At 32.5% G+C, this 72,089-nt stretch overlaps 1 protein-coding gene across 1 annotated transcript; it reads left to right on the forward strand.

The window, feature by feature from the left end:
* Positions 1-6,060: 6,060 nt before the first annotated feature.
* Positions 6,061-10,632, forward strand: LOC115889017. The gene is made up of 3 exons (XM_030908918.1): positions 6,061-6,465; positions 6,956-7,790; positions 9,596-10,632. The coding sequence occupies exons 1-2, from the start codon at positions 6,153-6,155 to the stop codon at positions 7,759-7,761; spliced, it is 1,119 nt and encodes a 372-aa protein (XP_030764778.1). The 5' UTR covers positions 6,061-6,152; the 3' UTR covers positions 7,762-7,790; positions 9,596-10,632.
* The last annotated feature ends 61,457 nt before the right edge of the window (positions 10,633-72,089 follow it).

Consider the following 72,089-nt stretch of genomic DNA (forward strand, 5'->3'; position numbering starts at 1 on the left):
AATTGAAAACGTTCCGCAAGGCATAACGGCTAGGGTATTCTTTTTTTCAAAAAATCCAAAGACACGTCAATTTTGTTTGTGAGGGGGACAACATTTGCTCCAAAAATGGTTGCAAAATCTTCAACTTTCTAAGCAGGGGTGTCATCCCCCCATTTTTTTTCAAATGGGAAGGGGGGTCAAATGGTGCCGCAATGAAAAGAGCTTTCTATTCTCTATATTTTCCCACCTCGTTTTTGAAGATCGGTCGAGTCATTGAGAAAATATGAAGGATTGAAATTTGAAAAGTTTATTTAAACATTTTTCAGAGTAAATGATAAGGATAAATTCCTTCCACCAATTTGCTGTTTTTTCTTATTATTTCTAGATGTTTACGGATTTTTTCACTTGCCACAAGGTTGAACGATCAGGTGCGATAGTTGCTAGATAGCTGTTATGTGACTTGTGCGTTGAAGTTCTTCTCAATATCGTTAAACTGACCCGCAACAGAATTTCCAAAAATACCAGTCCACACGTCCAATTTCTGAGGGTTTTGTGTGTGCACGCCGTAAAAAACCCTGGGGTTGTCAGCCCAGTACCGACAGTTGTGCCGATTTACTACACCGTTCAAAAAGAAAGTACACTCATCCGAAAAACACACATTAAATAGGAAATTATTATCATTCGCCACTTGTTTGTGTATTCGTCATAAAATTGCAGGCTTCTATCAAAATCGTCTTCGTTCAGTTCTTGTACCTACTGAATTTTGTACGGGTGCTATGGAACTTGTATTGTTCTATATCCTTTGGACACTTGTACGATTCACGCCGGTCTCATTGGCTCTCTCAAGTTTCTTGTACTCAGCGTACTATCCATGGCAACTTGGCCCAATACGAATACTTCCATAGATTCATTTACTACAGGGTTTTCCCTCTGCCGCTTTTTATTCATAACGGAACCAGTTTCGCGAAATTTGCTATGGAAAATTTTGTATTTTTATGAAAACATTTCCAAAGCACTTTTTACGTAGAATTCAATGGTTTAAGTATAATTTTTTTAAAATTAATAATTTAAGAATTATCAACAGAAAATTTGATTTTTTATACGGGACACCCTGTATATTTTTAATTTATTGAAAATAATTTAAAATTTCCTTTCCAAAAATATAACACACTTGATATTTTGCTCGATTCTTCTTCGAGATATAGAGTATATAAAAATTCGCCCGCTTTAAATAAGTAGGTTTTGAACGGCACCGGCTGTAATGCAAAAAAATTCTAGCTGTGAGCATCAATTAAAACGAAAATAATATTTTCTATGAGAGATGCAGAATTTTATAATAATTTACAATATATTTAACCAATATCAACACATTTAAACTATGTACATTGGCTGCAAAAATTTGCTGATAACTTCAGCGCTCAGAGATGGTGCGTCGTCTTGCTGTAAAAATATGTTTTCGAGTTCCATTAAGGGCATATCATCAATAAGGGGTCCAGAGCCTACTAGTTAAAAGTGGCGAACTTTTAAAAATTCTGTATTTCGAAGGGGATTATTACAAAATATCAAGTGTGCTATATTTTTGGAAAGATAATTTTAAATTCTTTTTAGTTAATTAAAAATATAGATGGTGTCCCAAATAAAAAATCAATTTTTCTGTTGATAATTCTTAAATTATTAATTTAAAAAAAAATATACTTAAACCATTAAATTCTACGTAAAAAGGTGCTTTGGAAATGTTTTCATAGAAATACAAAATTTTCCATAGTAAAAAAGTTACAGCGATTTGTTAAAAATGCACATTTTTGAAAAACACTCTGTAACTTATAAACGGTAACAGATATCGATGTACGGTTTTCACCATCATGTTTTTGATAAAAATTGAGCTCAGACACCGATATTAGTTTTCGTCTATCTCCTATAGAAAAGGGTGCTTCCATTTAAAAGCGTCGAATTTGACCCACCCTGTACACCATAATTGTTAAAAATTTTAACGATATTGAGAAGAACTTCAACGCATAAGTCACAGAACAGTTATCTAGCAACTACCGCACCTGATCGTTCAACCTTGTGGCAAGTGAAAAAATGCGTAAACATCTAGAAATAATAAGAAAAAACAGCAAATTGGTCGAAGGAATTTATCCTTATCATTTACTCTGATAAATGTTTAAATAAACTTTTCAAATTTCAATCCTTCATATTTTCTCAATGACTCGACCGATTTTCAAAAACGAAGCCGGAAAGTATAGAGAATAGAAAGCCCTTTCCATTGCGGTACCACTTGACCCCCTTCCCATTTGAAAAAAAAATGGGGGATGACACCCCCGCACAGAGGGTTGAAGATTTCGCAATCATTTTTAGGGCAAAAGTTGTCCCCCTCACAAACAAAATAGACGTGTTTTTGAATTTTCTGAAAAAAAAATTACCCTGGCCGTTATGCCTTGCGAAACGTTTTTGATGGGCCACCCTGTATGTGGTAGTATTTTGATTTGATGGCCACAGCTGACAGGCTATCTGGCCGAATGAGAGAATTATCGTTTTTTAATAAAAATTAAAAAAAAAACATAAAATTATAAAGCTAGAATAGTTTAATTTAGTATTAGTATTATTAATTAGTATATGTAATATTATATTAATTAGTATATGATTTTATATTAACTCTAATTTTTTTGAAGTTTATAAAAAGCATTCAAATACTATAAATACAGGGTGAGTCTTAAATAAGTGCAAATATTTTCAGGGCTGGTAGATCTCGATAAAAGAAACATTTTCATTTCGATAAAAGAAACTTTTTTCTAATAAGTTTCAAATAACCGAGTTATTTAAGTTTGAAAATAAAAAAAAATGATTTTTTTTTAAATTTGAGAGCCACCGGATTTTTTCTATATTTCCATCCCTTTTAGTGCCGTAACCATAGGGTGAAGCTGTAACTATGGTAATATACCGAGATTAAGAAACACCCTGAGAAAATTTGTGGTGAACAGGCAGTCCTAAAAAAGTTTTCGAAAAATATAGAGGGAAATTTAAAGAAAATGCACGATATTCAACATCTTTTTTTGCGAAAAAAACCCATAGGTGTGTTCCTGGGGTCGAAATATACCACCCCTGAAAATATTTGCACTTATTTAAGACTCACCCTGTATCTATCCTTCAAATCCTTCAATTTTATAGCTGTTAGTAAGAAATTTCACTTCAAATATTTCGTACATAGTGCACACACAATTTTTTTTCAATACTAACAATAATTATTATAAATTTTAATCTTTAATGCTATTTTTACATAATATAATTTTTAATAATTAATCACTTTAACATATTTTACAGCAAGTGTGGATACCATTGTTATACCAGTGCGTGCAACTTCTCTTAATTATACAACATGTAATAATTTCAACGGCAAGCTTTCTCAATATTGTAATTCATGCCGAACGTGGTTGATTGACAGGTTCCTAATTCGTTAACTTGTTGGAGTGTCAATAGGATACAAGATGATGCACATGAAGTGGTAATTGCGGGCCTTCTGGATTTCAAGTGACGTGATTTCATTATCCTTTTTAATAATTTAATACTAAAGGTATTCGTTTTCAACGTCATTAGAATTAATTCACACTTCTCCTAGTTATACGAGTTCCTAAGTCAAATATTATTTTTGTTCAACTTCCATTGTCTGTATTTTTAAAAAATTAACGACTGAGTAAATTATACAGTCTCGTAGAAGCAAAATAGAGGAAAACTGTTTATTTTTTTCGTTTTTGTTTCTGACGATGCGACGAACCGAAGGAGAGATATATACCTACTTTAGATAAATAATATTAAATATTAAATAGATAAACCAATAGTACAAAACGAACATATACAAACCGGATGTAAACAGGAAACTGCTAGTTTGCCAACTTATTTACTAAAAAGTTTGTTAAAGATGAATGTTATGATTATTAAATCGTATGATGGAAAAATATGATGGGGAATGACAATCAATGATAATTTTGTCGAGATCACTTTTTAGATGTTATTTTCTAAAAATTGACATAAAACTTGTCAAAATTGAATACTAATTATAGCTATAGTATATTAAAAAATGATAAATATAATATAGGATATAGATAAATATAATAAAAGGATAATAGAGTGCCATGGCTGTATTAAAAACACTAATTTTTAATCAAGGAGCCTTGGAAATATATATTTAATCGTCTAATGTTTTTAGTGTCTTATCCTGGCCGGTTAAAGATGCTCAAATCGTAATTTAGTCATATATGATTTTTTCAAATGGAACAAGGGTGGTTTATTAGCATATTTGGAAAAAGCACGAATTTTTTACGAATAATTTGGTACCACACATTTGGTAGTTCAAGTCAAACCTTAGTCAAACTGTCGATTCGTTATGGACCGCATGTTACAGTTTCAAATAAACCATATGCAAAAATGTCAAAAGTTGACATAAAATATGTCATTCTATTCAGAGTGTTATTTTCTACCGAATAAAGTAGAAATATACGGAGGGTGCCATTTAAAAATCAAAAGTTCTAATCATTTCCGGTGAAACAGGAAGTGCCTAAAAACAATTGAATACGTCAATCAATCCTAATTTATGTTATATACTACCATACCAAACCTCGTTTTATATCTGAAAAAATAAAAAAGTTATAGGGGTGACCCACTTTTGAGACGCACCCGGTAATATACAGGTTGTTAATTTGTTACTCGCGGCAAGAGCTTTATGGTTGATATAAGGCAACCTCGGCCCGCTCGTCGAGAGACGGGACGAGTCGGCAGCTTAGCTTAGTACTCATTTGGAATGTAGGCAGTGTTACCATTCTGTTCCCCAATAACTTACTGTCCAGTTAACAATCTGTATAGAAAACCTTAAGAAATCTAGTGTAATAATTTTTATATTATAAGAAAACAATAATTATTTACAAAAACATATTTTTCCACTTATTTACTCACAATTAAAAGTTAAAAAATCTTTCTACATTTACCGTAACAAAAACAGCACACATAACATACAGGACTGGCAATAGTGCGTCGGGCATCTGTAGCTCCTAGCTCCTAGAATAAAAAACTTGAGAATTTTGTATAAGCGCAAACCTAAAGTATGTACCAAAATGTATTTCAGGAAAATATTTTAACTTCTATAGGGTGGCTAAAAAGTGTTAGTGGATCTAGATGATTTTTTTTTAAATGAAACACCCTGTACATTACTGCATTTTTAGCTTCCTTTTATATCACTTTACATAATCCTAAGATATTTCGATAGTTTCAAAGATATTAAAAAATAAATCAAAAATATATATTTTTCAGCCCTTTTTAAAAAATTTATTAAAAATACAAGATCTGTTCTGAAATCAAAACTATATTAGGTATTTACTTTAGATAGTCTGTTCTTACTTTGCTATAAATATGGTATCGTAAATCATACAGGATGTTCAATATTCTACGCCTAACTTTCTAAAATATAAAATATTTTTTCTTTGTTTTATTTTAAATTGAACACCCTGTATATTATTTTTTTATTAGATGGATATGAAGAGTTAAAAATTGAACATTTTTTGTATTTAAAATATTTCAAAATTTTTAATAGTTTTGCAGATACACGCAGTATTATTTCATATGGCGCTCACAATGGTAAAATATGGGAGAAAAATAATTGGGTGGCTTTGATAAAAATTTACTGTGGAAAATACCATATGAAATATAAAACCGCGGATATCTGCAAAACCGTTAAAATTTTTAAAATACTCTAAATACGAAAAATGTTCATTTTTTAATTCTATCCTATCTAGTCTATTGAATATCCTATTCTGAACATCCTGTATGATTTACGATTTCCATATTTATAGCAAAGTAAGTACAGACCATCTAAAGTAAATATCTAATATAGTTTGGATTTCAGGACAGTTCTTGTATTATTAATATTTTTTTTAAGAAAGGCTGAAAAATATATAATTATATTACTGTTCCGTCTCGTAAATAAATGTCTTGTAGTACCCCCGCTTCCCGCTCCGGACCACAGATTTTTAAAGAAAGAAGCCTACTTCCCCTAGCACGTCACTCTCGGCTCTGACCTTCGGTATCATCCAGTCTTCGTTTCTGTGCACGCCGGGCCACACACGTGCGGCGTAGAAATTTATTTTTAATAATTTCTCATTCGTATCGATTGTTTATCGCGAAAAATGTCAGGCGAAGGGAAGAAAAGATCAAGAAGTTCGGGTAAGACAGATGTGAATGGTGCTGAGATTAAATCTATGCTTAAATCAGTGATGCGAAGACTGGATGCGATTGAACACAAACAAAAGCGTCGTCGTTGGTCTTCGCCAGCTTATTCGCCTACTTTTAGTGATTGTGATTACACAGGAAGCGGTGGAAGCAACAGCGAGTTTGATTATGGCGACGGAGAAGAGGTAGATGAGAGTTTATCTGTTAGTCAAGATGATCCACGAATCGAGGATAGTTTTCAGAAGAATGATATTATTCCTGGGGGTACTGGTAAGGAAAATTTCTTTTTTATGAAATATTGTTATTATTATTGTTTCCTGGTTTTTTTCCCTTGATTTTCTGTGCTTAGAGTGGCACATATTTAACATAGCATGTTAAAATTTTACTTGTGTCTAGAGTGACATAAGTTCATGCGCTTAAAGTTGTTTACATGTACAACAACTGTTCTTACCTAGAGTGGTAAAGTATTTTAAGGTTAGCCTGAGTCTAGAGTGACTCTAGGATTGTACTTACCTAGAGTGGTAAAGTCTTAAAATTAGCATGAGTCTAGAGTGACTTATACTACCTTAAAATGGGTGCGAAAAGTACCTATCTTTTTCGAGTTTTTCCCTAGCAAAACCTAGAGTGGTTGGATATTATTACCTTGAAATGGGTGCGAAAAGTACCTATCTTTTTCGAGTTTTTCCCTAGCAAAACCTAGAGTGGTTGGATATTATATTTCCTTGTTTTTTATTGGTTTTTACAGATACCTTTTTTACAGATACCTTAACACCAGACACAGGGCCAAAAACAAACATCATTTCTATTCTTGAAGGAGACGAGATTCAAGAGAAGAACTTTTCTGAACCCATTCTTGAGGAGTTAGTTCCACGTTACATAAAGCTTTTGGTAAATGGGTTGAAGGAGGAGGTAAAGACAGACCTCATTAAGAAATATCTCCCCCCTGAAAATTTTAAGGAGATTGTGCCTCCCAAAATTAACCCAGAGGTTAGGGTAGCTGTCCAGGATAACACCCTTAAAAGAGACACAAGATTATCAAAAATACAAGAACAAATAGCTGCGGTCATTTCAGCCTTAGTTCGATTTACCTCTGATTTAGTTAAAAAAGGGGGGGAGGATAATATTAAACAGGTTGAAATGTCTAATGACGTTTTGCGCCTGCTTTGTGATGTATTTCATCACGAGTCAGTGTCAAGAAGAGAGCTCTTACTACTAAACTTGAATAAGGACCTTAAAGAAACCTTACAGAATACTCCGATTTCCGAGTTATTGTTTGGTAAAGAACTAGAAAACACCATTGAAGCTGCAAGAAAGCTGGAGAAGTCGGGCGAGCAACTAAAGGTGAAGAGAAATAAGCTATCTGCTTCCATGTTAGCCACTACTTCGAGACAGGGAAACTACCGTCGCCCGTTTGCAAGAGGGGTGCAGCAGATGGGCCACAGAAGTCAAAAACGCACTCCATTACAAAACAGTCGGCCAAGCAGCAACCCGAAGAGGCCCAGGGCACATTATCGGTCTCAGAATCGTCAACACACCGGCAGCGTCGAGAGGAGACGCCATTATTAGAGTCCGGACAAGAGTCACGGTCTTTAAAGGTTAGTAAAAAATGTGGTAGACTACTACATTTTGCCTATAGATGGAAGATCCTAGGTTTTCATAAAACGGTTATTTCATACATAACTGGTCTTAAAATCCCTCTTGTTAAAAAACCTTTACAAAGGTTTATCCCTTTAGAACCAATCAGATCACAGAAGGAATGTGTCATCATTGATAAGATGATTAAAAAATCGTTATTGGAAGGGATTTTCTCTCTAGTAAAACCCTGTAAAAATCAATATATATCGAACGTTTTTATAGTTCCTAAACCAGATGGATCTTATAGACTGATTATTAATTTAAAAGCATTTAATAAGTTTGTAGCGACCTCACATTTCAAACTAGAAAATCACAAAACTGTTACTCAATTAATTACACAAAACTGCTTTATGACAAACATCGATTTACAAGACGCCTATTATTTGGTGCCTATACATAAGTCATATAAAAAATATCTAAGATTTCAATTTAATGGCGACATTTACGAATTTAACTGTTTACCGTTTGGTTTGAGTTGTGCCCCTTTAATTTTTACGAAGATTTTACGACCAGTTATCTCTTGTCTTAGAAAATGTGGTTTTCTTTCCGTTACCTATATAGATGATTTTTTACTTCTTGGAAAAACTCATGAAGAATGCGCCATAAATACGAAAGAGACTATATTTTTCCTAGAGCATTTAGGGTTTATTATAAATTATAAAAAAAGCACACTTATTCCCAACCAAATTTGTAAATTTCTTGGTTTTCAATACAATTCTGTTAATATGACTGTTTCATTGCCTCAAGAGAAACAAGTTAGGTTACAAAAACTACTAGAACGTTTTGCTAAAACTAGGATTTGTACCATAAGGGTTTTCTCAAAATTCGTTGGCAATTTGGTTTCAGCAGCGCCAGCTATAAAATATAGTTTTTTGTACACTAAATTGTTCGAACGAGAGAAGATTAGGGCTTTATGTCGAGCAAATAACAATTATGACGCAAAAATGAATATTTCTCCACATTTGATGTCTGATTTTTACTGGTGGAAAAAACATATAGCTTTATCTAGTAATACTATTCACAATGAAACATTTGCTGTAGAAATCTTTTCAGACGCCTCTAAATCTGGTTGGGGCGCGCATTGTGAGAATAAAACCACTTTTGGTTTCTGGTCAGATCAGGAAAAGAAAAAACATATTAATGAACTAGAATTATTAGCAGCTTTCTTTGCATTAAGATGTTTTACCAGAAATCTATCAAACTGTTTTGTGCTATGCAGAATTGATAATACAACTGCAATCTCTTCTATTAATAGATTTGGTAGCGTACGCTTTTCAAATTTAAATAAATTAGCCCGAAAAATATGGCACTACTGTGAGAAAAAACAAATATTTATTTTTGCGTCATACATTAATTCAGTAAAAAATATACATGCCGATAGGGCTTCCAGGCAGTTACATAGTGATACTGAATGGTCTCTATCGAAATATGCTTTTTCTAAAATCCGTAAAAAATTTGGCGACCCAAAAATTGACTTATTTGCGAGTCGCACTAACAAAAAATGTAATATTTTCATATCTTGGGTTAAAGACCCAGAGGCTCAGGGGGTGGATGCTTTTACCTTTAACTGGGGAGAGATGAACTTTTACGCATTTCCCCCTTTTTCTTTAATATTAAGGGTATTACAAAAAATTAAAAAAGACAAAGCTGAGGGCATTGTTGTCGTGCCTAGATGGTGTTCTCAACCTTGGTATCCCATATTTAAATCCCTATTGATAGGAGAGCCCTTAATATTCAAACCTAATATAAATTTACTTTCATTTAGCGGAGCCCCCCACCCATTATGGAAAAAGCTTTCCCTGGTAGCCGGGAGGTTGTCAGGGAAGCGCTACTACAGGGAAGAGTGCCTTTAGAGGCCTTGGACATATGTTTAGCCTCAATCACAGAATCGACCTTAAAACAGTATAGTGGGGGTCTACGCTTATGGTGGACGTTTTGTATGAACAAGAATAGTAATCCATACAATGTATTAGTCGAAGATGTTCTGGAGTTTTTAACTATACATTTTAATGCTGGCGCCACTTATGGGACCCTCAATTCGTTTAGATCCGCCATATCTCAAATTGCGGGGCCGAACTTAGGTCAAGATTTTAGGGTCAAGCGTTTTTTCAAGGGAATTTTTGGTCAAAGACCACCTAAGGCTAGATATGAGAATATTTGGGATCCGCAAATAGTACTTTCCTATGTAAAGACACTTGAAACTAATACTCTTCCCCTAGAGACCTTAAGCAAAAAACTTGCAGTTTTATTGGCGTTGGCTACCGGCCAACGATTACAAATATTGGCCCTTATTAAAATTGGTAACATTTCAATCCAAGCTAACAGAATATTAATAAAAATATCAGACCGTGTTAAAACTTCATCAATAAATAAATCTCAGCCCCTCTTAATTTTGCCATTTTTTAATGATCCTCAATTATGTGTTGCCGAGACACTTAAAAGGTACCTAAGCTTTACACAAGAATTGAGAAATTCTTGTGATTCACTTTTTATCACATTTAAAAGACCATATAAGAAGGCTTCTACATCTACTATAAGCCGATGGATCAAAAACATATTAGAAAAGAGCGGGGTGGATATGTCAATATTTAAACCACAAAGCACAAGACATGCTTCAACTTCTTCGGCAGCAAGGGCTGGGGTCAGTTTTGATACCATAAGATTAGCGGCAGGATGGTCTAAGGACTCCAGAACGTTTGCTAATTTTTACAACCGTCCTGTTATTGACAATGATGAGTTTGCAAGAGTTGTATTAGATTCATAAATGTTAGATTTAGGCATTCCAAAAAAAAAAAAAAAAAATGTCAAGAAATTTAATTTATCTTTGGAAAGTTTTGTTCATAGGTTACAAAGTTTTTGCTCTTTATTTGTTTTAAGAAATAAATTTTCTTTAGTTCTTTGGTTGTTGCATTATGCTTTAAACATCTACAAGACATTTATTTACGAGACGGAACAGTAATATAATAATAAGATCAAACGAACTTACCTTAAGTGATGTTCGATCTTGATTATATTACTGTTCCGTCGAAGTAAATAAATCCCTCCCTACCCAATAAAAAATAAATAAATGAATAATTAAAATAGATACACATATAGAATTTTAAAATTAATCATTACCCTTTTGCAACAACAACTTTAAAATAACTGGATGATACCGAAGGTCAGAGCCGAGAGTGACGTGCTAGGGGAAGTAGGCTTCTTTCTTTAAAAATCTGTGGTCCGGAGCGGGAAGCGGGGGTACTACAAGACATTTATTTACTTCGACGGAACAGTAATATAATCAAGATCGAACATCACTTAAGGTAAGTTCGTTTGATCTTATTATTTTTATTTATTTATTAATATCCCTGAAACTATCGAAATATGCTTACTCATATCTTAGGATTATGTCAAATGATCTGAAAGGAAGCCAAAAATGCAATAATAGGTATACAGAGTGTTCTATTTAAAAAAAAATCATCCCGATCCACTCACACCCTGTATCTCCGAAACTAAGCATTTTAGTACATACATTTATTCGAACTTGTTTACTTATTTTTACCTGCAAATTATGCTGCCAAAGTTTCCGGAATACAGTTCGGACCACCCTGTATAGAGTATTTAATTTAGTTTCCTCGATACATGCCAGATCATATACTCTTGATTGATGCCTACTTAAATGAGGCAAACTCAGCTCTTCGGCTCAGTTGAATCCTTTTGGCATCTTGCATTGGAAGACGCACTAATCTAAGTCTAGCCTAATTTTGCAAAATTGCCAACCAAAATTGCTTTACAAAATAAAGCCTAACGAGAAGCCTAATTTTGTAAAGCAATTTTGCTGGTGGTGTCTATGGCCTTTCTCGTCATAGCTCCTATTCATGCCGTATTTATCTATAGCCTATTTAAATTGAATTTTCAGGCCTTAGGAAAATATTCTAGAGGCCCGTCTGTGAAGATATTGACTAAATTTTCAGACATAATTTTATTTCCATAAGTGTAAATATCGCAGAGCTTGTCAAAGACATGTTTTAGTAAAATACTAACTAAATATACTTGTAGAAGGGGGATTTTGTGATAATATCATGCCAAAGGCAGCATCTGGCTTCTCCACAATCTACGAGAAACTCGTAGCCCTCCAACTACCACTTTACACCAGAATCCGATCCCGCATTGCTTTAGTGCAAAGAATGGCTACATTTACTTCAAATATATGTTTTACTGCCCATTGTCTTTCTTCTATCTATTCAGTTTATTGTACTTTGGACTATACAACATATTAACATCCATTGTTTTTCCCCTTGAACTAAGCCGTAATACGGTATTGAATTGCCCTCTAAAGACATGCCATAACTGTAATCAGTGTATGCTAAATATTCACTTCACCACAGTAGTTGTTTGATGCACTACACTATACGACGGACGGTCAAATAAATATTTTCTACAATACCTGGCACTTCCAGACAATGCTTTATGCATGAAGTAATCAACTTTTCCTTATTGTATGTTTCAATAGTTGTATGTCGTGTAGGTGTAACCTCTATATCCAACTACCATATATTCCGTTATTTCATTTCTCTCGTCACTGCTGGAGAAGGTTTGTCATCGCTAGATCTATTTCTCATCATCTGCTGATTATACTAATAGACATAGATAATGAATATGCATATAGAACAAAGACACTCACACTGAGCTACCGTATAGAAGTTAAAATATTTTCCTGAAATACATCCTCGTACATACTTTGGGTTTACACCTAAACGAAATTCTCATTTTTTTTTATTCTAGGAGCTACAAATGCCCAACGCACTATTGCCGGACCCTGTATATCAAAATCTTCACTAAAATTAATGAAATAATACTTTATGTGTTTTGTATTGGATAGGAAATTTGTTTATAAATAAAGAGTTTTTTTGATTGGTATCCAGAGCCAATAGACAAATAAATTATTTTTTAGTTTCTATTTTAGTCACAAAATAAATTTTCAAAAAACGAAGCTACCCACCGATGAGCTCTTCAAATTTGGATTTTATGTTATTCTATTTAAATTTCTATTCTTTTAATCTTGAAAATTATTTAATAATAATAAATAAAAAATTGATATTAATTTCAAAAAAACATCGCGGTAAGAAATATTATTTTCAGTTCATGTTTTTTTGAACAGCCTCAAGAAACTGCAATATGTTTCATGTATATTGCAGTTCCTTAGCGCTGTTTATCCACTGGCCTTATTTTCTAAGTATTCATGAATAAGTTTGAGGCAGAGGCAAAAAATGGTTCCATTATTTCCCTAGAGCGTAGCTCAGGTATGGGGAAGATATATTTATTTGGTCTTTTTGACAGATGTTGTAACGGGTATACATAGATAACTATATTTGAGAATTTACTTTTCTTCTATTTTTTCATAAATTTTACATTTTCATTGAAAAGAACATCAATAGTTACCTATATCATTTGGATAAACAACACCTATTTTAAATTTAAAATTTTATTTAAATATCCATTTACAATCTGATGAGAGTATGAAATATGTATCATTTATCATTACTTATATAATATACTATTATAATATTTGTATACTAAGGCTCATATATTATACCTACTACATTACATTATGTAATGTACTATGATATACCGGGTGCTTCAAAAGTTTCTCACCCCTATAACTTTTTTATTTTTTCAGATAATAATACGAGATTTGGTGTGTTAGTATATGACATAAATTAGGATTAATTGACATATTCAATTGTTTTCGGTTATTTCTTGTTTCACCGGAAATGACTACAACTTGTAGATGTTTTTACATTATTCGATAGAAAATAACACTCTGAATAGAATAACATATTATGTGTCAACTTTGACATTTTCGCTTAAAACAAATTGAATATTAAATTTCAATCTAGAGTACCATGGCTGCATTAAAAACACTAACTTTTAATCAAGGAGCCTTGGAATAATAGATTTGATCGTCTAAATGTTTTTCGTGTCTTGTCCTGACCGGTTAAAAGATGCCCAAATCGTATTTTTAATCATATCTCAATTTTTTCAAATAGAACGAGGATGGCTCATTAGCATATTTGGAAAAAGATTTTTTACGAATAATTTGGTACCACACACTCGGTATTTCGAGTCAAATTGTCGTTACATTTATGGCCATGGCACTCTAAATTAAAATTTAAAGTGTTATTTTTTTTTTAATTGAAAATATTAAAAGATGACATAATCTGAATAGAATGACACAGCATGTCATAGATAAAATAAAAAAATACCAAAGGTGTTATTTAAAAATCAAAAGTTGTAGTAATTTCCGGTGAAACAGGAAGTGACCGAAAATAATTGAATAAGTCAATCAATCCTAATTTATGTCATATACTAACATACCAAATCTTGTTTTTTATCTAAAAAATAAAAAGTTATAGGGGTAAGCTTTTGTAGTAAACTTTTAAGACGCACCCGGCTGAAAAGTGAGCTAGTATTTATCGGGAACATACAAGAAATATAACAAATTGTATCTTTATTTAACAAAAATTTGTGATTATAATAGTTATTTATGATATAAGTGCTAAAAGTGGTATTTTATTTTGTGAGATGGGAAGCTTATCCCATCCCTTCGAACAAAATAAAATCACTTTTAGCACACATATCATACACTATTTTTTCTACAAACAAGTTTATGCTCGTATTATTACTTTTTACGTTAATGAATAATTGATTCTGAAATTAAATTAATTATGAAGTTTATGGTTGCTAGGGTAATTGTTATCGCTTCAGTGTTAAAAGTAAATCACGTGACTTACTTTTAGCACCAGTGCTAAAAGTAAATGACTTTTACCATCAGTGACTATAATGTCACATTTTAGGCACTGACAGCATGCGTTAAAAATTACATTTTTACTGACGTTTGTAGAAAAAAATATATTCTGAAACAGGCTACGTAAAACGCTTATATCATAATATAACAAAATATAAGAACCCCAATTTACAGGAAAGGGAACACAATTAAAAATACAATGCGATATGATAAATCGACAAATGGCGCAGATGTATAGGTACACCATCCATCTGCGGATAAAAGAGAAAATGTATCTGTCGACAAGGCAATTTTGTAAACTATATTGCAAAGGAAGGTTAAGAGTTTCTAAAAATATTCTGAGAAGCAAATTTAAGCAAATATGATTAGAGTCTATGTTATAAATCTTAAGGTATTACAACAATATTCAAATTATTTCCAATATCCAATCTTCTCTACTTCAATTTTATTGAAACCCAATATCAATTTAAAATTTATATTTTAAAAGATAAAGAACAGAACTGGTAGATATATTAAATTTAATGTTTGGAACTATTTGCATCTAAGCAGGCACAACAAATACCAAGTTTTATGATCAGTGCTTTAGTTATAGCTTAAGGGTAGTTACGGTTTACTGTTATTACAGATATAAATACCATAACGTAAATTAGAGTACATATCTCGTGACAGGGCAGTGCCCCCCCCCCTCATCGCCAAGTCGAACACAGCCGTACCATTCTTTTTTTGAAGGTATTACTTTTGACCACCCTGTAACTTCATTGTGAATAAAGCAAGAATATTAACATTCACTACACAAGTGGCAATTGCACGATATGATATTCTATCCTAATTAAAAAAAAATATTTTTAAGGGTACTGTTTAGATTTACTTAGTAATCGAGATGGTAGATCATTCTTTTATAATTATTGGTGTGTGCAATTGCTAAGTCATAATTATTACAGAAATAAAGATGACATATTGATACTAACAATTTATAACAAAATTGTTGAATAGGTGCTTAAAGAAACTGACTTGGTTTTACATGAGATCTAACAATTTTTATAGTGGAAGAATTGTGTTGCCAGACTTGGTATTTTTTTACATTCTGTCTTTCTGTGTTTTGGTTGGGTTCTGTTTTACACAATAGTTTCAATAATCTCGTACTAGATAATTCACTATTTAAATTTATTTATTTACAAAAAATACTCTAAGATTAAGTTATACACTGTAGGATTTAGCAGTTAGTTTGAATTTTTAATTGCCAATAACTAAATAATATAGAAGGACCAGTAACATCAGGGACATACTTGTTACCAGTTGACACCACGGCTATTCGGCCAGTGGCGTGTCAAACAACAGAAGGTTAGTATAAAAAAATATAGATTTCAGAAATGCAATTTTAATTGCTTTGCAATTTTTTTTAATTATTATTCCTGATCGTTATTATTTTATTTACGCCTTTTATAATAAAATTGATTATTCAATTTTTGAGCGCTTATAAAACTAAAATAGATTAATTTGTAAATGGGACCACGTGTCGACTAAATTGATTAGTTTACAAAATGTAATTTAGTACTTACTAATAATTAAGTGACCTTAAATTGATGACTTTGCCAAATACGGTATATCGTGAATATTCGTCATTTCTGATGTAACATGACGAGGTTATTCTTGATAATACAGGAGTATTCAAAATCCCGTATCGTCGAGACCAAGATCGAAGTATAAGTGGAAAAGGAATAAAAGCAAGAAATTTTAATTACATGATAATATCAATAAAAAAGATCTATAAAAATTACATGATATTTAGCAACTAGCAACAAATTTTAATTACAACTATATACAGGGTGTTTCAAAATAAATTGGAAAAACTTCAGGGAACGATTCCTTGTTCAAAATAAAGGGTAGTTTGCTTCATAAACGTTGGGTCAAAAGTCAACCATTAGGGAGATATCGCTGTACAAAGATGGCGGAAAAATAATGTTTTTATTTTTTATCTTGAAAACGAAAAGAGATAGACTAATGAAATTTTATGGAAGTATTGCTGTTATGAAAACACACTTTCTGGTAATTTTATCACTTTTTTAAAGGGGGTTGAAATAAACTACCCCTATCATTCTTGTTATCGAAATTTAAAGAAAAATCTTATCAAACACATGCAAAAAATTAATTTGGATAGCTTGGTTTGTTTAGAAACTTTTTTATCTCTTGTATTTTTTTGATAAAACTCACCGATTTGAAGTTAAAAAATAAACTGTAAAGCATTACATGTCAGGACAAAAGACATTTTTAGATAAAGAATCTAGTGGGCTGCTCTAATTTTTTTAGGAAAAAATCTAGTGGGCCGCTGTCACTTTTTAGGATGTTTCTAATATTATTTTATTGACATTACTCTACTGCAATACGTTATTATCTAGATTCTTATTATTAGCGTTATTATCACTAGATTCTTTATCTAAAAATGTTTTTTATCCTGACATGTAATGCTTTACATTTTATTTTTTAATTTCAAATCGGCGAGTTTTATCAAAGAAACACAAGAGATAAAAAAGTATCTAAACAAACCAAGCTATCCAAATTAATTTTTTTTGCATGTGTTTGATAAGATTTTTTTTAAATTTCGTTAACAAGAATGATAGGGGTAGTTTATTTCAACCTCTTCCACTCATTTTAAAAAAGTGAGAAAATTACCAGAAAGTATGTTTTCATAACAGTAATGCTTCCATAAAATTTCATTAGTCTATCATTTTTCGTTTTCAAGATAAAAAATAAAAACATTATTTTTCCGCCATCTTTGTACCGCGATATCTCCCTAATGGTTGACTTTTGACCCAACGTTTATAAAGCAAACTCCCCTTTATTTTGAACAAGGAATCACCCCCTGAAATTTTTCGCATTTGTTTTGAAACACCCTGTATAACATCATAATCATAATACATAATATCTATATGTATATTTATAAAATGCTCAATGAAAACAACTTCCTCCGGAGATGTTTTTACGAGGAGTTTCTTGGTCTTAAGGCTTGGACTTTTAAAGCGTTAACATTTCCTACTAGGACAGGCTTCTTCTCCCAGTGCATTATCATATGATGTAAATAATACCTAAAATATGTACTATTTTTTAATAATAATAATTTTTTAGTTTGGCTAATTTAATATTTTAAACAGTAAAGTTGTATTCCTAATTCAAATACCCACTAAGTTATGAATGATCATTATTTATTTATATTTTTGATAAAAGCCTATGCCTATGGTGGATGCTGCTTTTTATAAGGTGTTATGCCAATTAATTAAAAAAGAAACGTATTAGAACATTTACAAAAGGTACAACACTAGTATGGACTATTTTGCCCAATATGTAGCACATAGCATTATACAGGGTTGTTCACTCGGGTCTAAATGATAAGAAAATGCATTTTCTACGAAAACTTGAAGAAATAGTTAAAACATGATATAATACAATTTGATAGACAATTAAATTGTGCATCTGATTCTCCTAAAATATACAGGGCGTTCCATTTAAATTAAACAAGTTATTGCCGTTTAAAACTAGAAATTATTTAAAATAAATTTCTAGACACTCTGTATGAGGTAGTATATTTTCTTATTGCAACACAGTAACTGATCAATAAATAAACTTCAGTAAATATTTAGTATTAAAAACTTTGATACCCTTGGAGAGATGAAGCCTTAAAATTTTTACTGCAATTTCACAAAATAGAAAATAATTCAAAAACGGTAAGATTTAAGTGTAATAAACCTTAATCAAATTTACCTTTATTTCAATCGTAGAATCTAAAAATGTAATAATATATAGAGTGTTCCATTTAAAAAAATACAAATTTGATATTTTTTATTTATTTGGGACACTCTGTATCTTGTAAAACTATTTTTAAATTGTAGTCCTTTAACGAACCCAAAACTTACAATTTGTAAAAATCTAATCGTTTAGCTACTACGTAATACTCCGTGTCGTATGTGGTGAACAACCCTGTATAATATCAGAAAAATAATAATTAAATTACACACAAAATTAATTGTTTATTTATTTATCTATTAAACTTAATTCTTTCTCGCTGTGGCTTTTACATTGGATCATTTTACAAATCACAAATATAATAAAGACAAAATAGAAATCTTTAAACACAAGAAACTATTAATAATCACTAAAATTATTTCTGGTGTCTTTTTCATTGATTACTTGTGACATAAAAGTTCGTACACTTCTAGAGAAGGACTCAAAACATATCCGTAGATCTTGAAAAGTATTCTGGGTATTTCGCCCACTAGAAGAAAATCTACAAGATAAAATATTTATTTCTTATAATCATTGATGATAAACACCGCTGCGTTGATCCATCAGAGACCAACTTGTCAGCGGTATTTTACTAAAAAACAAATTTGCCTAATGGACAAAAACTGCTTAATGTTTTAGGGTGGTATATCTCTCGTCTAGTAATGAAATACCCATACATTAAAGTTTACAAGATTAAAATATAAATTCTGTAAACTTCGGGAGATATATGTAGGTGAAGTCTTGCAAATTTTAATCGACTGACAATTAAATTATACAAAAATTTGATAAAATATTGTCCTTGTAGATATAAAAATTACATTTTGATGTAAATATAATATACATTTAGTGAGAACAAATAAAATAAGACATCAAAAATAACAGTTCGAATCTAATCACCTCTATTTTTTTCTTTATTCAAATAAAATAAATCATCGAAAATTTGAGTTTCGGTGTTCCGGTTTAGTTTTTTGGTATTTTTATCTGAATAAAGGCGGACACAGTGGTGCAAGTCGGTCATTGTTTCCACGCCACTGGCCGCCTATTTTAAGTATTCGCAAAGGAAACGGATGCGGTCGGAAGGTGACAGGTGTACTGCCGCCCTATTACACCCATCTGGATCATCGAGTCGAGTGCAAATATCACCGTTTCGGTTAGTCGTCCTATCGAGATAGGTATGGTTATGCTGGCTCGTCAAGAAACAACCAAAAGAAAAGAATGCAGACGGTAGTTCCGTTTACAGGGTGGATAAAAGATACACAGAAGTTGGTATTAGTCTATCCCAACGCAACGCGACGTTTACGAATCTATAGTGTTATTTTCTTCTTATGTCTAGATTAGCGATGGGAACTATCGAATGAATTAGACTATCGAATGGTTAATGAATGAATGATTTCAACTATCGAATGGTTTTATTCGAATAAAATCATTCATTCATTTGTAAACTAAAGCATATGTGACAACCTCGCCGTGCGACTAAATGGTTATCGTTGAGCCACGACTATCGAATGCTTTTGATAAATGAAACTGTACGTTTACCAGGTTATCGCACTGACTTAGAGTGTTTCCTACTGTCAGGCACGTCTGTCAATCCCAACAGCTTTATACGCTGTAATTTCCTATGCCCCTCTAAGTGTGGTTGGTAGACAATGATTTAATATTGATAGTAGAAAAATATCGGACTTCTACTGTATTTATTTATTAAAATTGAGCATATAAACCTACGAGAGCAAGGTATTTACAACCAACTCTGTTCCAAGGCAATGGAATTCAGTCTATAAGCTCCGTAGTTTTGATATTTAGTTTAGTTTATAATTATTGTATTTTTACTATTATTGATAACAGTCAGTAATATAGATAAAGACACTAGAAGTCCTTTTTTTAAATAATTGTAATAATTCCGATACTCTCTGTTAGGTTAGGTTTAACCATAACTATTCCATTTTTTACTGTTTTCCTATCTTTGCTGACAGCCTGAAGACTGTGGCCAGTGATATAATATCGCAAAAAGACAAAACAACTATTACAGCATAAAAAAAAACTAGTACGCATCATTGTAGGTGCCATCACTGGAAACTTCCCCACTGGGGTAAACCTCGTGAGATGGAAGATTTCCAACGACGACTACTGCAGAGAATGCGGAGAGAAAGAAGAAACCATAAAGTACCTGCTGTGCCACTGTCCGACACTGGAATACGACGCTTTAAAATTTGAGGGCAAGGTTTTTGGAGGGACTAGAGGAAGAAGCAGGAGCCCACATCAGCGACATCGAGAGCAAAGAGTTAGAAGTGCTTTAACGCATAGAAAGTATGAGAGGAAGGTTTGGTACAATAAAACAGGGATATTGCAATAGGCAATGGAAAATTTAATGCTGGGGCTATCTCTGAGAGACAAAGTACCGAATATCGAAGTACGGGGGGGAGACAGAACAAAAGTAAACCTTAAAGTAGAAGTAGAAAAAAAGTAGAACAAAACTACTTTAAAATGAAATTGAGCAGGGCACATTGCAAGGACAAACGATGACCGATAGACGAAGAAAATAATAGAATGGAGACCAAGACATGATGCATTGAGGAGCAAAGGCCCTCCTCCAACCAGATGGCATAAAGACTTAAGACGTATCTAAAGTAACTGGATGCAAATAGCTCAAGATAAGGAGTTATGGAAGTAAACGTGGGAGGCCTACATCAAGCAGTGTACTTCAGTGGCTGGTTGATGATGATGACGAGCCTCCAAAATCGGTAATATTATAACTAGTAATTAATATTAACTATTATATCAATCCTTATTTTCAATCACAAAGAGAATAATGCAAGAAAGGAAACAATGAAGGAACTGCATTAGTGTGCATCTATAAATGAATCAGTGCCAAATCGGATATGATAACTGAAAAACAAGATAACTGGACGAAGTACAAAATTAAGTTAATTTTTACAGATTCAGCAATAATATTAAGTATCTTGTGTAACGTGTAACACAAAAACTGAAGAAAAAAATAGATCAATGCAACTACATTTACAAAATCTCATATAATTATAATGCACTTTGTATGTATTACCTTTATAAACAAGGGTATTACCAACATGGCATAGTATAACACAGAATAAAAAACAACTGCAAAAACCTATAAGAGTGCAAAGAACAATATGCATCATAGTTTTCTGTGCATACAGAACAGTATCTGGTGAAGGTGCTTGAGTTATAGCTGGTATTCTTCCAATAGATCTTTTAATAAAAGAAAGGCATGCAACTTACTGTGGGTTAGAAGAGGCCCGAAGTAAAATGATTATTGAGTGATAAAATAAATGGGAAATGGTAAGCATGGCAGATGGACACATAAACTTATCCCGAACATTGAAAAATGGATTTCTAGAGGCTATGGAGAAGTGAACTACTACGTAACTCAAGCATTTTGCGTTGGGTCATGGGTGTTTTAGTAAATTTATTTTTGATCGAAAAAGAAAGACGTCACCTCAATGTATATGTCGCAGACGTATCGAATAATTCGGCATTTTGCAAAAGGACTAGACATATTATAAAACGTCGGCATTTTTAACAAAAGAAGGATATTTTACAAAGAACCGATCTGTTTTAAGTCGCTTTGCAAAATGCCTAATGAAGACTAGTCAGATTGCACAAAACATTTTACGCCGAGAACTAATCTAAATTTATTCAACGACATTTCTTGAACTTCTCTTTCAAAATTAGGAAATAATGACACAAAAAGTGATAATTCTGTCAAATAGAGTATGGTTAAGGGACGATTATTATAAAGATCTAAATTCATTTTATTCGAAAAGAAAGTTCCACAAGGAAGCAGCCCTGTACACAGAATTGAATTACAGAGTAAAAAAATGAAATGAGATATTAATATTAAGGTTTTAATATATTTTGTATTTAAAATTGTTTTACATATAATTATAATTTATGAAATAGGGTTCAAGTTGTTTTCGTCTAAACAAAATAAAAATTTGACATAAATTATTGTTTTTGTTTAGGAAAATATGGATATTTTTATTAAAGCGTAAATTATTTAATATGCTTATGCTCATAACTGACTAAACTTTGATCATTTTTTAATTTCCTGGCATTGATTTGGCATTTTGTAAAATGACTGAAAACAGGCAGTCGTTTTGCAGAAGTGTACAGAAAATATCATCATTGTTTAATGTGCCTAATTCTGATTAGACATTTTGTAAAGTGACTGAAAGTAGATAGGCTTTTTGAAAAAAATCCTTATTTTATTTAAAAAACCGACGTTTTATAATATGCCTGGTCGTTTTGCAAAAAGCTGGATTATTCTATTCGCCTGCGACATACAGGGTGGCCCATCGAAAACGTTCCGCAAGGCCAGGGTAATTTTTTTTTAGAAAATCCAAAAACACGACAACTTTGTTTGTGAGGGGGGCAACTTTTGCCCCAAAAATGATTGCAAAATCTTCAACCCTCTAAGCGGGGGTGTCATCCCCCAACTTTTTTCAAATGGGAAGGGGGGTCAAGTGGCACCGCAATGAAAAGAGCTTTCTATTCTCTATATTTCCCCGCTTCGTTTTTGAAAATCGGTCGAGTCATTGAGAAAATATGAAGGATTGAAATTTGAAAAGAGTTTATTTAAACATTTATCAGAGTAAATCGTCCCATTGCTGCCAAAAGTCACTAACTTACTTTTTATACTTCCGAAAAAAACGCGTCTAAAGATGAATTGCATTGCATAAAAATGTTATAGTTAGTAACTATTCGGTATTAAAATACAACATAAATAGCCAGAAATCGTAGTTAATGACTTTTTCAATCGATTCTCCGCTTCAAAATACAGTTAGTGATTGAATTTTCAGGTTTGGAAAAATGTTAGTGACTTTTGGCAGCAATAGGAAGAAATGATAAGGATAAATTCCTTCTACCCATTTGCTGTTTTTTCTTATTATTTCTAGATGTTTACGCATTTTTTCACTTGCCACAAGGTTAAGTGATCAGGTGCGGTCTCAATATCGCTAAACTGACCTACAATAGAATTTCCAAAAATACCAGCCCGCGACGATCAAAATCGTCTTCGTTGAGTTCTTGTACCAACTGAATTTTGTACGGGTGGAACTTGTGTTTTTTTTAATATCGTTTGGACACTTGTACGATTCACGCCGGTCGCGGTCTCATTGGCTAATTTTCTTGTACTCAGCGTACTATCCATGGCAACTTGGCCCAATACGAATACCTCCATAGCTTCATTTACTACAGGATTTTCCCTCTGCCTCTTTTTATTCATAACGGGACCAGTTTCGTGAAATTTTGCTACTAAATCGCGAACAATTTTGCCATAAAGGTGTTTGTCAGGATGGAGTTCATTGAATATCAACAACAACATTAAATATCAGCAAACCGATTGCCACATTCATTATTTTTCAAAATAAAGTTCGATTATGTAAAACTTGGAAAATAAGTTTGTTATGATAATGCTTTTATTTATTCACTATTCTAATAAAGAATATGCTTTCCTTCAGAAACTCTCTATTTATTTATCTAGTAATGCTAAAACACTCTATTTGAAAGTCGATTAGAGAAAACAGTATGATTCATTGGCAAGCGATGTAAATATTTGTGATCAGGTAAAATTGTGATGTAAGAGGAGGCTTAGCTTGCACGGGGGCGGCAGGTCAGTCAGTCGTTGATAGGCCGGCCGGCTCTGTAGTGTTGTGTCTTGTCACAGAGCTGACAAATGGAGGTTGCGAGTCTTTTGACTAATATAGTTGCAAGTCGTTTGACTGTAAGCCAACGGGGTCGTTTGATGTGCATTTTTATTCAATATGGGACAGTGACAATAACTGGTATTTAAGGAGTAGATTTTATGACGTTAGTTAACTTTACTTTAATATTTATAACCGATTTCGACGTATACAACTCGAAAAATTGTGTAGAATTTCGAAGAATGATATTTTATATAAAAATTCGCCATTACCTACCAATTCTAAACTTACAGCTCAGTATTCTACATCGTTAACTAGTTTCCCATGTTATATATCAAATTCAATAAAGAAACATTACTTCATTCACGGTGTAATAACAACAAACGGAATAATTTCTGCTTGAAATGAATGTAACGGTTGAGAACGACTAGAAAAGATAAATCACAACGAATCCATTAAAAAACTAAGAGGTGTAAAAATGTGATCAGTATGCACCATTTAATCATCATGACATACGACTTCCTCGAAAAAATAATTAAGTGCAAGTCTCTAACAAGCAGGTAAATTGTTTCTTTATTAAAGATAATGACTAAATTAGTAACGTACAAATGGAACATGGGAGTTTATCGGGACTATCTTCTTGCAATAAAGATTTTATTACCATTTTAACAATAGAAAAATTAACCGTTTTATCAACGTAACAGAAAAACGAATTTATCACGCACGCACTGTAACTTATGGACTTTCTCCATCAATCAATTAAATGAGATCTACCATTAGTTAAATATTCACCGTTGAAAAATAAGAGACTGAATATTAATGTACTAAGACCATGTTGATATTTGATACTTCCTGTTAAAAAATATTTTTAGGTAGATTAATGTAACATAAAATTAATGATTATTTTTCTAACTTAGAAATAATTTAAGAACATTTATTATAATTCAGAGATTTGTTAAGAAAAGTATTATCAAATTGTCTTTAGATTAATCTTAATAATAATCTCGTAATTTTTTTAAATGTTAAATCTATTCTAAAATCTAAACTGCATATTATTAAAATATATGTTTTTTTTATCTGACATTTAATAAACGCCAATAACTCGATATGTTCTTATTAATAAACGATAAACTCTTATGACTCGAGTCGTCTATTCAAATTGATAGGGAAAACATCCAAAAATGACATAAAATACATTTTAACATGAAATTATATTTGCAAATCTAGAACCAGGAAGTGAAAATTCCTTTTTCAACGCTATATTCAGCTAAAACTTTTTTTTTCGCACGTAAACATAACATAGTGGCTTCAAATGACGAAAGAATTGCAGTTTTGTGAGAACAAACATGCGCGTTTTAGATTTTTGAAAAAAACAAAAAAATTTCGGCTATTTTAAAAATGCTCCCTAATTCTATACCCATTATATAAGAAATACCTATTATAGTTAATATCAAATAAACTTTTAGTCGCATAATTAAGCTTGACCGGCACAGCGTTGCCCACTTTAACTTATTTTCTTTTAATCAAAATATTTTAGGAAACAAAAATAAATTAATTATAAATATTTAAAAAGTTATTATTTACATCAACAAAACTCACCTTCTTAACAGCGCTTAAGGGACACAAAGGGCCATTACTACACCATTTTCCCTTTAAAAATATGCTAATAACGTTGCGATGAGTATTTTACGACTATTAAGCTAACTTGTTCCACAGTTTAAGTAATTATACTTCCGTAAACTGTGCTTGTACACTACATACTAAAAGAGGTTCTAAAAAGAACAATGTTCGCCTGCAAGGTTTTTCTTAAATTTTTAAGCTTAAAATATCACAACAGAATTCATTTAAGCCAAAAACTTGTAATACAAAACTAAAGTGTCAAAACGAATGACAATGTCAGGAAATAAATAAATAAAGTGACAACTTGACATTTTTTTACAGCAGAGCTACCACCTGAAACCTCAGAGGAAAATTTAGCCCTAGCCTTGAGTGCCAAATAAAGATTATTATTATTATTTAAATTCCAGTTAGTCAACCCCGCCAAATATGCCCATGGTTGGCAATAATGAATTTAAAAATCGCGCCCTCGATTACGTAACTAAACGTTTAATTGGTACCGAATATATCTATTAATTACAACAATTAAGTAATTTTTAATATAAATGATTGAATTAAATCATGATAAAAGTAGATTTCTCACAAACTAAAAAATTCATGATATTAGAGCTTGATTGAGCTATAACTATTAATATTTGAATAATTTCGGCCATAGTTTCGGCCAAATTTGTAAATCAGTTTTGAAAAGATATAGTCTATGTACTCAAAACAATAGCAGATTTTTGAACATATATAATATGCTAAAATAACTTGAAGTGTTGTAGTAATAATAAGTTTAATTTGTTTAATATAAATTGTAAATGGCCGTTTAATAAAATATTCTGTATTTTTATAAGTTATAAATCATAATAGAATAAGAATACCATACCACCTAAGTGAAATTAGTCAAAAAATATACGGAAAAACATATTATAGCATATATCGCTGAACGCTTAAAAAATGGCAGTCATGGCCAACTATGCTTTCCATTTAAAAACATATGTCAAAAATACAGGCTTTCAACACTATCTCATTTCCATTTCCATCCACTTTTCATTCTATAGTCTGTCCTCCGACTCAGGAACGATTTCGATAGACGACATCCAAAAAATGACAGAAAGTAAGATTTGTCTGTGAGTTAAAATGACAGCCACAACTGGCCCTGTTAGAAATCCTCCCCTTGGACAGAACATAGTGTTTAATGCAAAGATATTATTGGTGTCTTAATATAATTATTAAGTTGATGATAGGTTCATTAAAATGTAAAATGTATCAAAATCTATGAGAACCTTAACCCGTATTTGGTTTTTCAAAGTCTCCCCGTATATGTGCTGCCCTAGAGCTCGAGTTGTTGAAAGGGTTTGAATGAAGGGTATTAAAATAGTTACTGCGGACCCTATAAAGAATAATTTTTATTAACGGGATTTTGCGCCCCCTGTGAAGTTGGTTTTATATGTCGCTTTTTATTACCGGGCCTCCTTTTGTATTTCGCCAGCAGAAAAACTATCCGATTTAAGTAGAAAGCAATAAATTTCAATCAGGCTTTACTAGTAATGTATTCTGACACTTCCGCAGATGGACACTGGTACGTTGGGTAAATAATATCAAGCCCAGGACATAAAAGTTCTATTGTATTTTATTTTTCTGTGGTCTTGTTATTTTTTTTTAAAGTTAGTTTTTTAAAGATGTTTTAATATATATTTTAATAGTTTTTTAATCGAGAATTAAGTAATTTTATCATTCTCCCATTTAAATTCATCCTATTTCTATATTTATGGAACTAAAAAATAGATAGTAGAGCTTTCTCGAGATTAGACAAATAAATTAGACCTAGTTTAGATTACCGTAGAAGTTTGTTCCTCTAATTTCAATGTAAGCATTTAGAACGACAAAATTAGTGGTAATAGTTTTCAAATAGTAGGAAAAGTAAACACCTTTTAACTTTTTCTACTAATTATAATTACAAATTTGCGGATAATGTCATGTTGGTTTTTGGTTATCATCCGTGAAAGGAAATTGTGATTAAAATTAAAAAGTCCATTGCTTTTTAAGCTGATTATCATTACGCTTTTTCTATAGATACAACTGACTACCACAAGCTAGGATATTGGCTATTGCCAACTTGCTAGGATATTCTATTAATTTTAATGATTATATTTTTTTAGACATTGCTGATAATGATCATAAACACTTAAGTACAGTATTTTCGGAAAAAAACGGCGTCAAAGATGGCTATGAAATGAAGATTGCTGTCATTTAATACGTAAAATTATGTGGGGAATATCATCGATGTTTATTTCCAAACCGTTGCCGTTTTTTTTTTCGATCATAAACATAAAGCTTCATTCAGAACCTCGCAATTAGTGGAATAAATTAGTGGTTTCAATTACACTTGATACTTTTTAGTTTACGATCATTCACGATGTCTAAAAAACACAATAATTAAAATTAATAGAATATCCTAGCAATAGTTTGCGGCAATCAGTTGTATCCACAGAGAAAGTCTAATATTTAGCTTATAAAACAAAAAACTTATGATTTCTAACTACATTTTCTTTCTCGAGAGAGGATAATCAAAGGCCAAAATGACATTCCTCGCAAATTTTAAAGTATAATTAGTGGAAAAGTTAAAAGTTTGTTAATTTTTTCCAGACCAATACAATATTCCCCGGGTTTTGATCTTGCAATTAATAAGTAGTTCTGGTGTTGGTCTTGCTGCAAGAATGTTAATATATTTTTACTAGAGGCACTTTTCACTTAAAAAAATCTTTAAATAAATAATAATATCATTAGTTATTTAATGCAAATAGAAGAATACAGTTGGGGGTTGGAACCTTTGCTGTTACAACAAAAACAGCAGCAAAATAGAACAACAATTAACCATAATACACCACAACGCTTTTTGCCTTTTCACTGCGCGTTTTATACTAACCATGTTAGCATCATCAGCAGATGAGTTAAACTGTTAATAAATAGATGATTAAAATGTCAGTTATGGTTAGCGAAAGGCGAGTCTAGTGAAAAAGTAAAATAGTGTTGTGATGTATTGTGTGATTATTGGTGTGAGTTGTGATGTATTAGTGTTTTATTTTACTGATGCAAATAGAACTTTAAAGAAAGAAATTATTAGCATATTTTCTGACAACAGTGTTACATTTTCATTATACATTTTCCAATACCTAAATAAATCGTTAAGATATTTAAGATTTAGTTTTAAAGCGTAGGTATGTTTTACTGGTTTTTAACCAGTAGCCTATGACTTTAAACGTCAAGCGATGTAAAACGATATCTGGCCATGTCATCCTGCCATTAGATATCATTAAAATACAATATATTTTTATAAATACACTTGATAAAGTTTTAGCAGCAGTATTTATAATATACGAAATTCAAATAATTACTTTTTTGGCAGAAGGAAATAAACTTTTTGATGGTTTGACACTTACTTAATGTCAAGGAAAACTAGATAAAGCAAAATAAAACACTAAATTACCGCAATACACCAAAACACTTTATTTTATACTTTTACTCTGGACGCGCGTTTTGCTAGCCATGTTAACATCATCATCTTGCGCTGGACATAATGGCTATTCAGACATGTTTGGTCTTGGGCTTGGTCGGTCTTGATTTAAGTTTAGCAGATCAAATGGTAGTCTTGATCTTGGTCTTTCTTTGGTACAAAACCACAAACTAAGACCAGTCTCGCTCATCACTAGATCCTTCAGCGAACAACTTTATGCTTAATTGTACCCAACTCTGTAAACGGTACCCCACTGTGTCACGGGAGAATACCTTGCGCTAGTATATTACCTTAGCAGTTTTATGAATTAGATTAATTCAAACCTGACATATTCAATAAACACAATGGAACTTATTTAGTACAAAACTGGTATATTGTCTACCACATTCAAAGAAACAATCTAATACTTTTGATAAGAAGTCTTATAAACTACATAGAAGAGAGACTGTTGTTAAAAATAAATTTCCAACGACTCAATATAACAATACAAAATAATTTATTTTAAAATAAATATGCTGTCAGGATGCCAACCCAAAACATTAAAACAGCTTTAGAAAAACCGGACACGCCGTAAACGATTCGAATAACACAAAATTAATGATTCGCCATTTCTCACCGTTTACCTTTCACAGCACCGACCCCAATCGCCCTATTAATATCGACCACCCCTCGTAGGTAGTTACCTACCCTCCGCTCCTTTCAACAGCTTCCATTGTCTCGATACAAGCACTCTAGAAGTCGAAACTAACTTTAAGATTGTAAAGATGTATAGATACTTTGCCCAAACTACAACCAGTTTTGACATAATGAGGTGAATTCCGCTCGAGGGGTTGATTCTTTACACCTTTTAAAACGTCGTTTCTACCCTCTCAGGGGTGTACGTACGTGTAAATACGTCGTGGTAGCGGGAAAGAGTTTTCGTGCGATATGTGTTAAGGTCGATCGAAGGATGCAAGGCAATGAGCAAATTTTAACGTTATTGTCGACAAGAGTTGAGCTCTAGTGTGTTACAGAACTGGGAATATAAAGGAAAGTTCAATCGAAGAAAAACGTGAGAAATATTGTAACCTCACAGCTAAGGCATTCAATCCTGGACGAAATTTCCAATCCCGGGATTTCGGGATTATGTTTTTCTGATCCTGGAATACCAGGATTGGCCCCGCAGTTTTTGCTCTAGCGCTGCTTGAAAATAATTTCCTGCAATTTCTCATGGCATCTTTAGTAGTAATTTTGTTCTTCGTAGATTTACGGCTAATACTAATAAAGCTATTCTTTTGTAGCGTTTTTTATAAAACATTACCACTGCGAACGGCAGCTTTTCATCGGAGAGCAGTCATGGATAAGGTATTTCACTAGAGAGAAAACTATTCAATAACAATTAAATAAAAAAACATAGATATTGGGCGCCAGGCATGTACAGAGAGAGAAAACACAGTTGTATATTACTTAAAACTAAAAACTATATTTATTCATGATGTTCTTTGCTAGTACATGACATTGTAGTGTTCTAGTAAATATATAGTGGTTATATGTCAAAGAAAGTGGTGTTAAGAGTTGTACTAAATATCTATGAAAGCAACTATGATAAAATACAAGACATGTAAAGTTTAAGAGAATATATTAAATGTAGCATTACTTTAATTAATTTGATATATTTTATATGATGTTAAATCGAAGATGTTGCTACCCGTAGATTCTAGAATCTACGTTTGGTTATTTATCTGTTAAAATAGTGCAATAATAATATCTATGAAAGTAATACCATTACAAGACGTAATGTAATGAAACCTAAGATCTAAATCATATTTTAAATATTAAATCGACATGAATGTTCTTAATAATCTAACCACTAAACGTAGTCTGTACGATATTACTTAAGATGTACGCTATTGTTTAAGACTGAAAATGTTTTAGATGTTAAATGTAAAACTAGAACTTAAATCTACACTTAGCTGTTCTTTATATGTAATCTTGCTTCAAACAGTGACAGCGTGAGGTGGTCTCGCATCTCTGTACTCGGCCATCCAATACAACAAAAGGAGCCAGAATGAGGACACCATGAATTGGAACAGCCGTAACTACTAACTAGCTTATGGATGGGAACGAAGCAGCATGGGGCTCAAGCTACATCCACGCTGGGGCACTTTATATGCAAGAAAAATCATTCCTACTGGGGACACTCGTCCACAGGACATCCGTACATAGAATAATGGTACAAGGGAACACTACCCGTACCTTGGACCATAACCTAGGACTATAACCTTGGAAATAGTCCGTACCTTGGACCCTAAAAATATGGAACTTTTGTTTAAAACCAAACAAGGTCTAATAAACAAAATAAACCTACCTCGAATTACTTCCGAGGGCTCAATAATAAACAAAGAAAATGTCCTTTCTTCCATGTAACATTCTGGAGGACAAAAGAAAAGGGACGCCAACGTGCCAGCAAAATACAAATACAAGTTAAGTTCGGACATCCAAAACTCTACCCTAAGAATATGCAGTAATAATATCGAATCTAAAAGGATAATATTTCATCTTTACCTGTTGCTTTGAAATAGCAACTGAAGATTATACAGCAAGATTTAAATAATCACCATTTCTAAAAGCCGGGATGGTTAGGATAGGCTACAGAGCGCTAAAAGCAAAAGTCAGTCCACAGCACAGAGTTGACAGAAGCGATGTTGACAGCGCCTCCACAGAGCGATAACAGGACTGTGTCAAACGATAACAGGGTTGTGGACTAGAGAACGTAAAAATTACACCAAGCGCGTCAAATAAATTATCCGGCCTGAACAATAGGGAATCCGGTGATGATACGCCAGACATCATATATTATATATAAAAAAGACATGTAACGAACTAAAAACGTTACACTTTGTAGGAGACTTGGTACGTATTATAACAGGGTGAATTTTCTACGATGTTCTCTATGGGTATCTCGGAAGCTAGTGAAGCTTGAAAGTTGGTGATATGAGACAAGAATTGCAGTTTTGTGACGTCAAATATATGCGCCTTTCGGATTTTTAAAAAAGTTTATGGGTTACCAGATATATGGAAAAAACAAATTTCGGCTATTTTAAGAATTGTCCCTAATTCCATTATAATCTATTTTAGACAAAATATTTTCAGATGAAAGTTATAGATAATCACATCCTTAATGAGACTGTGTTGGTCGTTTTTTTTCTAAAGCCATTTTTGATGACACAATGATATGTTTCTTTAAATGGAAACCATAGTTGGCCATGACTATAAAAATCGAAATTTTTGAGCTTTCTAACGATGTAGGCTATAAAATGTTTCTTTATCAAAAAATTACAGAGTTTAACCAAATCTTGACTAATTAATTTTTGACTAATTTCACTTAACTGGTATGGTATTTTTATTCTATTATGGTTTATAACTTATAAAAAGACAGAATATTTTATTAAACAGTCCTTTACAATTTACATTAAACAAATTAAAACTTAAAGGAAATAATATCTCTACATACATTTTAAGTTATTTTATCAAATGCTCAAAAAATCGGCCATTCTTTAAAATACATAAGTTGCATCTTTTTAAAACTGAATTACAAGCTTTTCTCACAGAATCGGCATTAAGTTATCTTGTAAATCTTGTTGTTAACCATACCGCACAAAAAAATCTAAAATAAATAGGTGACCGGGGAAGTCCATGCAATTGGTTTGGTTTACCTCTTCCTCCCAGCACTAATTATGATATAAATAATTTTTAACATTTCTTTTATGCTCCCCGTCATAATGAAAGTTATGTTGGAACCACCATATTGATGCGCGATTCTCTAAATTTAAATTTTCGAATATGTCTTGAAAACCGTTGTCTAAGAAGCGTCAATAACGTTCACTTGTCAACCTATCCTTGAACAGGTATGGTACAAGCCCTCCAAGAAGAGTTCAATCAATAATTCCACATGCTTTTCTTCATTTCAGAGAGCAACGACGATTGTTTCCATGGATAACTAAGTAAAATTGTTTAAAAAAATATAAGAATTGGCTATAACTCAATAATTTTTCAAAAAAAAAACATATTATAGCTTATATCGCCGGAAAGCTTAAAAATTGCACTTTTTATGACGTCATGGCCAACTATCGTTTCCATTTAAAAAACAATGTTTGTGTCATATGTCAAAAATGACAGGCTTTAGAAAAAAACGGGGAACACAATCTCAATAAAGATGTGATTATTTACAACTTTCATCTTAAGCATTTTTAAAATAGCCGAAATTTGTTTTTTTTTTCGAAATATCTATTAAGCCATAAACTTTGTCAAAAATCCGAAAGGTGCATATGTTTGAACTGCAATTCTTTCGACATTTACCGACTCTATAGCTTCAGTAGTTTCCAAGACACCCATAGCGAACATCGTAGAAAACTCGCGCTGTATAAAACATTGTATATACCATGTGAAAGAACGAAGTCAGGTATGGAAGACAATAACAAAAATTTGTAGAAAGTTTGGGTTGTTCTGAAGAAACCTTTAAATTAGTTCGCACTTTAAAGCTACACGCACACTAGTGCGATCACGATCTCCATGCGGGTGCGGCCAGAAACTGCTGAAGAACTTATATGAATTGTTTCACATTGGTGCGATCGAGAAGAAGCGGCCTAGCGGCGTTCTATTCTGCGGTGGCGATCAGATTCAACTTGATCGCAACTTCTTCTTGTTGCAATTCAGAAATGAGTTAACAGAGCAGCAAATTGAGACCGTAAAAAGACACAAAATTCTATATGATTTTCCCATCCGAGCTACAAAAATAATAGAATTAAAAATAAAGTTTAAGACGAAATTGGAGTTCCAATTGGATTGGATGGTATATATGTACACATTTTGATTGTTTAACTATTGTAGGTAAATATTTAAGAATGCTTTTTTTCGGTATTTACAGTTTACATGTTACACATGTATACCTACAGGGTGGCGCACTCCATAAGTACGGCTATGAACGTGAACGCGTTGGTTTGTGCTAGAATGATCGCTGATTTTATCGCTGCCCTGATCGTGATCATGAGCGTGGCCGTGATCGCACCAGTGTGCGTATAGCTTAAAACTTTCAGTAATATTTGTCCGAGATCTTGTGTAAATTTTCAAAATTAAAAACGTTTTCAGTCCCAGAAAATATTTTATTTGCTAAATGCTATTATCTGCATTATGAACCCAAATAGCCAAAAAAAATAACCATTAAAGTATAGTTTTTATTTTGCAGATTTTCTATTAGAGGTGAAAAAATCACAAATCTACAAGAAATGAACCAAAAGCATGCCACAAAAGTATAGACATTATTTCCAAATAGTAAAATTTACATTTATTGAGTAATAATTTATGAAATAAATAGTAGAATAAAACCAAAAAATAATTCTGTGTCGATAATGAACAACAATATATCTCACATTTTTAAACAAAAATAAATATAAACACTTATGTGCTTTTTACGAAGGCAAAAAAGAAAAATATGCGTTAAATAAAAATGCACAAAATAAAGATAAAGCCTTACGACAACACAAGGACATACGACCCTTTTCAGTTACACTGACAAAAAAAAATGAAAATAAATAGACGAACAATAAAAAAATATCGAATTGCTCAGGCATACCCATTCGAGTACAGGGTACAGAAAATTGTATAATTGACCACAAGCAGAATAAGTCCTCTGTAGAAAGAAATCCCTTTCCTACGGGAAAAGCGCCTGAATACGATCCGACCAGAGGCGCATTGTGAAAAAGTGCGCCGCTGTCGACCGCCGCGCTGAAAGGAAATTTACATAACACAGACCATATTTGTGACAGCCAATTGACGTAATATAAAGCAGTCACGTGGGGTTCCACATTTGTAGGGTATTAAAATAGATACCGGTTCACGGAATCGGAGCGGAGCTAGCCACCCCTGGGACGCAGCTGTGTTTTGTATGGGGCCTTATCGATAAGAAAAACACATACCGTTCGTAGTCGATGCGGCTTGGTGAATGGGTGCAACATTTCAGAAAAATCGACAAATAGTTGGGATGCGAAGAGAAAAGAAGGGTACCTTTGACGGGTGGAAACGTATAAACAAACGCCGAATAAGTGATTATTTGTATAACGCGGTAGACCGGAATTTGTCTGTATCAATCGGAGGGATTAGTTTAACTTTGACTGAAAGTGTTTCATTGGCATTTCGTCTCTTTGAAGTACAATAATTTAGAAGACAATTCACATTTTCTTGCCAATACAGGGTGGCGCACCTCATTCGCCTCGGTTGATTATACGAAAACGGAAAGATGTAGATGTTACGGTTAAGGTCCGATGTCCGGTTAATGTCGATATTACCCGGTTAATCTCGAGAATAACACACAACAAAACAACCAAAAACATAACCTAACCCAAAAATTAACATGTTAATGTCGACATTAACCGGACATCGGACTTTAACCGTAACATAGAAATAAAATATTTTATGGATAAATGTGGGAACGCATTGTACACAATTTAAAATTATTTGGAAATATACATTGTGTCAGAACTAAGAACTAAGACCCATATCAAAGTTATATTTTTTCTTATGTAACACCCGGTATTTTATTTCATTTTTGGATTCTTTGAAGCAAAAAAAAGGTATTTATTATAAGAGCTAAATATGTTTAAAATCTTTGGCTTCTGAGATATTTAAAAATATATAAATATGCATGCTACAATAGAATAGGTTACCAAACACCTTGTACATTACTTTTCAGAATTAATTATTGTGCTGACTTTAAAAACAGAGAAATAAACTTTACTGAAAAAATGTATTGCCTCCTTAAATTTATACAAGGGTACCAAAAATTGCTGATCTATTTTATATACAGGGTGTCCCAGAAATAAGTGCAAATATTTTAACTGGTAGTATAGTTCAACCCCAGAAACACGCCTATGAGGTTTTTTTTGCGAAAAAAAAAATGTTGAAAATTTAAAATTTTTCTTGACATTTTCCGGGAAATTTGAAAAAACTTTTTAGTGCCACTTGTTTATTCACCTGAGATTTCCCTACGGTGTATCTAAACCTTGCAGTGTTGCAACCTCCTATGTTATCGACATTCTACACAGTTCGGCGGAACATAGTTCTACATTTATAAATTCATAGACAAATTTCTACTCAAAAAATTAGTTAGGAATGTTAAATTTAATCTTTTATCAGTGCTCATTATCAATAATGATAGAAAAAAAACACATTAATTATTTTTAGTACTTACCCTTTCAATGAAAACTTAACAAAAACCACCGAATATTAACTAAAACATTACGTTTATGACGTTTACGAAAATCTTTGTTATGCTGCAAAATAACTTTATTTTGGAATAAATTTAATAAAATGATTCATATTATTCACAATCAGGTCACAAAAAGAAATTCCTAAAATGTTTATCGTAATTTAAAATTCAATTCAAGAAATTTAGAAAACAGCCCAACGAATAATCGATTCATTTTTGTTTTGTTTGTTTTCTTTCATGTTTCCCTGTTTTATTTGAACCACTGTTTTACAAAACACCTTGAAAAGCGTACATTACTTTGAATACCTTGCTGAATGAATAAATGTTGAGAATTATTGTCTCTTATCGCCACATTACGAATTACTTTCAATCTAAGAAAATACATGTTTCACTCAACAATTATTGACAACGTATTTTGTTTTTTCGCTATTTTTTCGATATATTTCGACAATTCCATCGACAGCCTAACCGGTCGTTCTTCTCTGGCCTAACCGTCAGCCAAGAACCGCCGCGTGTGAATTGGTCCTTTGAGTCGCCGGTCGCCGCGCCGTCGTGGCGGGCTTGCGTCAGACGATGATGTTAAGCAACGTTGCCGTAGTTACAACAATTTCAAATTCAAGACATTCGAAGCAATCAAATTCGTATTAAATTTTAAAAATAAAACAGAGAAACATGAAAGAAAATAAACAATATAAAATGAATTGATTATTCGTCGGGCTGTTTTCGATGTATTGAATTCTGAATTACGATAAACATTTTAGAAATTTCTTTTTTGTGACCTTATCAATAACCAATTCATTTGTGTTTTGTTTGTTTCCGTTCATGTTTTTCTGTTTTATTTTTAAAATTTAATAAGAATTTGATTGCTTCGAGTGTCTTGAATTTGAAAATGTTGAAACTACGGCAACCTTGCATGACGCTAGCTCGATACGGCGGCGCGACAAAGGAGCAGTTACAAGTTACCAGTGATGCGCCGCTCTCTTGGTCGACGACCGACGCGACGATTGGGCTGTCGATGGAATTGTTGAAATACATAGAAAAAATAGCGAAAAAACAAAATACAATTAATAATTAAGAAAATTAATTTTATTTTTCAGAAACTATTTGAGACAGAGTTTACCAAAAATGTTTTTTATAACTACTAGTGGGTAAATGAATTTCTAGATATATTACGATTTTTTTAATTTTATTTTTCAGAAACTATTAGAGACAGAGTGTACCAAAAATGCTTTTTATAACAACTAGTGGGTAAATGAATTTCTAGATATATTACGAATTTTTTTGGAACTTTAGTTTCGGAGATATTAATTTAATCGGACCTTTTTAAGAAAATTAATTTAATATTTCAGAAACTATTTGAGACAGAGTTTACCAAAAATGTTTTTTATAACTACTAGTGGGTAAATGAATTTCTAGATATATTACGATTTTTTATGAAACTTTAGTTTCGGAGATATTCATTTAATCGGACCTTTTTAAAAAATTAATTTTATTTTTCAGAAACTATTAGAGACAGAGTTTACCAAAAATGCTTTTTATAACTACTAGTGGGTAAATGAATTTCTAGATATATTACGAATTTTTTTGGAACTTTAGTTTCGGAGATATTAATTTAATCGGACCTTTTTAAAAAATTAATTTTTTTTTCAGAAACTATTAGAGACAGAGTTTACCAAAAATGCTTTTTATAACTACCAGTGGGTAAATTAATTTCTAGATATATTACGAATTTTTTAATATTAATTTAATATTTTTAATATTTAAAATTGTTGAGAAAAACATGTATTTTCTTAGATTGAAAGTAGTTCGGAAAGTGGCCGTAAGAGACAATAATTCTCAACATTTATTCATTCAGAAAGGTATACAAAGTAATGTGTGCTTTTCAAGGTGTTTTGTAAATGAGTGATTCAAATTGTGATGAGGCCTATATGAAAATAATGTGTTAAAAATGGGGACTGTTATTTTAGTAGTCATTATAATAGCATGTACAAGTATAGCAGCACAGTGAAGTGTATTTTAGTTAAGTGTATATCGAAAAAGAGAACTGTCACAGTTATATCGATCAGTCATAAGTACCTTTTTAATGTTGGGTAAGTTTTTTAATTTAACTTTTTTAACACTTTTTTTAACACATTATTAAACTTTTAATTTATTTTATGTAATAATATCACAGTCTTAAAAATGTAATGCATCTCTGCAAACTCCTCAGGTGTTGTGATTTTATGACTTACTTTTAACATATACTTTCTTGTCCCTATGGCAACACAGTGCGTCGAATTAACTGAAATCCGGGCTTGATCCGGGTAATTGGATGTAGTTGGCGATATCTGCCGGCGGTTCTCAAAATGTTGCGATTATTTTTTTAAATTTTCAAAGTTAAATAACTCGGTTATTTTCAATTTATTTTAAAAATGGTAAAGAGAAAATATGTTTATTTTGACCAGATCTACCACCCCTTAAAATATCTGCACTCATTTCTGGGACACCCTGTATATATATATTTTACATGAAAACTTTGTTATTTCAAATGCAAGACCCTGTATTTCTTAACATAAATCGAAGCAGATTCAATTGCTCTTTCAAACTACATTAGGATTTCCTATACCTATCTAGCTCAGATTTTGAATAAAAAACGATTTTTCAATAAAATGGCAATCAAGATGGCTGGTGTCTCCGTGGCAATTTTCTACTGACAGTTAATAACTATTTTCAAAATCCACATTAGTTTATGGACATTATTATTTATAAATAAGTATTTATTATTTTATTAATAAACATAACACAGTATCTGCTGGCGGAACGAAAGGATATGTTCCTAGTTATTTTATTTTGTGAGAACAATTGCTTTTTTGCCTTACAGGCTCAAAGACATCCAAATACAAAAAAAAATGCTCAAAGGCATCCAAATAGGAATCTTCCTGATAAGCGTTTCTTTTTGAAATACTATTTGTCCTATTTTGCAGAGCAGGTATACCTGTGTGGTTTATAAAAAAAACCTATTAGGCAGAAACCTGTCGTTGGAAGTGAAGAAAATGAATTTGCCCTAATTGGCTTTTTTATCCTTAATCCATATATTATATCTACAAGTCATCATGAAATAAATCAAAGAACTACTTCTTCGGTTTTCTTGTTAGAATTTTAGATATCCCTGTATATTTTAAACGAATCAATAAAATTTATCAGCCAAGCTTATTTCTTTGGCTTCAAAATCAGCAAAAAAATTAATTCCGAAAAGCAATGTACAGGGTGTCGACGATCTTTTTTATAGCTTCTTTATTAAAATATCTTTAAATATCTCAAAAACCAAAGCTTGTAAATATAAGAAAAAATATAACTCTGGTGTGGATCTTAGTTCTCACATACCCTGTACATTTCAAAAGGTGCGCCACTCTGTATAACTGTTTAAAAATTGATAAAAAATCAATATTTGCCTAATTTAGTTTCTTTTTAGATACACCGGGTCATAGCTAAGGTATCAACAAAAAATATCATCAGAAATACAAATACCATGATTGAAAAAAGGCGCCAAAGACGGTTGAGGAATGACTATCGATATTAATTTTAGCGAGGTCAAGCCCTTGATGTCATTTACTTCTCTCGGACTCTTCTTTACTTTCTAATGGCGCTTACTGCCAGTTGGCCTTAAGAAGGTTGTAATTGTTATATTGAGTAAAAATAATTTTTAAATGGTGTAATGTAAAATCCGAAGAGAGAAATATCTTCCTATACGAGCTTTTTGGTGTTGTTGAGCAGTGGCACATCTAGAGCTTGAGTCTGGGAGGTGTACAGGCAATACTTAAATAAAGTACTAAATTAAAATTATTTTTTTGCTGAAAAGTCTGGTGACTGGAAATAAATAGACATTCCTTGATTTGCGTTTTCTATTTTGATCGGTATTTTTAAATTCTTTTGAGACAATTTTATTTTATAACGCATTTTATCTGATTCATAAACATTTTTTTGGGAGAGGTAATTACCCCAATTACCCCTCCCGTATATGCTCTCCTGCTGTTGAGACAACAGATGGTTTGCTGTGGCCAAGCAAAATAGAAGAAGATATATTTAATCAACCAGAAGATTCAGCCAGCAATGAAACAGAAGCAAGTGGTGTTGTGGAAGAAGCGATGTAGCAAGAACAAAATGACCATTAGCGTAACTAGCAATTTATCCTGGGGTGGGCCTGGGGGGCCAGGGGTTGGGCCAGGGGTTGGGCCAGGGGTTGAGCCATTTTAAAAATGAAAAATAATTTTAAAAAACACATTTTTTGTTTGGTTTGGTTTGGTTGCAATATTATAGATTTGGTTAATAAACCGTGTTCCCGTTGATTACTTAAATACCTACAAATTTTCTAAAAAAATAAAAATTACCACATTTTTTGAACACAACAAAATAATATTAACTAAACAAAACTAGAAAACGTCATTTTTACTGCATCACAAGCAAATAAAAATTAATACGTAGCCAAAAGTAATAGTTCAGGATTTCTCTGGGGGGTGCCCAGCTGTATATGGGGGGGGGGGGGCGCCACCCCTGGGCACCCCTGTAGTTACGCCAATTAAGATAACATTAGCGGTTAAGAAATTGACGGTAGAGGAGATAACAAAAATAATATGAAACAAAGACCACCTTTAAAAAAATAGTTATAATGCAGGAAATTTCTTAAAGTAAGAAAAATATTTACCTAAGAAAACAATATCAGGAGTTTTCAATTACTCCTAATTTGGAGGAACTGCAGAAGAAAGAAGAAAAAAGACAGGGGAATATTCGACAATGCAAAAGGGACATTGTAACTAAGTCATGTTCTATTAAACAACACCGGGTGCGTCTCAAAAGTGGCTCACCCCCTATAACTTTTTTATATTTTCAGATAAAAAAACGAGATTTGGTATGTTAGTATATCACATAAATTAGGATTGATTGACGTATTCAGTTATTGTTTTCGATCACTTCCTGTTTCACCGGAAATGACGACACTCTCGGTATTTTTTACTTCATTCGAGAGAAAATGACAATCTGAAATGACGTGACTCTGAAACTTTTTATTCTGAAATGACATGAAGAATGATATATCATATGTCAACTTTTGACATTCTCGCTTAAAAAAAATGTATTTTAAATTTCAATCTAGAGAATTTTTAATTACGGCGCCTTTGAAGAATAAATTTGATCGTCTAATATTTTTCGTGTGTTGTCCTGGCCGGTTAAAAGATGCCTAAATCGTATTTTTAATCATATCTCAAAAAATAATAAACGTCAATATAATAATTTAAGGTGCCCTAATGCTCTCTTTGTATTTTTTATTCCTTGAACTTAAAGAAGAAATATTTCATGCAGATTATTGATGTCACTAAAGAAACCCTTGTATAAAATTTATACTTCTAGATGTTAAAGTAATGAATTTTCGTACAACAATTTTTTTATGCCCAATTCTATTCCCTATGGGTATGAATTTCCTAAATTCGTTTTGTCGAACTAAGTATATCATGTCTTTTAAAGGAATCTGTCTACCAATTTTATGTGTTCCAGCGGTTAGAATCCAGCGGTCACGACGCGCCGTGTCGTATAGAATAGCGTCACTATTTTTTAAAAACGTCATTAAGTACTTGAATTAATTTCACACGCTGTCCACACCATAAAATTATTGATTTTTAAAAATAAAATAACAACAGGAAGATTAGGTTAATCTAAAAATAAAACAGTTTTTTTAACTGGAATGCAACGTCGTAAACCCACTACGGTATTTTTAATTCGTGTTTCGTGTTCGCTGATTATTAGCTCATACATGAAATAAAATTAATTATAAACACGTAAATTTTTATTTAACGTCATTCCTGAAAGGCTTTAAACTTTTTTTATATATTTTCGCCAATTATGTAAAACGAGTATAGTAATTAGTCTTATAAATTTGGAATTTGCAATTAAGATTCTCTATCCTTATTATACAAAAATGTGTTTAACAATATTAAATTTATGTTTATGTAAATTATTTCTTTATAAACAGGTAAATAATCTCAACTGAGGTCATGATGAAAAAATACACTTAGAACTAAATTATTGACTAATAACACAGTGTAACTGATACAGATTGGCATAGGCAAAACTGGGATTAAAAATATGTTCATAAATTTAGCATTGTAATTTAGTATCATGTTTTAAATTATTTCAGTTTAAGACTTGAGGTTTTTAAACGTATAGGAGTTGAAATTGAACAGAAACATTTGTCGACGTTTTGGTTTATTTTAAGCTGTCATCAGGACCAATTAATTTCAATAAAAATAAATCATTCAGCCTGAAATTCTTCTAAATTTATGTTGATGCTTCTGTAATGAATAGTTTATCTTGTTAAATATCCAGCTAAAATATTTGAACCAAATTTATTTTAACTTTAAGAACTGAGAAATTAAGAATTTTAACAAAATTGCTCTTTAATTTTAGTATGTCGAATCGAAATTTCAATTGATAATAAACTAAATTTTGAAAAATATGAGAACTGAAATATTGATCCATGAGAAAGAACCTACTGGTAAAGAAAGTCATATATGGTCATGTATGTGAAATATAGGCAAATTAATATTATGGAAGTATGCTCATCGCTTGGTGGGTTTGTCGGTTGAAGTGGCGAGTGTGACCGCTTCTGGAACTCCAATTAGCAGAATTGCCGTTTTGTTACACCCTGAGACCCTATCCCTAGCGATGGCAAAGTTAGATTGTTAACTGTTTATTCAGTGGCATTCGGGTGACTTCCATTCGGTGGCATTCAGGTCACTTCCATTATGCTCTTCCCGGCAACATCTTCAAGATATACAACGCTGTCACCTCGGAGGAAACGTTTTACAGGTCCTATACAAAGCCGGATATCAGCACAGGAAATGCAGGACCGTTTCCCCTTCCTCTGGGTTGTTGCAGCTTCGGCAAACTACTTTAAAAGGCATGCCCATCTTCGCCGCAGGTTCACCAATTGACCAGTGTCCCGTATACTAAGGGCTGGCAAAGGTTAGTCTTGGGTCGTGATTTACCGTATGTAAGAAGACTATAATGCGTTAATAATGTACTGAACAAGAGAGAACAGTAAACACGTTGCCAAACGTATGAAATGAATCGAGAAACTGTGCACATTGCTAAAGGCGAGTTCTCACTGATTATTTTGACTCAGTTTTCATGAATCATAAAAATTGACTATTTAATGAACGTCAGAACGCTCGATCATTAAAAATGAATCACAATTTGTCTCTTCATTAAAAGTGAAAAGGGGGTCTACTTTCTGTCATTTTTAGTGATCATTTTATTAAAATGAAAACGCAATGAATAATGAGAACATACTATGAAAACAAGTCATAGAAAATGAATAGGTTTTTAGAGACTGAAAACGAGTTGACGGTTTTAAAATGATCATATTGTTGCGGACCGGTGTGGACTCGGCCTAACCTAATTATATGGCCCGCCCTCGGATGACCTTAACATCGCATTAAAGAATAGACACCGTAATGATTCATTCGAAGTTTCGAGAAGAATCGAGTTCCACTGGAATGGAGTAGTACATACGAGAACATTCGAAACCTTCTCTATGCACCTAACGATCTATGGACTATTCTAGTAAACTTTAGCTGCAGGTATAAAAGCCGGCGGCTGTGGCCTAGAGAGGGCAGTTATAAATAGACAAGTACAGTTGACGCGCTAAAATTCAAAAATAAATTCTTAGTTATAAATCGTTTGTAAATAGTTCTTTAAGTCTTTTATCGTTATTGTTTTTGTTAATTAGTGTTAAATAAATAGTGTTTAAATAAATTGTGACTTTCTATCCACACGGAACCGACGAAAAACGTAACAATAAATTATTATCAGACAATATGAACGCAAGGCAGGTTCATAAAAAATGATTCATGAAAACTGATTCACTAAAAGTGACCAGTGAGAACTCGCCTTAAGTGATGTGGAAGGGGATATAGCAGATTTGTCGCAGTTGACCGGTCGACCCAATCAGTACCCATGATCAGTACCTCTGTCAGTACTTAAAGTTCTATGGAAAGGTGTACATCATGCGTTCAGCTTCACGAATTAATTCCGTCTCGTGATACTTTATTTGTTTATTTATTAACGAGTCGTTGTAATTTTCCCTATAGCTTAAAAATTTTTAAGTGCAAGCTAGAAACACTAGCATTTTTGGTAAAAATAAGTGGAATTGAGTTGGTTTTCGACAGTGGTCGGGCTATTAGAACTCTGAATTCAAAAATCGATATCTCGAAATCTATTAGAAATAATTGATTGTAGTTTTTTCAAAAACTTTCTTAATATTTCTGCTGCATTTTCTTCGTAGACAGTAAGTGAAAATCTTTATCAATAAAAAAATTACACGACTGCTGAAAATTGCTATGCTCTAAAAGTAAATAGATGGGTTGTTTACAATTCTTGAATGGAAAAAAAAACAACTTATCGACTTTTTCTTATGTAAACATATTGTAAAAATCCTATCTTCAAAATAAAAAAAGTTTCAATATCTAAAGAGTTTCTTGAGTTATGGCGTGTTATGTGCTAAAAAGTTGAGTTCTTAAATTATCGCGATTACTGACGTTTTCTCGTTATAAAAAAATGATACCTTAAAGATATCCTTATAATTCCATTTCAGTTGCTCAGAAACATTTCTAATGATTTTATCTAGTTATCTTTTCGAAAAAAGTCTTTTAAAAATAAGCGGTTTGTGATCGTGATTTTAGTTTACTTGATAGGAAAAGGCGTACCGGCAACGCCGCAACAGCACACCGTCGCCTTTCTCTCACTCTGACTTAGTAAGATCCGAAAATGTCTATACCTATGTGGCGAATTCATCTCTCCAAAAAAATCCTTTATGGGTATTTCGACACTGCACTGCAACAAAATCTACAAAATAAAATAGCTATTTTTTGTAAACACTTCTGCATTAAACCTAAACGGACACTGCTTGTCAGAAGTTATGTTTACAGTTATACAAATTTGCCTAACAAAGAAAAAAATGCTTAACGTTTCGGAAAGTTATCTCTTTCCATCGTCGGAAGCAAAAAAAAATAAAAAGAATCAAGAAAAAAACCATTTAAAATATTTAAATTCAACTATTCGAGAACACTTTACTTTTTTAAAACAGATACGTCTACAAGAAAACCGTTGACGTTCTGTTAAAATGACATTATATCAAGTTAAACTTCAAAATTAACAATTACTTAATAAGGTAAAACCAAAAAGCCCCAAACTTTCTGTATGATTATTTTTAAATTTTACGTATGTTATTTATGTTATGTTATATAAAATCAAAGAAGCGATTGCCATACATTACTAACATCTACAGATGCATGAGCAATACATTTATTTTTGTTAGATTGAATAAAAAAGCCTCTTTTATTTTTCTCTAGAGGTTATCGCTTCTTTGATTATAATTTTGGCGTTATTAAAATTTATTCTGTGCCCTGTAGCATTTAAGCAAAATGTACCATTATATGTACCATTATTATATAGTCCATAATGTGATTTTTCCTGCTCTCATTGATTGAAACTAAACGCTGGTGCGTTTTGCCAACCGTGACTAAAACGTGATACGTTCTGCCATATTCTTTCCAGCATCATGCAAATGTTTTAAGGACAATGCAGAATACACTAACATGTTATAAACGGAAATGGAATGACCACAGAATTATCATATTTAATATTTGATCGTCATTTTAGGACCAGCGTGAAATGTTAAACTACCTATTTTATAAAAATATTAGTCTGACACTTCTGAAAAATTGTTTGTTTGATTTCCGTGTGTCGTGGCGTCTCTGTAACACAGACAGGCATATGTGGGAAGGCAATGTACAGGGTGTCCCATTTTGGTTGAAATCATACGGTATTTCGGTTATTAGTAAAGATAGGAGGTTAGCACAAACCTGTCCCACTTTTTTGTCAAACGAAAGATGCTGTAAACAAAATTTTCATAGCTCTCTTCGTTTCTGAGTTACAGGGTCTTTTCGAAAATTTTGCAATTTGGGTCAGCCCCCGTATCTCTGTTTTATTAGTAGGCCGTGATAAATAATATAAAAATCAAAATGGTATTTTCTAAAATAGTCATACATGCATTAAACTTTTATTTGGGATTAATATATTTTACTTTTGGGCTGTTGCCACTGAATCTCTGAATATATTTTCTTTCTTTATAACGGAATTTATTATAACGGGATGGGTTTGCAAATATCTAAAAGCTTGGATTATTAAAGCATTTTCCAGGTGTGAACATTGTTGTAGTTGCCACGAAATATTTCATATTTTAAAAATCTCCAAAATCAGAAATCGAGAATGGACAAATCCGGGAATCAGGGAGGCTATCATTGGTTCCAATTCATTGATTTGAGAAATAATAATTTAACAAAATTCTAATATTTTCAAAGTTGTCAGGGAAAGCCCCATCTTGCTGAAAGTATATTTCACGTAAATTAGCTAAAGCAATATCTAAAAGTTTCGGTACGATAACTTTCAAGATTTACAAATAGCGGTAGAGAGTTAAATTTTCCTAATAGGTATATAAAAAAAATATTAGTGACCCGTAAATTAAAACAAGAGACAGATAGCAGTATACTGTTAATAATTCTTTATTTTCTTTTATTATCAATCATGGCCTACTAATAAATATGATCTTTTAATAAAAACTTTTAAATATTGCAGTAAATAGTGAAAATAAATATAGAGTGATATATATTTTTGAGAAGCTTATGGCAAGCCAAATCATATAATTTATAAATATACAGGGTATTCCATTTAAAAAAAACATAACTTTAGTTCATATCTTCGAAAATATTATTTTCGTAGAATAAGAGACTACGCCACTGTATTCTCCGTAAAAAGTTCTACAATAAACAGTTTTTACCTTCTTGATATCTTTTGCAGTAACAGAGATACGGGGGGTGTCCCAAATTGCAAAATTTTCATAAAGACCCTGTAGCTCAGAAACAAAGAGAGCTTTGAAAATTTTGTTTACAGCATCTTTCGTTTGACAAAAAAGTGGCACAGGTTTGTGCAAACCGCATCTTTCTATCTTCACTAATAGCGGAGATACCGTATGATTTCAACCAAATTGGGACACCATGTACATAATTTAAAATTATTTTGAATTGTACAAGGTGTGTCAGAACTAAGATCCATACCAAAGTTATATTTTTTCTTATGGAACACACACCAGGTATTTTATTTCATTTTTGGATTTTTGAACATAAAATAAGGCATTAAGGGTTTATATATGTTTAAATGTTTTGGTTTTTGAGATATTTAAAGATATTTAAATATGCATGCTATGATAAAAAAGTTTGTCAAACACCTTGTACATTACTTTTCAGAATTAATTCTTGTGCTGACTTTCAAGCCAGAGAAATAAACCTTACTAACAAATTTGATTGCTTCCTTAAATGTATACAGGGGTATCAAAAATTGCATCATACATAGAAATAACGAAGTTTTTATGTGAAATAAATATTTAAAATAGACCAGCAATTTTTGATACCCCTGTATACATTTAAGAAAGCAATACATTGTTTCAGTAAAGTTAATTTCTCTGGCTTCAAAGTCAGCACAAGAATAAACTCTATAAAGTAATGTACAGGGTGTTGACAAACTTTTTTATTAGAGCATGTATATTTAAATGACTTTAAATATATCAAAAACCAAAGCATCTAAACATATTACACCCTTATAATAAATGCCTTATTTTATGCCCCTTGAATCCAAAAATGAAATAAAATACCGGGTGTGTGTTCCATAAGACAAAATATAACTTTGGTATGGATCTTAGTTCTAACACACCCTGTACATTTCAAAAAAAAATTAAATTATGCACATTGTTTCTCTACATATACCCATAAAAAATTTTGTTTCTACATCAACCGAGGCGAATGAGGTGCGTCACCCTGTATAATAATGGTCCATCTTCTTTGGAAACTGCGTGATTTTTGTCCCAAAGCCACCTCCATACAGCCTGTCCAATACGAAAAGAACAATGTAAAAGTTCACCGTACAATCCAGGCAACTGAATTTAGTCACGAAAATTCTGAAATCCATGCGTCACAATCTTCTGCTGTTTTTAGTTTGGTTTGGTTTGGTTTGGTTGCATAAATAATGCTACCTTAAACCAAAACTTCTTTTACACTGTATCGAAATTGATCCGTTAAAATATACGTCAAACCTTCAGATGTCATGGTAGATATCAATTAAAAATGCTAAAGTTTATTCAAACACACAAAAACAACGTCTGTCTAATGAAAACTACTTGAGAGAAGCGTATAACGGCGGCGTGTTTTTGGCGAAGTTGTCATATCAATCCGTCAATTCTTTTATATTATTCTCAGGACAATTGAAAAAGTTAATGCCATTCGATCTCAGGCATAATACACCACGTTTTAGTAAAGTTTAGCAACATGTACCTGCGTTTGGAATGCCTCACGCTAACGTGGCAAACTGTACCGCATTTTAGTCATGTTGTTAAATGTTAGAATTAAAGAAATGTTCTTTAATTCTAACATTTAAGGGTCTAGATGTTTCACCAATGTAAAATTTATCGCATTCACATGGTATTTGGTATATTACATTTATTGTTTGGTGTTCTGTATTCATTGGTTTAGTATGTGAAAAAGCGGATATAAGTGTATTTTGTGTTTTGAAAGATGTTCGTATGTTATATTATAAAGTGGAGGTAAATGGCTTTTTTATGGTATTGAAGGGAGTACAACTTCTTCTGATGCAACTAGCTCAAGGCACGATCCTCGCCTTTCAAATTCATCAGCGCGTTCGTTTCCTTTCATGTTCCTGTGGCTTGGAACCCAAAACAAAATTATGGCATAACTACTTGCTACGTAGGAACTGTTTTTAGTAGTTTGGAGGATACAGTAGATGAGTTCAGCGCCGAAATGGCTGCTTGGCTGTCAGTGATTCTTGCAGTTTTCCGCCCATAAAGTATCTCCTCTTTCAGACAGGCCTTTCAAGTGGCAAGTATCTCTGCCTGGAAAGTAATACTTAACCTATCGGGAAGCCGGTAAGACGTGTCTATTTATGATGTTTTTTCACAGACCGGGTTGTATAATTCTCGTCTGAAGCATGCTTACGATTCAATAATTAAGAGTTTTCTCTACCTCCGTCTCTCTCATGCACTGTAAAAAATCAGCTTGAGTGAACACATATTTCTCAGGGAGTGAATTTTTTGAGTGAAATAATTGAGTACATTTTTATCTAAAATAGAGTAAATTCATAATTTTACTCAAATATGATCTCTATTCAATCAATAGCTATTGAATAAGCTCATGTTCGAGTTATAACCCCTATCTTTGAGTAATGGAATAGAAAAATACAAGTTTCTTTTGAGATTTTGGTTGAATTCTGTTTATTTTTCAGAAATGACCCAGTCACAAAGTTATACTAAGGGCTGGCAAAGGTTAGTCTTGTCAAAGAGTACAATAGGTTTATAATGTACCGAACAAAGAGAGGACAGTAAACACATTGCCAAACGTATGAAATAAACCGAGAAACTGTGCACATCGTTAAGGGATGTGGAAGGGATATAGCAGATTTGTCGCAGTTGGCCTGTCGACCCAATCAATACCTCTGTCAGTACTTAAAGTTCTAGGGAAAGGTGTACGTCATGCGTTCAGCTTCACGATTTAATTACGTCTCGTGATACTTAATTTGTTTATTTATTAACTAGTCGTTGTAATTTTCCCTATAGCTTGAATTTTTTAAGTGCAAGCTAGAAACACTTTTTTTACCATTTTTGGTAAAAATAAGTGGAATTGAGTGGGTGTTCGTTAGTGGTCGAGCTATTAGAACTCTGAATTCAAAAATCGATATCTCGAAATCTATTAGAAATAATAGATTGTAGTTTTTTCAAGAACTTTGTTAATACTTCTGCTGTATTTTCTTTGTAGACAGTATGTAAAAATCTTTATCAAAAAAAAAATACACGATTGCTGAAAATTGCTATGCTCTAAAAGTAAATGGATGGATTGTTTACAATACTTGAATAGAAAAAACAACCTTATCGAATTTTTCTTATGTAAACATATTGTAAAATATCCGATCTTGAAAATGAAAAAAGTTTTAAAATCTAAAGTGGTTCTTGAGTTATGACCTGTTATGTGTTAAAAAGTTGAGTTTTTAAATTATCGCGATTACTGACGTTTTTGCGTTATAAAAAAAATGACACCTTAACGATATCCTTATAATTCCATTTCAGATGCTCAGAAACATGTCTAATGATTTTATCTAGTTATCTCTTTTAAAAAAAGTCTTTTAAAAATAAGCGGTTTGCGATCGTGATTTTACTTTACTTGATAGGGAAAGGCGTACCGGCAACGCCGCAACAGCACACCGTCACATTTCTCTCACTCCGAGTTAATAAGATCCCTATGCGATTTACTTCCGCACATGTAAATGCCGACCCATAAGTAACAGTTGCCAGCACGGTATACATTGTTCATTAAAAGTTTTTTAATCATATCACTAAATTTTTGAATCGTTAATGCATCTGGACTAAAGTAAAATATAGTATCATCTTTTAAGTACTATCCCAAATAGTATTTTAATGATATTGAAATCTCTTATTTAAACTGTTAAGCCACATCACAAAAGATAGTTATTTTAACACTCACTATTGACTTAAATGACGATGCAATTCAACGTATATTTGTCTGTAGGGAAAGCAGAGGATATAAATACACTTTGACAGCATAAAGAGTTGAATTATTGCAATTTTCAAGCTACAGTAGCATTCTCGATAGTCACGCAAACTGCCAGTCAAGGAGCATGCGGAATTTAAGGATGCATAAATTGAAAATATAGAATGTAAAAGTATCCCTTTTGATATTTAAAACCCATTGCCTGTTATAATAGGTAAATATATTATCGAAATATTTGTATCATTGTCAAATTTATACTGGGAAAAAATAACTGATCAAAAAGTTGTATAACCGAAAATTCAAAGTTAGTTATCGTTATGAAAACTGTGGCTTTAAAAGGAGACTCACAAACATCTATTTCAAGGATAAATAATTATACCTTATTTACAGTTACAGTTATAAATACTCTTTTATATTATTTTGTAGCAACTGAAATTTGTTTTCTTATCCTAAAGCCAGATAGACCTGAAATTAATATTAAGTTATCAATTTGCAGCTATTCTTGAGATTTTACGACTGATATTGAGGTCGCAGCATTTACGAAAGTATTACAAGAATAGCCAACGTCAAACAACTAGTTACAGTTGCATATTAAACATTAATAACCTCTAAATGCTCTGTAATTGAAGACATTTAACTTTTATAGTTCGATTAAGCGAAAACGTTGAATCAATTTGCAATTAACATAAAATAATCGCAGAGAATCCTTTCCTTTCGATAATTACCCATGTATAAGTCGTTTAGTCTAACAAACATGTCTCGGAAAATTATGGAAATTATACACTGCCATTCGAATACGCGGTGTCCCCCAAGTTTAGCTAATTGATTCAAGTTACTTATACAATATCGAGACAGTAATATCAACTACTTGTGACCGACCATGACTTACTAGCAAGTATGTTTGCCGCTTACTCGAGAAAACCATGTTTGTTCCCTAGTTTTACGTACTTAATTAAATAAAATATATTTTCCAACTGGCAAAGTACTAAGACAGGGAGACAAGATATCCCCAAAGCTGTTTACAGTAATACTAGAAGAAATTTTCCGTCAACTGGACTGGACCAACAAAGGATTAAAAACAGATAATATCTCATTACTCAGATTCGGTGATGACATAGTCGTAATTGCCAATAGCCCTGAAGAACTACGAGAACAAATTTAATGAACTAAATACGGCCAAATACGGCCAACAATAAAGTGGGTTCAAAACAGGGTTCAAAATGAACTTAGCAAAAACTACAGTAATGTACCGGGTGTCCCACTAAGAAGAGCTCTCGGCTGTATCTCGGAAAGTATTAGCCGTAGGGCTTACGGAAAAAAATATTTATAACTAAAGGGGCTATGAGAAATAGCTGGAAATTATTGTCAAGTTTGTAAAACGGCCGCTAGGTGGCGCAACTGCTATTGAAAATAAGAAAATAGATTTTTTACAGAATTTTGCCCAGATAATGGGTACTATAAATAATAGCTTCATAATCTTCAGTAAATTTTGGATTTTTTTTGTTAGAACCATTTTCCCCTATCTGCTAAAATAAAGTAGTGGGGGAAGGTTAGATCAATCTTTATTTAAATGTTGATAACTCCGGACTGGATGATCAGAATCCAACAAACGAAGGCTCGTTTAAAAGAGCGTTTCTTACTCTATATTGTACCATAAAAATAATAATAATAAGGTTTTGAACGTAGACGCTAGGGGGCGCTTTCTTACAATTTAACAAACATAGCGCGTTTTTTTCAAAAAAATTAAATACAATAGTATGTGATATTTTAGCTGATGAAAATCTTAAAAAGTCAGCGAAAACCGCATCTTGATATCTTCTTTCAAACCGAAGATATTAGCAAAATTATAATAAATAAATACCAAAAAATAAGCTCTTAATTACCTTATTTTTACAATACAGTATTGATTAGGCCAATTCTAACAAAAAAATAAGATAGAAACAGTTTATTTTAAAACCGACGAAATATCAGAATACCATAATACCAGATGTGTTAATATCTAATAATTAAGATATTAATAATAGTGAACAAGAAACGATGATTCAGTGAAGTCATGGTAGGCTTTGGAAAAAAAGTTGCTATTCGCCTAATAGTATAAACGTCAAATTGTTATTAGATCAACATTTTGATAGTCTTAGCAGTGTTTTGTTATCTTTTAAATTCGTTTTCAAAATGCCTTTATTATTTGAAGTAGGTAGTTGAAGTTGTTGGCATTTTGAAAAAACAATCAAAAGATAAAAAACGCTGCTGAGACTATCAATATGTTGATCTAATAACAATTTGACGTTTATACTATTACGTCAAAAGCAACTTTTTTTCCAAAGCCTACCATGACTTCACTGAATCATCGTTTCTTGTTCACTATTATTAATATCTTAATTATTAGATATTAATACATCTGATATTACGATATTCTGGTATATCGTCGATTTTAAAATAAACTAACTGTTTCTATCTTATTTTTAGGTTAGAATGGGCATAATCAAGAGGGCTACTGATACCGTGTTGTAAAAATAAGGTAATTAAGGGCTTATTTTTTCGCATTTATTATAATTTTGCTAATATCTTCGGTTTGAAAGAAGATATCAAGATGCGGTTTTCGCTGATTTTTTAAGCTTTTACTACTCTTTACTATCAGCTAAAATTACATATACTATTGTATTTAATTTTTTTGGAAAAACGCGCAATGTTTATTAAATTGTAAGACAACGCCCCCTAGCGTCGACGTTCAAAAGCTTATTATTATTGTTTATATGGTACAATATAGAGTAAGAAACGCTCTTTTAAACGAGCCCTCGCCTGTTGGATTCCGATCATCCAGTCCAGAGTTATTAATATTCAAATAAAAACAGATCTAACCTTCCCCTACCACTTTATTTTGGTAGATAGGGGAAAATGGCTCTAACAAAAAATATTTAAAATTTACTCAAGATTATGAAGCTGTTACTTATTATTTATTACACCTTATCTAGGCAAAATTGTGTAAAAACTCTATTTTCTTATTTTTTGTTGCAGTTGCGCCTCCTAGCGGTCGTTCTACAAACTTGAAAATAATTTTTAGTGGGACACCCTGTACAACGAACTAGTGGATAAAAAATACATTCTAATAAATAGCACAACACTGGAAATAGTTGAATAATACATATATTTTATTAACTAATACACAGATCGGGATTTCTACTACCAGAAATCAACAGAAGAATTAAATTAGCATGGAGTACTTATGGAAGAAGCTCAATCATATTCAAATCTAGAATGCCACTTTATCTAAAGAAGAAAACAATCGACCAATGTATAATGCCAGTGATGGCCTAGGCATGCGAAATCTGGGCACTTAAAACGGACATCATAAGGAAACTGCAGGTCGTACAACGCGCAATGGAACGAAATATGCTGGGAATAACCAAAAACCGTAAAAGAATAGAATGGATACGACAAAAGATCCATGTAATGGATGTCATCCACAGAGTCAAATCCCTCAAGTGGCAATGGGCAGGACACCTGGCCAGAAGGACGGAAAACAAATGGACCACAAAAATTACACTATGGTAACAACGAGGAACTAAGAGACCTAGGAGAAAACAGAATCTGAGATGGGACCATGATATTAGAAAATTAGCAGGGATAACCTGGGCCGGCATAGCCAACAATAGGCAATGGGTCCAACTACAAAGAGAGTATCTAAGTATGTATCTAATATATGTGAAAACTTTGGGGCTACACCATAATTGGAAACGGTCGAAAAGCTGAAGATAATGATGATGATGATGATGATTTTGTTTATCCAAATAGAGCGACCAGAATCTCTAATACAGATACACAAATACCTTTTCAACATATTAACAAAAGTTATACAGTGTTACAGATAAAGCATATGTGTTTTTTTATTAATTGGTTTTTTTAGTTATTGGGGGGGGGGGGCTTTGAAACAGATTAAAAATTAAATAATCAAATTTAACCTGTTTGTATCGGGTATCTGTCAAAATTGTTATATGTAATGAATGTCTAATATGTTTATTGGCCGAATTTTGAGAAACTCTATTAAAAAAGTTGTTCTTTTTTTATTTTACTTAAGTGATTCTCATGGCAAAAGCAAAAAATACTGATTGTAGTCCGTAAGGAAAGTAAATTTATTGCAACAACGTGGTGTCTGTCTGTCCGTCTGTCCGTCTGTAACACGATAACTCAAAAACTGCTGAACCGATTTTAACCAAATTTGGTACAAAAATACTGTGGCACCTGAGAATCTGGCTATTAGATTTTGGTGGGGGTGGGGGGTTGGTAAAGGGGTATAGGAGGGGGTTAAAAATTTAAAAAAATCGTAACTCCAAAATTACAGTAGCTAGCGAAACGCGGTTTTCAAGTTAAGATTAGGAAAAATATTTGCAACAAAATTTGTAATAACATCAAAATCAGTCAAAGTCGCAGTTTTCGAGATGAGATATTAACATATACAGAGAGACACAAGAAACAATATGAGATATTAACATATTTTAGTATGGGCGGCTATACGTGCCTCCCGGCGCCAATTTTTTTTAATGGTACTTACTGCCAGTTGAGCTTAAGAAGGTTCTAATTCATGTTTATATTAAGTGAAAATGATTTTTAAATGCTTTAGTTTAAAGTTTGAGAAAAAATATTTTTTTTAAAATAGTTTTATCTGTCTGGAAACGCTCTATCCTTTTCTAATCAAATTTATGTCAAATTTTAGTAAGTGAAATCTAACTGACTGCGCCAAAATTATCATCGATTGTCATTTCCCTGCCGTTTTTTCGATCTTATGGCACTTAAATGATGCAAAGTATGAATAATTTCCATATTTAACCAGATGGCATAATTAAATTTTTATTTGTATATCCCGAACTTATTTGCACAATACTATACGGCAAAATGTAGTTTTCATATTCTATATTTAGAGGTATTTACAAAATTGTTTACTATGACGTTACCCTTAGGTATACGATTTTTGGTCAAATTTAAAAGAATGAATTATCAAACATTGTTTAACTATCTTGCCAGAATAGCGGGCCCTATTTTTAATGGAAATATAAATTTAAATTCTAAAACTAGAAACTAGGGGGAAACTAGAAAATAGTTACACAAAACTTTTTATAAAATATACCTAATATTAATTTATTCAAAATACTTAACTAAATATATGAGCACAAAATTAATAACTAACTGGTAAACGGACTAGCATCAATTAATTTTGCTTCTACTTCGAGATATTGGCTAAAATTTATAAAATAACTTTTTTTCATCTGGATGCTGAAAATTGACATACTTGTATGTATAGTTAATAAACCTAACCTAACAACTTGTTCAAATAAAGTTTTTCAAAATTCCGTCAAAATATGTAGTGAAAAGAAAATACGAACACAGATAATGGCCCAATTCCTTCCAGTTTTCTGTTCCTATTTTCTGCCTCTTTTGTAGTTTGTTAGGCTCGATTTGGTTTTTACTTGGCTGATTTTGTTACACTTTGTCAATACCAACCCACTGCCTATAAAAATACTCGATTTGTAAATAATAGTTTAGTGTTAATCATTTTTTGATGATGCTAACATGGTTAGCGAAATGCTCGTCCAGTGTTAAAATGTATATTGTAAATTAGTGTTATATTTTCCTGTTCTAAAAACAAAGGTTCCAATCTCCACTGTACGAGTATTCTACAGATTGACGTATTCGTTAATTTATACACTGCAGTTTTTTAATATTAATAGCTATTAAATTAGGTATTATTATTAATAACGCACTTGAGACTTTTTAGTAATACTTCATTTTCTTTTCTATATTTTTCCTGTTCCATTTTATTTCGAGCGTTCAACTAAATATGAAAAAAAAACTAACGCAAAGAAATGCGCTGGAAATATTTAATTACAAGTGCACAGTCGTATCTAACTGGCATATCTGCTCGGAACCAAGTAGCAAAAATACAGTTAACAAAAAAATGTAATAATGGGTAATTATTCTTTGTGAGCCAGCGTTCGGTCTGCCAATCATGTGGCGTGGCCCGCTTGTTGCCAAAGGGCTCGCTCTCTCGTTCGTATTTGAATAACCAGAAAATTTTATGAAACATGACATTCAGCTCGAGCGCACCAGTTGGGTATATGGGCGATTCTCTAACTTGGAATCAATTGAGTGAATAAAAAATATTTATTTCTCAAAAATATGCTCGGACACTTCCAATAATTAAATGTTCTCCAACCCAGTGTGAGTACATATCAATATAAAACCTCTGACGAGGGGTAGGGGAGTGAAAAACTCAAATTAAATTTTGAAATAAACATCCTTTAGGATAATCGTTTAAGATTGTGAGTTTTTTGAGCCTCCTACCCCTCGTCAGAGGTTTTACATATCCAATAATATTTTAAATTGCGCACCCAACTTGCAAAATATAACTCGAAAGGGATTAAGTTATTCTATAACGTCAAATCTAGAGTACGTATAGTAACACGAAATGGCTCATTTTTCATGGTGGATGGCTCATGGCTCAAAAAAAAACAATAAAAAAGAGATATATGCATCGAAATCGAGAAAGAACGTTATCGTATGTACATCTTATTTGTATAAAAACAATTTGCCTGAAGTATTCAAAGAAATGTCGTAATTATTGCCTAATGATCGAGAGCATTAATTTATATTAATATACTATAATTTTATATTTTTTTTACAAACCAGAATATATTGCAATTTTGTATTTAGTTTTTGTTTTGTTATATTTTAAGAAAGTACAAAACGGTTTTTTGTTTTATTTAGAAATCTGGAACTCTTTACTTTTTAGTTCTTCCATAAAATGTAATTTTTTTTAGTTAGAGTTTCCCTAAAATGTACTATTACTGCCATTACTCGCTGACGAGTATTTGACACGCATCAGAAGATGGTCACGCAAGACGTTTTCTTTTGTGAGCTTTTTTGTGACCGAAAAGCCCGATACGTGATGCTATCTGCCTATACCGCACTCTGGACATTCAATAATCTCATTGCTTTGTTACCTCTTTACTTTTTGGTTGTCGCTGTTAACTGAGTTTACAATTCTTCTCCATTGAGTTCTATTGTGAGCTGTTTCTTTCCACTCATTCTGCATATTAATCCCCTTTAAGTTTTCGTGGGAACAAACTACAAACTCTCTACAAACTCACCGTAAAGCAGAGATTTTGGTATGTGATTTTCTTGCATTCTGCATATGTGACCAGCTCATCTTAAGCTGGATTTTGTAACCATACTTCCATAAAATGTGTAGAAAAAAGCATTGCCTTAAAAAGTAAGAACGAATAACGTTACAGAAAGTAATGTCAGCAGTTAAGTTAGCAATCTTTTTATTTGTTAGTTTGAAGTTTGACATCATATAATTCCGTTTTAACAGAACGTCGATGGTTTATAATAGTAACGTATCTGCTAAAAAACTAAATTCATTAAATAGACAAAATTTTTGCTGAATTTATTTTTTATTTATTTACTTAGATAAATAATTAAGAATGCTACTACTATAAAATTCAACGAAAACCCGGAAAACACATTTGTCTAATAAACAAAACACACTTGACGTTTCAGTTTATATACAAGATGGCAATAATTTTATTTTGATTTACAATTTGATAAGAATTGTTGTAAGCTGTATATAAGCATAGTTTTTTTTTTATTAAAATACATGTATTCTTTATCATTAGGGTTTTTATAATGCCTTAGTCTTTCAGGTTTCATATATTTTTTTTCCAAATCTAGTTCATAATTAGATCATGTTGGACATCATCATTTTGGTATTTTTTTTAATTTTTCAATTTATTAAAACAAGTTTGGTTGAATTCTTTTTGCTGGTTATTTAACCTTATAAACTATTACAACACAGACGCATCAGAATAAATTTAAAAATAATATATTTTTATTAAAAAATAAGTTGATCTTTATTAAAAATAACTTATTGTATATCTTTTATATTACTTACTTATATCTTTAGAATTACAAGGAATAAAAGTTTGTACTTTTGCATGTGTAAAAATACACCCTTTAGAACAGAGGTAAAAAAGTATAGCAGCCATTGAACGAAATTGTCGTTTCTTGGCGTAGTAATAATTAGCATCATACCCCAAATTTGCGATATGCTGCATATTTTTTTTAATACAGAAAGAACGCAATTTATGATACTAATCGAAAGTTTACATTTATTTCACATTTTATATGGGTGCTACTCTAACTTTAAAATAAAATAAATATCGTGATATTGACGTTCAAATGAGATATTACAAATTTGATTCCAACGTATTTATTGTCCAAATCCCGCTTATAGATTGATAATGTACGACCAGTAATAAATTGCAGAGGACATAAAAAGTGACAGTTAGAATGGAATAACCCATATATGTTGAAAAATAAAAACCGACAAAAACAGCTTTGTCAAATATGGCTCGTTATTAATATTTTTAGAAAAAGTTAAATATACCTATATTACATTTTTTAATAATAAAACTAGAGAAAAACGGGACAGAATTATAAAATGATAGGCACAATGAAATAAAAATAAGTTTCATATTAAAAAAATTTCGAACTTCCCATCATTTTTATTTAATTTACCTCACACGACGTTTCGGTGAAATGTATGATTAAGAGTCATTAGACGAGAATAACTCAAAAACTTTCACGTAAATATCCTCCTCCTCCTCCTTCTTATTTTATTACTATATTAGAGCAAAGATTAGAGTATGGTGACACATGAAATCGCAGTTATTGTGTCTCTCCATGTTGTTCTGTCTTGCACAGCTGTACCGGCTTCGTGCAGACTATGACTTATTATCGTCTTCATTTAACCATTACCGTCTTCTCTAGGCCCTTTCCCGTTTATGCGTCTCCACAATTAGTTTTTCTATGCCATTGGTGTTCTTGAATATGTGACCAAAGTATCTTAAATAAGATTGATTTATAGATGCTGACAGTAGTTCAATATTCAGTTGTTTCATCCGTCTATAACACCACATTTCAAAAGCATCGATATTACGTCGCACTGTCAACTTCAACGTCCAGATCTTCGAGGCATAAATGGCAATGGGGAAAATTAATGCTTTTAGTAGTCTTAGTTTATTGCTAATTGAAACGGCTGAGTCATTCCATATGTTATTTTGTTTCCATATTTTATTGAGTTATGGAAGAATTTATTTAGAAAGTTTTGCGAATGGAATTGCGAGCTATACACTCTTCTCTTGATTTCTGCATCGCATCCTCCTTTGTTTGAGATCAATGGGCCGAGGTATATGTATTGATCTACAGCTTCAAAACCTGCTATTTCTGTTGTATTTGTGGGTTTTTGATCGATAATCATTTTGTTTTTCTTTCATTTAATGTTAACCCATATCTCCCGGGGACCACCTCTACTTTGTGCATAATGAATTTTATTTCATGAGCGGAGGATGCGAGTATAAATGTATCATCTGCGTACCTTACATTATTTATTGTAATCTTCCAAAAGTTCCCTCATTATAGATTCGCCACATATATTGAAGAGTAAGGTTTGACGCACTCCCGCCTCCAAATTAAATGCATCTGAGATTGTTTAGTTTATATTAGTTGTTTTAGTTAATCTCACTTTTCCTCTACTGTTAAGTTTTCTACAAAATGAATTGTAAGAGAGAAACATTTGCCCAGCATGTATAAGACTATGGTACGGCCTTTTACATGCTGAGCAACGTGATATACTAATGCTTCCAAAAACAAAGCTGGGACAGGAATAGGAGTATTTGGGCTGAAAACTAAATTATGAGTATTTGGACAACAATGGGCGCTAACCCTAGAAATCAACGCTATCGAAAAATGCGTACAACTTATTCGTATAAGTATAATAGGAACGTATAACTATAATAGTTATTGAAACTATCTGAAGCATGAAATAGACATCATATCTGATAGTGAAGCAGAGTTAAAAGCGATCAACTTAGTATCAATCAATTAGAAGTTGGTCGAAGAAACTATAGGCAAAGAAAACAACAAGTCTCCTACTCTGGGTGCCAGCTCATCAAGGGACAACAAAAAGGAAATGATCTAACTAGAAAAGGAGTCAATTAATTGGACCAGAATTGTTCTTCCCAAGTCGAAACCAACTAAAAGCGGTACTCTTGGTAAATTAAAACTTGGAAGACTCAATCCGTAACCTGAAATGGGAATGCTGCAACGGTCTGAGGCACTCAAAGAAGTTTCTCAGTATTTACCACCAAGAAAAATCAGAAAGATTGTTCTTGATTTAAGTAAGAACAATCTTCGATTTGTCACGGGGTTTTTAACAGGACACTGTCTCTGCCCTGCGACTGTATGATGAGAGGGACACAATAGATCTAGAAGGTCGCGGTGGTTAACCCCCCTCACTCATTCTACATTCTACATCTATCTTAAATTTTCTGATTGTCTTTTGTTTATTTTTATTTCACTTTCTAGCTGTTCAGCTAAAAACCTACAAGCACTAAATATATCTGAAAACCTTGTACATAGTAAGATTTAAAGTGGGGGTCTGGCGTATCCCTCAGGCTCAGGTAGTGAGAGGCTACCCCCTGTACGATTACCACGTATCTTGGCACTCCACGCAAACAATCGTTATTTCAAAAATTCACAGATTATTAATATTATAATCTAACATAAAGAAGAAAAGAATTGAATACTAAATTGCATGTCAAGATTTCGACAAATTCAATTCTTATTCGAATTAATTCGTATTTTATTTTTGTTATTCTACTACATTATAGCAAACTAGTTTGTCAGACAAAAAATTAGGTGCGGTAATAATTACTTCCACAGTTTCGTGCTCGGAAATACTAACTCTGACTGAACGATTTGACGTCAAAATTAAGCGTTAATAAATATAAACAAGCTGCTTAGTGTGACGTCTATGATTTTGAAACTGCTGCTTCAAAGCAACCCATCAACGTTCTTTCAGAAGATATTATTTGTATAGACAGAGAGACGGGTTTCAAAAAACGTTTTTTTTCATCCGCATTTCAATCTATTAGAAATGTTAAGTGAACACGAGTGTCATATCTTATAAAAAACGTTTAATAAATAACGTAGTAGTGTGGAAATCCTAATTTTACGTCCACCAGACTTTGTTACAATTAATATGCATTTCAAATTATAATTTCTATATTGTAAATATGATGCTTTGGTTTGATGATTAGTTGGATTATCTGTTTTATAATTGTATGGTGTAAAAAGTATTCCAATTTTTTTAATATATGTGACATGATTGTCTTCTGTACTTACACTAATTTTAATAAATATATATAGAACATTGAAACTTTTATATGTTATAGCTTGCAGTTTCTCTTTAATTTTAATTTTAGATCTATTGTATCAATATTCATAAAAGTTGAAGGAAAAAAAATAAAAATAAAATATTTGGGGTACCTAGATTTCATTCCTTGGAAAAATGTCCTTTGACGATGGGTGGAGAATCGATGGAATCATGTAAAGCATATTTTATTGGTTAGGTAAATATCTTTTACTGGTAAAAAGCCACTGACAAGCTGGTGTCTGTTTGGATACTACGCTGTAACATTTTACCAAAAAAAAATAACTTTATAATATTATAGATTTCTGTTTCGATGGCAAAATACACAGGATTTAAGAAGAATTAAAACCACCACTCACCAGTTACCACAAATTTATAGGCATGATTTGTTATCACTTTCGCACTAAAATATAAGTTTTGCTTAAAATATATTTCCATACATAAAAGTGAAAGCCGCGTTTTGCTAGCTGTTTTGTTTCTCAGTTATAATTTTTTAAACAATATTTCATTTTTTTTATCTCAAAAACTGCGACTTTGAGTGATTTTGATGTTATTACAAATTTTGTTGCAAATATATTCCTAATCTTAAATTGAAAACCTCGTTTCGCTAGCTAATGTAATAATTTTGGAGTTACGATTTTTTAAAATTTTTAACCCCCTCCCATGCCCCGTTACCAACTCCCCACCCCCACCAAAAACTAATGGCCAGATTCTCGGGTGCCACAGTATCTTTGTGCCAAATTTGGTTAAAATCGGTTTAGCGGTTTTTGACTTATCGTGGTACAGACGCACAGACAGACAGACAGACAGACACCATGAAAATATTTTGTATTTAGGTCATTTACGACCCAAATAACTCATTTTGAGTGAAATTAAAAGAAACTTTTTTTTTCGATCTTAATAGCCTACCATACCTTCGGTCGGCTAAAAAGGCATGTGTAATATATTTGACATCAGAAAGAAATGTGCTCTAATACCGTATGATAACTACTAATACCGTATGATTGAAAAAAGAACGGCGTCCAGTTGGCTTGGAAATGAACATCAATGACATTCCAAAAAGAAAATAAACATTTACAATATACGTGATAAAATTCTTGGTGCTAATAAGATGAAGATATAGTTCTATTACCTCAGAAGGTATAACTAAAGATACTCCACAAATGTTTAACCATAGCACATGCTATTGACGAAGTATTAATCAGTGAAAATCCTGTGATAGAAGTTTGAAAATTAAAACGACAGGTTTTTGCGATATTGGCACCCTAGAAGGAGATTGAGAAAAAATGCAAAGCCAAACTAAGGAGGTAAAACATCTTATTTAACATAACTTATATTGTAGAAGTTAGTGTAATGTTACGTGTACCTTCCAATTATGGTATGCCTCCCTTATATATCTATATAATATCTTTGTAATTGGGCCCATTTTTGTCTATTGTTGGTTATGCGGGCCTAAGTTATAAATGAGAATTTTCTAATATCTATATAAAAAATACCTATAAGTCCCATCTCAAGTTTGGTCTTCTTCTAGGTTTCTTAATTTTTTATGAATACCATGCTGTAATTTTTGTGGTTCAACCTGTTGCCCGTCCCTCTTGTCCATTGCCACTTGAGGGATTTGATTCTGTGAATGACATCTATTAGCTGTGCCTTTTGCGTATTCACTCTTTTGTTTTACGGAATTTCTTGATTATTCCCAACATATTTCGTCCTATCCTTCTTCTACCGAGTATTGGGCGATCTGCAGTTTTCTTATACTTGCCGTTTTAAGTGTCCAGGTTTCGCATGCATAGGCCATGACTGGTAGTACACATTCGACGAATATTTTCTTATTTTCCATGTTTTCTTATTCTCCATGCTACAGCTCGAAGACCTGTGGTGGATACCAAAAAGACAAAAAAGCTAGTAGAGCACAAAAAGAACCTAGGCATCACTGGAAACTGCTCCACGGGGGTAAACTTCGTGAGATGGAAGGTTTCCAACGACTACTACTGCAGAGAATGCGGAGAGGAAGAAGAAAACATTGAGCGTCTGCTGTGCCACTGTCCGGCACTGGAAGACCGACGATTTATAACTTTCGGGCAAGGGTTTTTGGAGGGACTAGAGGAAGCAGCAGAAGCCAAGATCAGCGACAGCGGGAATTTTGCAAAGAGCTGGAAGTGATTTAACGCAAAGAAAGAATGAGAGGAATGTTTGGTACTATAATAACAGGGGTATCGCAATGGGCCCAAGTGAGGGATCAGACAGGATCCTAAACCCCAGCCTAACCTAACCTAGCTCTCCATGCTTGCTAATTCTATTGTTGTTTTCTGGTAATAGAGATGTTATGCATAAACATGTCTATACTTGAACAAATATGCTACAACATGTACTAGGTAGTTTATATAATAACATTTTTCTACTACATTAATGTTTTCAAGGAAACCACGCGTTAAACAAATGATTCCTGTATAGATTTATATGCATGGGCATCCGAAAATGTATCGAAATATGTAAAACTCTTTAAAATTTACGATGAATTAATTAATTTCGCTTTTACTGCATTGAGTCATGACAAGCACAAAGAGCTCTTAAAGACGCCTTCTCGCCTCCGTTCTCTTCTCCAATGCCAAAAACGCACACTTATCTCTTATCTTAATAACGGCACGTAAAAGAGTGCCGCCCGACGCGCGCCGGCCTAGATAAGGGCGGGGGCCAAGATAGAGCAGGCCCGGCCTAAATTAGCACTATTGAAATTTAAATTTGGTTGTGCGTTATCTCCTAATCGAATTGTATTCGAGAAAGTAAATTCGAAAGACGTGGCAAAGGGCAAGTTTTAAATAAAGCTAACGGCGAATTTATATTCCGCGCCTCTTATTAGGTATAAATCCAGGAGGCCGATAGGCCACAGACGACGGTTTACGACCAGGAGGAAATTGCCTGATAAGGAACGAGGAGTTCGCGCTCTTGAAGGAGAAATTTCAATTTTATAGATTCGGAGTAATTGGTTTTGCGGAACAAAGTTCTACAAGTTGTTAAATATTGTACAAACTAATAGGAATTATTTGGATACTATTTAAAAGTAAATGGAGCTGACCTAACTAGGTCTCACAATGTAAATTCACCTCAACTATCCATTCAGTTCGTCATTGGCAAGCATTTACTTGATCTGGATAAATTTTATAATTAAATACTAAAACTTGCTCTGGGGTGGAAACTCCTCCCCTAGCCAGTGATGTTATTATTCAACATGTCATTCATCTTATATATTTATTACTGACTAATTATCTTAAAAAACTAGCTAGAGTCACCTGAAATAGTTTGGGCTTGCCCAGACGCACAACTGTGCATGTGGGCCATCTGCGTTTTGCGAGGCTCTACACTTTCGGGCGGGTATGCTGCTTATAGATTGGTTGGCGGAAAAGGCCCCTAAGCTTAAGAATTGGCAGGGGCCGGGACTGGTTGGAGTGAAGGGAGAAAACATCCCAAAATGGGCGGCCATCACGGTCTTTCTGCCGAGGAGCAAGGGGAAAGACACCACCTACCTGCTGAGCCTTATCTAGGCTCAGAACTCCAATGCAAGGACATCGAGTTGGCGAGTCATCAATTCGAGGGAGGAGGGTCATGGTGAAGTCCTCAAAATAGGAATTGACGTCAAATCCCAGGAGGCGATAGAGAAAGAGGAATATATCCTCTATTATAAGTTCGGGACAACACCGGTATTAGGTCTAAGGAGAGACCAGGTTAAAAAGGTGGAGAAAATGGTGACAGACCCTCCAAGCCTCCACCTCACAGGTACCTCATCCGGAGACAAGCTCCTCGACTGTACAGGGCACAGTGGGCCAAACCCCAACCATGGAAGGATGTAACAGAGGAGGATCATCTGTTGTCAGAGGAGGATGGGAAATACCCTGTCCCCCCTACAACATGTATGATGGGTTATAGACTGCACAATGAGTTATTACTCAAGAAAGGGGGACACAATAGATCTTTAAGGTCGGAGTGATTAACCCTCCCCCCCCCTCCCACTCATTCTACTACTACTACTTAACTCGCCTAGTAACACTGTACTAAATAATAAAATAATATATTTAAACTTCAGTATAATTGCTAATACAGGAACTTCAAAAGAACCTCAGGTGTAAGAAAAATAATATAGCATCTCTACTTATTTAGAAGAGTTTGATTTCGCCCGCTAGAAAGTATCAATGACCTTTCGCATGTAACAATTTTTTTTAATTATTGTTATCGAGTCCTTGTATCCTTGTTACCTATTTTATGTAAAAATCAATTTGGACTAATATTTTTCTACTCATTTACATAAATATGTACCTTGTTAGTTGTTAGAACAGATTATCTTTAAGCAAAGAAACTATTTATTTTTTCATGCATTTCAATGCCCAATTAAAAATGTGGGCGATCAGCAATTTAAAAGTATGCTATTATGCGATTACGAAAGTCTGATTTACACTGTTTACGGTATTTATAATTTTATGCCAATGTTGAAATCAAACATATATTCATAGAAAACGCGTACTTACTCGAAACAACAATAAATAGTAATGATTCATTTATTATGCAAGGAAGGCGATAAGTAATGTTTGAATAAAATTAGAAGTAACAGTGTTATTTAGATGATTATTATGATAACTACCGCATTTTAAGTTGACCTTGATGCAGAATAATAATATTATTTAAATTAGAATAGTAATTGGTTACTATAAAATTTACAAAAGTTGTAACTATATTTTAAGCTATTACTTAATATAATTATCAGTCTTTGAAAATAACACCATATCTTTAAAATTCATTTTAATATCACACCTGAGGACATGAATAATGGTCAAGCTAAGTCGAATCACCACTCAATAAACCGTTTATAACAAATTTCATACTACTTTTTAGATTTGTCTATAGGTAATAAATCTGTCGTAGCTTCATTTGCTATTTCAATTATATCTGGAGGGGTACCAATAATTTCTTCGTCACTATCCGAGCTCGACATTTTTAACAGCTTACAGCAAAACGCACTATCCAATGTTTTACAATCTACACAACTTGAAAATTATGACAATTTTCGCTGTCAGATGACATTCATGGGTAACTATGATTAACCAATTCGAAGTGTGAGGGTTCGATTCCTGGGCAAAGGCAAATTATTTTTTAATTTATTAATTTACATGAGACTTTATTGTGACTAGCAAAAATACACTGGCATTAGTAACAATATTTGGAGTAACAAAATCAAGGTACAATTTTTTTCACTTTAGTTAAACTCATAATAATGTCATGTTGTTTCTTGCACTAGTGCATAAGTTACTTTAAGTTACTTATTTTAAGACTTTTAATACAGTAGATAGTGTAAAAATAGCTACTTTTTGCGCGATCGCAGAAAAAATAATTTTTTGATTTTTGACAATTTACAAAATAAAACCATTATATTCTAATGTTTTATTTTGTAAATTGTCACTATTCTGTATATTTATCATACTGATACCATTGAGTCGATCAAAAATATTTTTGATAGATCTAATTTCAATATTGAAAACACATCTTTAGATTTACTTTCTAACTAAACCATGAATAAATTATTACAGAGTATTACACTGACATAAGTTGGTACAAAAGATCCAAACTTTCCGAAAAGTAATTAAAAGCAACTTTTTACACTCGCCAAACTGGATGAGAACAAATCCGAGAGCGCTTGACTCGAGCGCTCCAGGAAGAAGAAGTTCCCGGTAGAAGACGCATTCGAATTATAAATTGAAATTGTGAATACCGTTACTGCAATCGCGCAATATTATTTCCAAGTAGCGAAATAAAGACGTATCCTGCAGGGACTATCTCGAGGAGCAAGGCGCGCCTCGAATTATTAAGATCACGTGGAGTGAGTTTATTTCCATTTGAATGAAATCCGTAATTCGGTCTCGAATAATTTCAAAGTTTGATTGCTACTGTACTGCAACCCTTTTGGGCTGGTGAGGTGGAAATCGAGGGATCGAGGGTTGGGCATAAAGGCACCCTTCTTTATCTAAACAAATTACGTCACTTTCGTCCGTGTTCATCGTGTCAAAAACCACTCGGAGTAAAAATATTAATAATAGAGTTTTTCTTTTGCAGTGGCTCGTTGAGATAACACTGGATCTGTGTGACATTTTAGAGTTCTATGGGAATTTGTTTAGCATGATAATATTATCATCTGCGTCACATATACCCTTCTACATCACAAAACAACGAAACACTTTAGGGAAATACATCAATTAATATTATAAATAAAAAATAAGATACTAGTAAAGAGTTTATAATTATTATAATTAGGTACTGGTCCTGGCAAGAATAAGGATAATTATACATATTTTTAGCACATAGTACGCAACAACAGATATAACTACTATTGTATAATTTATTTAATTTATAACTACTATATTTTCTTATGCGTTTTAAAATTTTGAACTTTTTAATGCCATTTTTGCATTCATCTATGGGGTATTCCAAAAGTTACTATTCTTGTCGTGAGATTTTTAAAATATTTGTTACTTCTTAAAACGTCTCTTTTACTATAGTAAATTAATCTGTAGTTTTTCTGTAGTCTTTGCATTTTTACAACTATAGATAAATTACAATAAATGTCATTAGAAATTATATATATTTATTTAAATACATGGTAATAGTCTGAAAAAAAAACATATCTTATAGTTAGGCCATGTTGCTATTGATGTTATTTATTTGCTGTCAAAGTATGTACAAATTATTTTTGAAGATTTCACAAGGAATAAGCGTTGGAATAGCAATCTTTCAGTCAACGTATTAAATCAAAAATGCAATTAAAGTTAAAACCAAGAATGTCTTTAAAAATATCGGATAAATATATTGGACATGTAGAATGTAGAATGTTTAGGAGTGGAGTTAATCACCGCGACTTTATAGATCTATTGTGTGTTCCCCTTTCTTGAGTTATAACGAGTTATAACTCATCATACAGTCTCAGGGCTTTAACAAAACCCAGTATCTGAGACGGCTCCACAGAGGCCAGCTCTCCATCCTCGACATCAGGCGTACCAAGGTTCATGGCACGACTGGTCGTCGTCTCGGCGCACTCAGTGATAAGGTGTTCTGGTGTTTCCCCATTTTCCCCAAAAAATCTGCATTTGCCGTTGTTTCTCAGTTTCAGCCTACTGAGGTGTTCGTTGAGGAGACAGTGTCGTGTTAGAAACCGCGTGACAATCCGAAGATTGTTTTTACTTAAATCAAGGAAAACCTTTGATTTTTCTCGGTCATAAGTTCTGAGGAACTTTTTCGAGTGTCTTAGACCGTTGGAGGACACCCATTCCAAGTTACGGATGGAGTCTTCCAGATTCTTCAGTTCCGCTTTCAGTTGGTTCCCGTTTGGAAAACAGAACGGTTCTGGTCCAGTTAGTGGGGTGTTCGCTCCTTTTCTTGCTAGATCATTTGCTTTTTCATTGCCTTCTATCCCTTGGTGAGCAGGCACCCAGAGTAGGAGGACTTTATTTTCTTTGCCTAATTTGTTGAGCTTCTCTAGGCATTCTTTGACCAACTTCGAATTGATGGTTACTGAGTTGATCGCGTTAAGTGCTGCTTGACTATCGGATAGGATGGCAATTTCCTGTTTTCGACAGTTCCTAAGATAAATTGTACGCATCTTTCGATATATTGGACATAGAACTACCACGTATTTTTGGAATCAAAATAAGTTCATTGGACACAATTTTTCTCTATACAAAAGTGCTTTGTTTGTCCGTTAAAGGATTGGACTTCAAAATATAAAGAGAAAGGCTTGAAATAAAAGGAATGTATTTGAAAAACAAAAGAAAAACAAAAGGAAAACATTAATATATTTCTTTAAATCACAAATAGGCAGCATTTTTATTCTAAATCTGATATACCACTAACAATGACAATGATGTATGTTTTATATGTACGAGTATATGCTTAAAATCAATTAATACATGTCTTATTAATTCAATTATGAACATTAATGAGGCCAAAATATGTTTGATTTTATTTGATTCATTAGGATTTTTTTTGATTTTACAAAGTTTTTTCTCTCAGTGAAGTAGGTACTATAAAATCCGTTAAATATTATAGATTATTCTGTAAATTAATAATTTTATTCTATGTGGTTTTTAGTCTCATATATTTGTACCTACAATAAATTAATAATATAGATGATAAGGGAATTGGTAATCGGTAACACAAGAACATTTATATTAACAATAAAAAATAAGTAAGTACGTTAATTGAATTCTTCGTCTTAACGGTAATTATTTTAATTCAAGTCGATTTGCCAACTAAAGTCGCAGATCACCATGACTTAAATAAAAAATATAGTCTTATAAGTCATAAAAACGACTTAAATTATAAGATTAAACGAACTTACCTAAGTGAAGTTTGATCATAATTATATGACCGCCTCTTCCGAATAGATCACTATGTAGTTCACTCTCTCGCCGTAGGTGGAGCCACGCATTTTAAAGCCAAACAAAAAATTGTGTCGATCCAGACCCTTTCCCGGAATATATCACGCCGGGCCGCCTTCAATTCATTACTTCAAAGCCGGAACTGTTGCGATAGAATAGATCACGGGTTCGGAGGAGGGAGTGATCTATTCGGAAGAGGCGGTCATATAATTATGATCAAACTTCACTTAGGTAAGTTCGTTTAATCTTATAATTATATTTCCCGCCTCTTCCTCTTAGATCACTATGTAGATGTTCAAAGTAGAGCAACAGTTTTAGTAAGAATAAATAAAACCTATCACTAGAAAACTTTTATTTATTCTGCAAACAAACAAAAAAAAAAAAAAAAATATATATATATATATATATATATATATATATATATATATATATATATATATATATATATATATATATATATATATATATATATATATATATATATATATATATATATATATATATATATATATATATATATATATAGATATATATATATATAGATTTTAAAGAAAAAAAAAAAACTTCCCTAGATTATACTTTCTAGGCCAACTTTTACGCACTAAATGATTATACCCTTATTATACTTAATAACAAATTGTCCTTAATAGTAAATTTAAAAATATATATTTATATTTAGCGATTGTAAATACTATATCTAGGAATTTTAAGGTTGTATTGCTTATTACATAACAATTATTGCTTGCGCAAAATTATCAGGGGTCATTAGAGGCCGGTTAAAAATTTTGCAAACACTTGAGATGACTCGTGCCACCCTGCTATATTACGTATCGTATCGATGTTAATACCCCTGTTAATAGCTGCCAATATGGAGGCGTGTCTGGTACTATGCGCCGTAAAAACAGATGTATCAATTCCACTCTTATTTAAGACCCAACGAATCCACCGACTGATAGACTGAGCGGTTGCTTCTTTATGGGTTTTTTTGTAAGTGAGGAAAAGTCGTGAAAGTTTGTCCGTTTGCCTTAAAACAGCGGTTCTGTTTAAGTAGCACTTCGCAGCACATATTTTGTTTTTTTTCAAAATTAATAAGAGTTGGTATTTATTAGGAGCTGTTGTCTTAATTCTGGCTGGAACTTTTATTTCTATTTTTTTTCCGATATTTGGATGTTTCGAACTTCTATTAATGAAAATGTTTGTACTCTGTGTGCCGTTATCAGGGCCATTACCTTCGATAATTTACGTGTCAACATTTCTAAACTAATTTTTTCATTAGGGTAACAAGTCCCTACATAATCTAAAACTAATGTCGGATTCCATG

Source organism: Sitophilus oryzae, unplaced genomic scaffold, assembly GCF_002938485.1.
Source record: "Sitophilus oryzae breed Bouriz unplaced genomic scaffold, Soryzae_2.0 scaffold_810_pilon_pilon, whole genome shotgun sequence".
In the NCBI taxonomy this organism is placed as follows: Eukaryota; Metazoa; Arthropoda; class Insecta; order Coleoptera; family Curculionidae; genus Sitophilus; species Sitophilus oryzae.

Excerpts from the sequence above, each read along its gene's own strand:
- LOC115889017 (XM_030908918.1), top strand. The coding sequence starts at position 6,153 with ATGTCAGGCGAAGGGAAGAAAAGATCAAGAAGTTCGGGTAAGACAGAT. Across the intron at positions 6,466-6,955 it reads TATTATTCCTGGGGGTACTG|ATACCTTAACACCAGACACA; the intron begins GTAAGGAAAATT and ends CCTTTTTTACAG.